General features: G+C 40.5%; 2 protein-coding genes across 2 annotated transcripts; both read right to left on the reverse strand.

The window, feature by feature from the left end:
• Positions 1-5171: 5171 nt before the first annotated feature.
• On the reverse strand, positions 5172-20332 carry LOC148830021 (dihydrofolate reductase). Its single transcript, XM_088923407.1, has 6 exons — positions 20151-20332; positions 15960-16009; positions 13832-13937; positions 10532-10658; positions 8226-8341; positions 5172-7505 (listed from the first exon to the last, which is right to left on the reverse strand). The coding sequence occupies exons 1-6, from the start codon at positions 20255-20257 to the stop codon at positions 7424-7426; spliced, it is 588 nt and encodes a 195-aa protein (XP_088779533.1). The 5' UTR covers positions 20258-20332; the 3' UTR covers positions 5172-7423.
• Positions 20333-23156: 2824 nt separating this feature from the next.
• On the reverse strand, positions 23157-46736 carry cry1b (cryptochrome circadian regulator 1b). The gene is made up of 15 exons (XM_088923020.1): positions 45720-46736; positions 33646-33754; positions 32663-32805; positions 32022-32206; positions 31542-31630; positions 31023-31163; positions 30293-30604; positions 29206-29357; positions 28893-29095; positions 28498-28596; positions 27877-27963; positions 26269-26352; positions 25691-25768; positions 24122-24228; positions 23157-23740 (listed from the first exon to the last, which is right to left on the reverse strand). The coding sequence occupies exons 1-14, from the start codon at positions 45875-45877 to the stop codon at positions 24125-24127; spliced, it is 1944 nt and encodes a 647-aa protein (XP_088779146.1). The 5' UTR covers positions 45878-46736; the 3' UTR covers positions 23157-23740; positions 24122-24124.
• Positions 46737-72089: the final 25353 nt, after the last annotated feature.

The following is a 72089-nucleotide window of genomic DNA, read 5'->3' on the forward strand; positions in this document are numbered from 1 at the left end:
GGAGTATAAATCGTTCTTTTTCATTTAAACATGACATACAGTATTATTAGGAAATGTTACATGTTGAGTTTATTGCATATAATTCACAATGAATATGAAAATAGATGGCATATGCAATTAAAAGCTGTAATTTTCTGCAGTGTAACAACTAGGTTAAGGAATTAAGGTGGTAAATATACTGTCTTCGAGGTCATATAGATCTTCAGAAATTAATATCTGCTTCGGAACCTAAGCTCAGCAATTTTGTCTAATTTTTTTCAGCTCTGGCTCTTTATTACATTAGTTCCCTTCTGTGTCTGAGAGCAAAAGCCTTCTCATAGGAAATACTCCATAATGCTAGGACAGTCCTTGTCCTTGACAAGCACAGTGTTGCTGCATCTGTGGCATTTTAACTGTCATATTCTTCTTTTGATTACAACACCTCAGTGTAAATAGACAAACAGACGTCTGATTTTTTCACATAACTCCTTCAAGCCTTCGATTTGGCATATAGAGCATGAGGGGATAGATAAGTTTGATTGCTGTTTATATTTGCATTTCAGTAACAGCAAAATGCAAACTGCAGCAGGCACAGAGAGTAGATTTTCCTGTGTATTATCTTTCAAGAACTTTTTCTCCATGTTGTTTCTGATATTTCTTAAGGTGTTGTTGAATCTCAGTAGCAGTTTTTTGTAGGACATAATTAATTGAAAAACAAACAAAACTCAGCAGGGGTTGAAATTATGACAAAGGTTTTTGTTTTAAATAACTGACAATATTAACCTACAGTATATTAAACAATATTAAGATAGTCTAGCTCTGTGAAGCATAAAGTAAACCACTTGGAATCATTTTCCTTATATCCAAATTCTGGATGGCACAGTGGCAGGACACAGCGTTCAGTGCAGGGGTCCTGCATTCAATTCTGGACCTTGGGTGCTGTCTTTGTGGAGTCTGTATGTTTGCCCCATGTTTGTATGAGTTTCCTCCCACAGTCCAAAGACATACTGGTAGATTAATTGGCTTCTGGGGAAATTGGCCCAGGTGTGAGTACTGTATGTACTGTACCTGTCTGTGTTTGTGTACAGTATGTCTGCTCTGCGATGGATGGGCATCTTTTCCAGTGTATCCTGCCTTGCACCTGTTGCTTACTGGGATAGGCTCCAGCTCCACTGTTTTGGGAAAAGCGTTTTGAAAGTGGATGGTTATCTAAATCCCACGAACAGGATGGGATTATTATTAAATCCACTGTCTGAATTCTCTAACTGCCTCACACACATTTCTTATATTGAATAGATATAGTGATTCTGGAATGAATAAGCTAGAAAATCTGTCAGAAGATTAAATCCCCTCACTACAATTTTGTGGTTGTGCTTTTGTCTGAAGTAAAAATCAGTATGCTAATTCGATGCTGCTCATGTCAATACTTGGATACTTTCTGTGTGAAGTCTGCATGTTCACCATGCTATTGTGTGGATTTTCTCCTAGTGCTCTGGTACCTCCCAAACATATGCAACACATGCTAATTAATTAACTGGCGTCACTGAATTGTCTCTGTGTGCTTGTGTGTACGTGTGGGCGACCTGTGATGGTCTGGCATGCTGTCCAGTCCCTTGTATCGTCACAGGTTTGTGTTAATGTGGTTCTAAAGCTGGGGTCACTTGAGTCAATGCAAATATTTGTGATAATGATTATTATATTATTATGGTATATTATCATTGTAACTCTAAATGCTCATGCATAATATTGGGTTTTGTTAATATTTTTGTGAACAATCAATTTGGAATTATATTCATAAGGAATAAAACCTAACATTGTTAGCAACTAAATTAGTAAAATTTAAAAGAGATTAGTACATTTTAAAGAGTTTGGATTGAAAATCAATTAATGCTAAACAGAGAATACAGATTAGAGAAGAATACTCAAATTGGAGTAATCTAATTAGCGGAGTACCACAGAGATCTGCACTAGGACCACAACTCTTTTTAAATATATCGGTAATCTATATTCTGGTATAGTTAGTAAATTAGTCACATTCACACATGAAATCAGAACTGAAGGATTAACTAACACTGCAGAATCAGCAAATTAAATTAAATAGATTTAAATAAAATCAAAGACTGTGGATACACTTAGAAAACAATGTTTATCGCAGACAAATTAGGGATTTTGCATACAAGTGGCAAAAACAAACTATAAATAAAAACAGGAAACTGTGCTGGAAGAGGCTATACAGTATATAAAACCTCATAAGTTTAGGAAAACTTTAAATTAAAGGGGATGTTTTGTAAAAATCATATAACACACAAGTAAGACCTCTTTTAGAATATTGTGTACAGTTTTGGTCACCACATTATAAAAAATATATCTGCATTGAAATCAGTCCTGAGAAGAGCAACCAGATATAGTCTGGAGCTGAAGGAAATGTCCTACACGGACAGGCTGAAGGAGCTGAACCCTTTTAGTCTTGAACAGAGCAGAGTACGAGGGGACCCGATACAAGTATTTAGACTCCTCAAAGGCGCTGACAGTGTGAACCCAGCAGTTTTCTTCAGAATCAACAGTGAAACACGAACCACGGGACCCAGGTGGTAACTATGTGGAAGCGCATTTGAGAACAAAAACAGGAGATTCTTACACAAAGGCTTGTGGGAGTCTGGGACCAGCAACCCAGCTACAGTATGTTGTTGAGGCCCCAGGTCCTTTCAAGAACCAATAGGATGAGATCCTGAGATCAATTAGCTTTCAATTACCAAACAGCTTAGACACTCCAAACAGTCTCTCATTTGTAAAATGTATTTGCTTTTTTTACATTTAGGAACTAATTTAGTAATTAACTCAATTTATAGGGTGATGAAAATGGGTTTAATTAGTACTACTTGGAATATCTGCTTGAATGTTGGGTGCTCAGCCTGTTTATCACCTTGGAGTGGAATACACTAGAAACAATAATATTCTTGGATGTTCTCATCTTTTTTTTCCTCTAGATCAGTGGAAAACATGGATTGTCTCCATCTAGTGGAGATAATTATTTTATTTTGAGAAATAACACTAAAGTAGCCTGAAACACTATGTGAAACTGTATCTATACACTCAAATGAGAGTCTGTACAGTGTATACATACAGTTGTATCTAAAGAAGTAACTGTAATAACTGAGTGATGAACTTATCTGTGGAGAAAAAAACATGTAGCTCCAAAACTTCTACAATTGGTGCTCTTAGGTGATTTGAAATGGCTCTGAAAACAGCTTTTACTGTTAAGTCTCTATAAACTTCCTGTTTCTTTTAAAGCCTAAATATTCTTCAATTTGTCAACACAATCGCACTTAATGTGCCTAGGTTCCATGTATTGACATAGCAATAGTGGAAGGTTAAGTTAAACTCAAAAGAAAGGGACAATAAAGAAATACATTTTTATTAATATATTTCTTTAAAAATTAAATACATTTTCAAAACCACATGGAATTCCGTGGTCTATGAAACTAAGTTTGAAATCTTCTGGTTTTCACTGAAGCTGACATCTAAATATCTAGTACTAGTTGACTACTTCATTTAACTACTTTTGGTTAACTTGATTCTACACTCCTGATATTTGAAAACATTCTCTAATTAAATAGAAGTGTTTCCAACTTAAGTCAGTCCCTTTTCAAAATTCTTACCCTTATTTCTGATACAACACTTCTTAATTAAGTGCTCAATTTAAGATGAAGAAAGACAGATGGAAATGACACTATCAGACAAGCTCACATTGAGCTTTGTTTCCTTCTGCAGAGCTCCAGTTCAGGCAACATGCCTCAATGTTTTAAAAGTTCTGAAAGTCAAACGTTGGTACAGGGGTGATGTCCATTACAAATTCCATTTACCCTTAAGAATCAGTAGCAACTTTAAAAATATGTCCTGGATAAGAAACAGAAATCAATAAGCCTGTGATTAAGACGACACAGTGTTCCTGCTATACCAGGGTAAGCAACCACAAATCTGAAATACTACGAATGTGTTAAAAAGACAGTCACAAAGCAGCTGAAAGAGAGAACTACTGATAGCAGTTTTTGGGGATTGCAGTGATCTTTTCTTTGCTGTTTTGACCTGGTTTGTGGTTAAAATGTACAGGTGTGATCACCTTCCTTGTGAAAGAGTTTAGCAAAACATGAGAGTGGGCGCTCACTGGTGGAGTAGTAATAAGAGATCTGGACACCTGACCAGAGGGCTGTACAGTAGATTCAAATCCCAGGTAAAGTAGATGCTTTAACCTTAAGCTCTCACAATCCCTTTTGTATCTGATGCTTACATTAGGTTAAAACCTCTGTTGGACTGAAAAGGCATATGTTATAAGCAGTCCATTGTAAATCTGAGCGAAGTTAATTTCTTAAACATTCCTTGGGCTTTGCAGAGGTCAAAATGGCAAAACCCTAACTTCACAAACTCTACTATCTCTGAGATAGTAGTACTAAAAGTACTACCTCTGCTGCATGACTTCAGGTTAACATCAAGTCACAGTTTCAGTGACTTGTACTCTTTCCAGCTGAGACCTACTAAGGCAAATTGATTAATCTATGCAGCCCAATTGATCTCTAATTACATTAAGACCTTTTTTTCAGCTCCCAAGAAGTTGGATGGTGTTAGCAATTAGTATCAACTCTGTCTGGCAGTCACACCTCATCTCACTCAGGTGTGTGGACTATAAGTAATTAGTTCTGGGATCCCCTGCAGAATATAGAATCTTCCCTTTTCAGTTTGAGTTTCTTATACAGTAATTCCCACCTCTCCCAACACTCATAGATCATCTAAAATATTAGACATTTAGATAGAATTAAGGGAGCAACCACTCAGTATGCAAAAAGAGTGGAGACTGGAGGCATTCAGTTTGCGACATTTCTCTGCAAATAAAAGACCGTGTCAAAGTATTTCTAACGTTTAATCAAGAAGTTCAATTAAGCCTATGAAGTAGTCTGAGTGGTTAATAGATCGAAATTGAAACTGCAAGATTCAGTGGTAAAGACTTACTCCAGGGTAAGGACTAAAAACTACTGGTTTAACTAATGGGAGCCCTAAACAAGACAGGTGTGCCAACTCAAAAACTAAACTCTTACTCATATTCTCAAATGTGGGAATCCTATTACTTCAAAGGTTTTTAGCAAAAGTAACAAAACCTTCCAGATCAAATGCAAATAAATCAATCTAAACATGGCTAATACAGAAAATAAATTTATTTCATTTATGATTTCTCAAAAGACAAGAATACAGTCCAGAAGAGTTTATTAAACTCTTGCAGTGACATGCCACATTGGACCAGGAGAAAAGGGATAAGGAGGAAAAATCAATCAGATCCATTAGTTACACATTTTATATAACATAGAGTTACTTATTTATCAAAAGTTTTTTATATTAAGTAACATATTCGTATTTCTGGACAAGCTACACATCAATACAGTGTGGTGAAATGTAAGTACACCTGCTTAAGAATTTATGACTGCACATATTTAAACATTTGTGACCTTTACCTAATCCTCACCAAGTCCTAATAGTACAAAAAAAATTAACCTAATTTGATAAATATCATACACAAATTGTTTTTCATTATTTAATTTAAAAAAATCAGCCAGCATTCAATACCTTTTTATGAGAAAGTAAGAGCACTGAGTTTTACCGTCTCAGTTAAGAAGGTATGTACAATCAGGTCTGCCAAAACTGTGCAAAATGATTAGATCATCATCATTATCCATCTGTATAAAAATCTGAAACCTTGTCAGTTTGGTCTTACACATTCAGGTTTGTGATAACGTAAGTTAACTTGTTCATAAGTCCATCATCACCATGAAAAGATTGAATAAGAATGGCTTTCATGGAAGCAAAGCTAGGAGGAAACCCTGCTCTTCAATTGCTTACATTTGCAAAACAGCACTTAAATGAAAAACAAGAGTTCTGGAACAATGTGTTCTGGGGAAGAAACTTATACCATCCATCAAGCACAGTGGTGGCATTCCATACCATGCCAGAGTATTCTAGAGGAAATGTGAGACCATGTGTCTAACCGCTAAGCTGAATTCAGAGTGCATCAAGCAACAGTCTAATGAGCCAAAACCTAAGCAAATCTTCGAATGAATGGCTAAAAAAGAAAAACAAAATCAGAAATTTGGAATGGCCCAGTCAATGTCCAAACCTAAACCCCACAGAAATGCTGTGGTGGGACTTAAAGAGAACTGTGCACACAACAGAGCCCTCAAACATCACAAGCTGTTCTGTAAGGAGGTGCGAGTCAGAAACCTCCCATTTGATGTGAGCGACTGATCAACTGTTTCTGGAAGCTTTTAACTTACATTATTACCACTAAACAGGTACCACAGGTTACTGAACCAAAAGTAAGGCTGCACTTACTTTTTCACACAAAGATATTAAAAGATGGCTGATTTATTTATATAGTGGCAAAAGTAGAATCTTTGTCAAATGATGCTAGTTTTATCTACTATTAGGAACAGATGAAGGTCAAATACTGTATGTCTAAATATTGTGATGCCCAACATGGCAGTGTGCAAATCAGAGGTGAATTGACAGGGCCAGCAATCACTGAAGCAGGATCAGCTGTGCATCCTGCTTCAGACCAGATAAATACAGTGCCGAGTAGAGAGGAAGAGGGTAATGACCAGGAATAGAGGCCAAGGATAAACTCTGCTGGATAACCCTGGTCTCTGCTTGGAAAGGCTGAACCTGTCACCTGTCTACGGGCTCTTTTCCAGTGTGAGAGCTGGAAAACCCTGTCGCCTGCTGCAGTCATTGAAGTTTTTCCCGGCTAGGTAGCCAGAAGAGCTTTAATCTGCCATAGCAAAAAACTGATATTTTCCTCAGTGCAGGTAACTAATTTTCCTCACTGTGGACGTTTTTCCCTGACTAGTGGCTGGAAGGGCTTTTCTGCAAGAGCTCACGGATATTTTTCCCAGCATCCTGCTGAAGAGCCAAATTTCTGGCTAAAGTAAATTATTGAATAAAATCCCTCTAGTCTTGTATTTAGGGTATGTCTGTGCTCAGGCCTGTCTAGAATTTGTGCCTCTTTTTGTAGGCTGCCCCATGTGGCATCACAATATGTTAAACCATAAAAAAATCTTAAGGGGGTGTACTTACTTTTACCACACTGTAGCTGCAGTTACAAAGTCCTTTACAAAATAATTTCAGTTTTACTTCTCACCTAATTGACAAAGCACAAGGAGGTTCAATGCCTTTCTTACTGTAACACAGTGAGTAAAACAAAGATGGCAAACAGGAACCTTATGAAAAAAACACATCACCATAATCACTGGACCAAGCACTCTCATTAGTTAATTAATCAACATTTTTTGATCAGCACATAGATATTCCTTTTGCTATATCTTGTATTTAAAATTATAGATACCTCCATAATGTGCACTTGAATTTGGTTCAGACTCAAATCATTCCTCTTTTATCAGTTCTTCTAATGCATATCCTTCTTGAAAACCTGAAATTTGAGCTTGATACCTTGATCCTCTTGAATTTCACTTGGCACACCAAGAAACCTAGGAATTGTGGAAAGAAAAAAACAAACAAAACATCTTATGTAGGATTACTGGGATTAAGAACTAGAATAGCTGTAGATTTAGAAATTTTAAGATGTTTTGTTTTTCTATAATACAATATACAATATTGAACTGCATTCACAGAGCTTTTCTGATTTCACAAATGTTAATCCAAAAAGATGCTGAATTAATCCTCTAAAATACAATTCAGAGATGAGAACGCAAAAGGAAATGTATATTCTTTTGTATTTTTCTTAATTCATAAATTATCAAAATGAATTTAGGCACAGAGATGACTACTGCAACTTTGGGATCATTGGTCTTCACAAGCATAGAAGGTCAGAAGCCATCGTCTCTCCAACTGGAACCTGGGTCTGAGATAGTTAAGGTGCTCAAAGTGTTTTCCAATAACAGAGTATCGATTTCCATTTTAAAACGACCCTGTATGTGACTTCGATTTCTATGAGAAAAATTGTGTTGCGCTTGGAATTGCAGTAGAATAATAGTAGAACACAACACAGCTGACATAACGTTGTAAAAATGAATCATACTAACACCACTTTGACATTATGACTTTGACTTTGACAAAATGTCCTGACCCATCTTGTTTGATGAAACTCAGGGAACTGCAAAACCTACTACTGGGGTCTACTGGGGTAACGGCAGCTTACCCTTACACAGTATTAATCAACACCGATCAGAAATAAAAAGAGCTCTTACTCATCCTGCAGTTTGAAAATCTCCCGATCAAACTCTGGGAAGAACGTGTCACAGTCAAAATCTGCCATGACCTGAGTGAGGTAGATGTGGTCACACCATGGATGTTTCAAGGATTCCTATATTTGATTAAAAAAAATAGTTTAAAAAGCTATTGATCTATAAGAACATAAGAAAGGTTAGAAATGAGAAGAAGCCATTTGGCTCTTTTAGCCCATTTAGACCAGTTAATAGCCAATTGATCCAAGAAGCTCATCCAGCCTTTTCATGAAGGAAACCAGGCCATCAGCTTCAATCACTGGGCTGGGTAGCTTGTTCCATACTCCATATTCAAAGAAACATGTCTAATTTACCCGTTAAGAATTATTTAGAATAGAGCAGTTGCTTTTGTTTCTGGTTCGAAAAAATGACTTGATTACAATAACACATTTTTATTTTATATAGCACCTATCATGATGCATCTCAAGGCAGTTTATGATAAAATCAGGCAAAAACAAAATCATGGGTACACAAACTAACACATTAACTTAAATAAAATAAAAAAACTAGTGAATAAAAACGTGTCTTAAGGTGGAGTTGGAAAGTGCTGACTAACTTGCAAGATCTGATAGGAGCTTGGAGATTCTACAACCCTGGAGCAAGAAAACAGGAAACACAGACCTTCAGGGTCGACCAGAGGTGAGAGCCTCATATTGGGAACTGAAAGAATGTCCAATGTTTCACTAGTCAGGAGTCAAACTATTTTAGCCCTTAAGGGAGAGCAGCAGTGTTTTCATCTTATTCTGAAACCCACAGGGAGCCAATTCAAGTAAGCTAAAGCAGATACAGTCTACTCTTGCATATCAGAGAGAATATACTTTGAATTGGTCACTCACGTCACTATTATATCTTAGAGTAAGGAAACCCTGTTATGGTTTCCATATAGTATTAGGGTTATGGGGTTTATAACAGCAAGCAGAATTTGTGATGAATTTTGGGATGTGGAAGCATTGAATAGCATTAACCTTTTTTTAATATCCAATCTCAATACTATAAGGGAGAAATCTCTAAAGAGACTTCTCATGTAATTCACAGCAAATTCTGCTTCTTAAAAAATAACCCTATAAGGTGTTCCTTATGTGAACCCTATAAAAGATTAGTAGAAATACACCTAGGCCATGCTGATGAGCCATAATAAGGGCACAACACTGGTCTGTCGCTGCTTATTGAAACTTACTATACAAAAAGCAGAATTACACATATCTCTTTAAATTGAGTAAGAAGGGCCCCTGAGCTCAAAACTCAAGCCAAGGTGAGAGTACACTTATACTTTTTCATTTCAATCAACTTTCCCTTAGTTTCCGTTTCTATCCTTTAATGTTAATGTTTAACTATTGATTTTGATGTTGTAGAACATCCCTTTAAGTCTGAGGTTTTTGATTGCTTTTCTCTGGACTGATTCCAGAGCAGTAATATATTTTTCTAACATGGTGGCCAAAATTGAACAGTACATTCTAAATTCTTGCACTGCACAATTTTAAAATAACATTCCTTGATTTAAATTCTATTGTTTCAAGTATGTTTTCTTATACAATGTTTGCTTGTTTATTGTTTTTGACAAGATCCCTCATTAAAGGTTAATTCTAAAATTAAAAGCTACAGGAATCAAGGGTAATGCACTGTATGAACCCAGAACTGGTTAACTAAATGGATAACTTATGTGACAAAACCTTTAATCAAATTGAGGTAGCGTAAGCAGTGGTGTACCAAAGAATCTATTTTAGGTCAATTGTTCTGATTTACATATTTAGATTCTCATAATATCTTGCTAATTCCATTTGTACTTGATGAGAGGAATGGCATTATAAATTACATCTATTTAACCTAGAACAGAGAAGACTGAAAACATTTAATCCAAGAATATAATATCCTAAGTAATATAGATAGGATCAGCCCAGAGGACTGTGTCACACTCGATAGTGAAACAAAGACACTGAGTTTACAACTGGAAAATAAAAGGGAATCTATTTAGGACAGAGATTAGGAAACACTTCTTTACACAAGAACTGTGAGTACCAAGAACCGCCAGGTGACTGATGCCTGTGTCTGGACTACTTCAAGAAGTGGGCTCAATGACATTTTAGATTCAATCAGCTATGAAACAATTTTGTCACCTTTCTTATGTTCTTATGCGAAGACCCTTGGACTGAATACTATTTTAAAATGGGTTGAGAAAACTCTATTTCAATTTTAAGCAGTAAAAAGTGTTATTCAAACGGGCTAGATAGTTATTAATAAAGACATTTTGAGTAATTTTTTGATATACTCACTTTATATAACTCAGCCCCACCTAAGATCCAGATGGTTTCAATCTTATCACTGAGAGGATGGGTAGATCCTAACTGTATCACACTTGGTAAGTCATGGCAGAGATAGTGAGCATGGTCTGGCACACAGCTGTAAAAAAATCGAGAGTCGAGAGTTAGACTTTTCTATCATTAAGCAAACTATATTGTATGCAGCAGACTTTAAATGTAAATGTGGGTGTCATCAGTACAGCAATGAATTGAACCAAAAATACAGCCTTGTGGGGCACCAGATGTGACCAAACAAATTATAACAATAATTTGACAAATGACAAATTATAACATTGTTTTCTTTCAGTTAGATATGATATCAAACAACAACAAAACAGTTCCAGCGACACCAACAGCCCTCTCTGATATACTGAGCATGATGGTGTGTGATGGCGATCAACAGTATTGAAAGCAGATGCTGTCAAGCAGAAGAAAGACAAGAATTGGCAAAAAAAAACTGTCATCAGCAGATCATTAGTAACCCTCACAAGAGCTGTTTCTGTACAATGTATTCAGCAACTGAAGTGAAGTTAAATACATCATATTTTACATCATACTTATTGGCTGACAGGTGAGCATGCATCTGAACAGCAACAATCCAACCTAGAACCTCTGTCAAGAATAGTAAATTAAAAAGGAACAAGTAAAGGTTTATTCCATGCTGAAAAGAGAACAAATGAAACACATCTCGGCTATGGAGCCTTCTTCAACACACCCTTAGAAGGCTCCTTAGAAATCTTGTGTTTCTTGCCTTTTGAGCATGGAATAAACCTTTACTTGCTTATTTGCAGCCTATGCATGCTGACGCAACTCCCTACTTGAACTAGTAAATTAAAATATTGGCTGATAACTACAGAGTGGCACAGTGGTGCTATGTTTAGCATGGCTACCTCACAGTGCTGGGGCCCTGGGTTCAATTCCTGGGGTGCTGTCTGAGTGAAGTTCCTGTTGTTCTGGTGTTCATATGGGTTTCCTTCCACAGTCCAAAGACATACTGGCAAGGTTATTGGGTTTAGGGGATATTGGCCCTGGTGTGAGTGTGTGTGTGTCTGTGGGTGCCTTCAGATCAAATAAAAAAAATCAAATCAAATCAAAGTTTATTTATCAAATGCACAACAATACGGCGTGCAGCAGTAGTTGCTGGCAATGAAATGTCTTTTTCTGCGAGCTCACAAAAATTACAAGAATCACAAAAATCACAAAAACACAAAAATCACAAAATTGAAGTTACATTTTTTAAATTGAATAAAACTCAATGTGAGTAGAGCTGTTATGTGTCCATGGTGTATGCAATATATACATGTAGTGCAGTTATGCTGAATATAGTGAGAATTGTGTGTCCATGTAGCCATTACAGGTGATTTGCTAAGGAGCTACAGGTTGGCTATTTAGCAGTCTTATTGCCTGGAGGTAAAAGTAGTCTGCTGGACTTGGACCGAATGCTTTGGTACCGTTTACCGGACTGGATGGTAAACGAAGATGGTAAAAGATGGACTGGAGTTCTCTTCAGGGTGTATCCTGCCTTGGACCCATTGCTTGCCATGATAGAATTCGACCCTTCCATGAGACTACATTGGGTAAAGCAGTTAAACAGTGGATGAATGGACTCCAGAATAGGGTTAGTCCAAGTTCTGCTTTTTTAACAGAGGCTTCACAACTGCATGTTTAAGGGCCAAGTTAATAATTCTGATTCTTTATTATCTATGGATTATATCTGTTACCAAGGGAAACAAAATGCTAAAATTTGAACAAATTTGAGCAAAACAGTGGAAATAGGATCCAATATCATGTGGTGGGGACAGGCTTAATTTATCATTTCAGACAGCTGCTGAGGAGGGGCTGCATGAAACTCCACAAGATGAGATGCACTAAGTTGGAGAGTACATAAATAATTCTCACAAAACTCAGCCTGACCCAGGAGTTTATCAGCTTTAGATGACAAGATCTAAGAAAACCAATTGCATTAGGCAACAGACTCTTGTAGGGTTCTTTTCTTACTTGGAGTTAGGAGATGCTAACTTGTGGAAAAGAAGTTTTGTCTTCCCTTCTTCAATCAGAATCACAATATTGCATTGTGTGATTATTAGTGCATTTTGAAGACAACTAAATGAAGAGATTGGCCAGTGTCACCTTATCTACAGTGCCTTGCAAAAGTATTCACTGCCTTCCAATGATGCATACACATTTTTAAAGTGAATACTTAAAATATTCACTTTTATAAATAAGAGGGTGAACACTTTTTGAAAGGCCTGCATGTCCCAGTTTTTTGTTTTTGTACCGATTCAGAGTTTTCATGGGGCAAAGCTGGTTGTTGTATTCAAGTGGGGTGATGTGTTAACAAATTTTCAGCAATTTTCTGCAATTTTTTGTAGAACTAACAAAATCTAAAATTCCACCCATAGTGTAGTTGTACAGCATAATGGAATCCTCATGTCTAGCTAACTAAAGGCCCCTGACAGAAGAACTTGTGAGTAGTAATTAAAACCTCAAAATCACAACAAATAACTAGATGACAGAAAAGGCCCGGTTCAAAAAGGTGCAGGTCACTGAGAGGCCCCTGAGTCTGATGGAAGCACCTATGGCACTAAATATAGTTCTAGGTCTTTTTGGATAAGTCTCCACCAATATTGCTCATCGGGATGGTGCAATTTTCACCCATTCTTCATTCCAGACCTGCTAAAATTCTATCAAGTTGGTTGAGAAGTGTCCATGAAAATGTTCAGCAATTTTTAAGGGGTCACAAATTTTTCCATCAGATTCAAGTCAGAATTTTGACTGAGCCACTCAAGGACATTCACTTTTGTCTTGATAACCCACTATACTGTATGTAACTTTGGACGTGTTCTTGGGTTATTGTCGTGGTGAAAGGTAAATTTTAATCTTCAGGATCACAATTCAGTTTACTTAAACTGTACTTTTGTGAAAGGATATGACCTTTGTTTTCCCCAGGAGCATAGCATTTAATGGTGGTATCATCAAATCCTTTTGATCTGGGATACAGGGAATCACGGAACACAATGTAATGGAAAACTGAGATGAAAAGAGTTTACGCTGCAGAAGCAGTAGAAGACTGAGAGACTGTAAGGGTTCTCTTGATTATACGGATAATTTATATTAGTATGTATAAAGGAAACATTATCAGTAAAGACTTATATTGTTGATGTTACCGTGGAAATCTAGATTTTGCTGGTTAACAGTGAAGAGTCTCAAGGAAGCTAGAGGGAAGATGACAGTCTGACTGCCAGGCTCCTCTCTCTCTGTCAGATGACTTACCCCATGGTCCTGCTCAAGACCACATGAATGCAGTTCGCCAGGGGATGCAGACTCTCTGGGAAGGACACCCAGCACTGTTTCCCCCAAATCAGCAGGTTTCTCTTGCCTGGGGAAGCAGAAACATGAGGGATGACTGTCACACCCACTAACTTGAGTTTAATGCTCAGTGCATTTCAGAACATCTTCAAGCTTATTTAACTTCAGTTCTGGTTTTCATTTCGCTGGAAACATAAAATATTTTTTTTTATTCTAGTTTTCATTTAAGGCTAAAAAAACACCTGGTCAATATATCACAAAACACAATCTCTGTTACAATCAAAGCTAAATATGTCAATGTAGCCATGTCAGACTGACCAAGATCAATGCTGAGTCAGTACAAGTAATAAATAGAAATTTTAAAAGAATGTGTGAGTGAGACAATGGCCTTGGGGATCCTACACATCTCATCCAGTAGAAACTACAGACAAGAGCTCACTGGTGTGAACACAAGGCCATGCTGTTACTTGAACACCCAGTGGAAGCACAAAAGAGCATATTTGATTCACATATTCAAAGTTCACCAGGGTATTGACAGGAAACTACCACAGGCTACAGCAAACGTTGATGTTTCAATGTGTCACAGGTCGATCACAGGTAGAAATATAAAGGAATTCCAGTTTAAACAGAAAACAGGAGGCATGTCTTTCCACAATGAGTAGACGGGGTCTGGAATAAACAATGCAGCCATGAATTTACTGGAATCCATCAATAAACAGCTGGACAAAGCAAGCAAACAAACATGGAACAGACCAAACAAACTCCTTTGGTTTATAATATTTGTTATGTTGTTTTTCTAAAGGCATAAGCTATAGAAGGGATCACTTGGATGAAGAAGCACTCAGCTCACCAAGCACAAAAGGCCTGTGTCGGGAAGCTTCGAGTTTGTGGTTAGTTTTAGTCTTCTAGCAACATAATAGTCGTAGTGTCAAAATATTGGATTCTTACAAATGTCAGCAGAAGCCGAGCAATGCAGGTACGTTTCTCCCTGGCAGGACGTGGAGATGTAGCAGTAGGTTTCAATGAAGATGTGATTGTTAAGTCCATATAATGTATGTTTCTATAAACAAAGGCACTTATTTACTCAAAGGGTTGTGGGAGTACGGAACAAACTCTCCAGCCATTTTGTTGAAGCTGATTCTCAAGCTTCTTTCAAAAGATAGCTGGATGAAATCCTTGGATCGATTAGTTACTAACTACCAAACCAAGTAATAGGCAAATTTACATTATTTTAAAAGAAACTCACTATGAACTGTTACAGATTACACAGTATAAGCTTCTGAATGCCATTATAACTTCCACCTGAAAAATACCTACTGTAGTCGTGTTCAGATGCATACAGGATATATAAACCTACTTGTTTTCAATATGTGATTACAGTAGGGTGTCGACATCTGACAGCCGAGCTCTTGGTATTGCCTGGAATTTAACATTTGGGAATTCGCTTATTTTCAATTTGATAGGGTTTTGGATGGAAAAAAAGCAGAGTGGTATGAAACAGAGCCAAAGGTTGTTAACAGCAACTTTCAAATTAGCTGCATACCAGACTGGAATCATGAGATTAACCTGTTTAGTGAGTGAGCCTCTCTCTGCCCCCTGCCCAAGTGCCCACATTATATGCCCAAGGGATTCATGTTGTTTATTTTAGCTGGTTACACCCACTTTGTGATTACTGTTGTTTGTTTTAGTGGATCAATGTTATTTTATCATATAAAGAAGGGTTACTGTAGTACATTATATGATTGTACAGGGGTGAATTTAGTTATATACAAAATAATAATACATATCCTTACAGTTAAATAGTGCTTTTTTGGACACTACTCAAAGTGCTTATGCAAATTTGTTGTTCACGATGGTTCTCTGCATCAAACCCTCTTGAATGTCGAGACACTACTGTATTTCAAAAAGGGTCTTACAACACTCCTGAAATATATTCTTAGTTCATAAAACTTAACCTGGCACTTTCAAAATACAATAGTGTTCTCTCCTTTATTATCTTTCACACTGAAACACTGTTTTAAACTTAAACTGAACTTACAGTATATACAATTCTGTAAGAAGAAAGCACCCCACTATGATTTCCAAGTGTTACCTGGACTGGAAACAGAGGTGATGGTGTCCAAAAAGAATTTAAATTCCTTCCTGTTGAAAAAAAAAATAATTTAGTAGTTTATAAGTAGTATAGAAAATACACTTTATTGTTGTATTAGTAGTTTTGAAAATACAATTTAGTAGTGCAATTAATTTAATGATGCAATTCTAGAACACCAAGTCTCAATCAACTGATGGGACTTTATACAAAGCTCTGCAGGAAATCCTGTACATGCGGTAATGCTTTTTGAAACTGCTCCACAGCTCACAGCAAGCTGGATACTCATGCTCTCCAACAACACACAATTTTAGCATTTTTTTACACACCTTGCCTGAAATTGATTTTTAATGGAAAATCCAATTTGTAAAATGCAGTCCATCATTAGTTTTTTTTCAAAAGCAAACTAACTTTTTTTTTCTTTGCATGCAGTCTGGGAAATTAAAATCATGATTTGTGTAGGAGTTTTCTATGCTCTTTGTATGGTTTGCTGCTGGTACGGCCTCTGCTGTGCACCACGTGACAATGAAATGTTCTGGAGGTAACTGATCTGCTGTAGTTCATTGTACAGCATTTTTAAGGAAAACCTTGGTTCACTTTCAAGGACAGAATGCATTTAATATCAACAGGAAGGTACCCTATCACAGATCACTCTCACTCTGGCCTGCCGTTTTTGTACACAACCAGGGGTGACATGGCTTAATTTACACCATTATTAGCCTCACTGCAAAAATGGCAAAGTGCTCGCCGAGCTCCCCGTTATTGCCTGGATTGGCCTTGGCCTAGTTTCTTGTGCTCTGGATTTTGTCTTTTTTATTTGAATCTGTCACTGGTGCCGTGAATTGTCTGCTATTAAGGTAGGGCCCTTGGCTTCTTTTTTTCGAATACTCCTCTCTAACCACATTTGGCATACTCATTTCTCTAGGCCATTTCTACAAGGGATCTCATCCATGGCTCCCTTCCTGGTCATCATTTGTGTATGAGGTATTTACAAGTACTCGATGACCCCCTCTATACCTTGAACTTGTCATGAGTATCCTGGAATCAAAGACTCATGGGCATTCATTAGGACGCTCAACCTCCACTTTATCAAAATAGCTTCATATTGCCTTGAACTAGATGGTCTCAATGAGCATTCCACCACTCAGTAGATCTGCTGCCACCTTTGCTTGACAGCTCCCGAATATTGATCTGGATGGCCCAGCTTGTCATACCATACTTCTGTCCCTGTGCTCAATGAGCTTTTCACCCGTTTCAGGTATCAACAAAGTCGTCACAACTGTCTGCTTTGGCTGGGTTGAATCACCACCTTCACCAAGATGCCAGTCAGTAGACATCTTAGACATTTCTGAGCAGGCCACAGGATGCTCTGGCACATCCCCCTGCTCAGTAAACCTTTAGGGTTGCACAGACCAGCTACTATGATAAAAACTATCAACCCTGACCTATGGATAGGACAGACTACATCAGAGGCTACCACCTCCAGTTTCACAGCAGTGACCAGTGGAGGCTGCCAGGATGTCCATTTTGAGGGGTGGCTTCCTTCTTATCAGCAGTACATTCCTTTCCTCACAGGAGCAAGAATATTTATTCAACACAACTCCTTGATCCAAGAAATGGTGGCTCTCTGTGGCCGATTTTGGATCTGTGCACCCTAAATCTCTTTTCTTTAGTTGCTAATGCACCTCCACACAGGTTCCATTTGTTCCATGTTGTTTGTGTTTCACTGCTCATTCTGAGGAACTCTACTGTGTTGACTTCTTCAGTGCTCTAGAGGATTCTGAATACATGTACAGTAGGCCCCCTTGTAGTCTAATTTGTTAGAGACTAAAATGATTAAGATCTTTCTACCTGTCAGTGGAGGACATAGCCTTAAGCCCAATAATGAATCTGGTCGCTTTTCTCCAGATGATCCCAGAGCAGTTTAATGCTGCTTCACACTCTCCCCTGTGCTCAGTATTAGGGTTTTTCCTGTCTAGAGCTACTACGATTCTCGTGATTACCTACTACTTGGTTTCTGGCTTCCTGACCCTGGTTTGTTCTCTGACTGCGTCTCCTGGTTTTGTTTTGGTACTTTGGTTCTCGCTCTGGTTTCGACTCTCAGCTTCCTCACGGCTCCTCTTCTGGTTTTCGTTCTTTTGCACCAGCTCGTCTACCTTCGGCTTTCGGACCTCGGATTGTTCCATAGACTGCGCCTCTGGAGATCGCCCTGGTTTTCTGCATAGGGTTCTTACTACTATTTCCTAACATCAATGCCACATAACATCCCAATTAGAAACAAAAAACTCCAATTATGAAACAAGGTGAGAGAGCAGCTTTCTGCTTCAAATGACAGCTGTTGAATGTCTTGCTTCATCAGCAACCTCAGAGTTTACAAGAGATGCTGATCATCAATCTCAGAGTTTAACTTGCAATTCAGTCCTGGAGCTTCACAGCTAAGTAGAAAGTGGATTTGTTATGGCTGGAGGCTTATTTTTGTCAGCAATTAGCTTCTGGGACAACTGGCAGTGGTGTGGGTGTGTGCCTGTCTGTGTTTGTATCTGCCTCATGCCTGTTGCTGGCTGGGTTAGGCTCCGGACACCCACAACCCTGAATTTGATGAAGTGGATAGAAAATGGATGGATGTATGAATGAGATGTTAAGACACTTGTTCATTTCAGTATAATGGAAAAGCACATCTCACATTTCAGCCCTGCAGTACATGTGATGGTGCATTGTTATTCCAGTTCCAGAATGAGACATCTGACTGTATTATTTTCCATAGAAAAGGATGTACTTTATAATAATCACAATGATGGTTTTTAGGTATTTATTTTCAAACAGAAATAAAAAATGTACAATACTCAAAGGTCAACATAAATCAGTTTTGCTAAACGGGGATTTAGCTGGGATCAACACAATGACTGCTAATTGCATTTTAAAGAGAAGTATATCCTTCCAGAATGAACATCGCAATCCTCTAACACTATTTATAATGTGCTCAAACACCACGCTTTAGAAGCATGACTTTTTAGACTACTAATTTTTATAATTATGTCATTGACACTCCAAATAGTTTAATTATTAAACGGTTTGCAAATTAATTTAAAGCAAATTATTTAGTTTGGATAAGAAAAGTTCTGTAAGCAGGAATGGTCTACACCAATCCTTACTACTATAACAAACGAGTCTGTTCTGTCTGGCTTTTGTGCACAAAACCTTAATTTTTGACCATGGCACATACATGACATGAACTGTAAATTGTGTTTGTCACATCAGACTGGTTCTTCTGCTCAGTGCAGAAACATGGGCACAGCAAGACAAATTCCCAGATAAATTCTTTTACAGTTCTTCTGTCGTATCTGAACAATTGAATGTTAATAAAAGCATTTCTCAGTCCTATTCTAAAAGAATAAAAAAAAATCTGGTGTAGAAAGCATTTGCCTAAAATATTATTTAAGTCTTCTTTGTGATGTTCAAAAAAGTTTCACCACCACTTAAATGAAAACTACAGGCCATCTTAAACTTCTATTTTATCATATATTCGTGACTTCTAAATTACTAAGGACTGGATACACAGCCACAATGTTTCTAGATCCAAATAAGCAGATTTGGGACTTTTTACATTTAGATTTGTACTGAAGCGACCCAGAACTTATTGTTTATAATATTTACATGCGATAGGACATAATATTTTGATTATTTATATATAACTATTGTTTCTTAGTTATCCATTATTTAATGTCACTCTTTACATTTTATGTATGACAATTCTAAAAATAGAATGTCTCACTGTGCTCCTAATATACACTATATATGTACTGTATTATATACTAATATATACTATAACGGTCCACTGCTGGGGGATTACTCTGCCTTACACAACAGGTAACGAGGAAGTTCCCTAAAACCTGTGGTTTCCACAAACAAAATACCTACAGCTACAACTCATTCGTGAATTCAAGCAGTTTCACGAGTGCATGCATGTGTTTTGCGTACAGTATCAAAGACAAATGCAATTCATTAAAGACAGCAGCAAATACTAGCATCATGCTGTTTCAATTCCTCTAACCTTTTTCCAGCGCACCACCACAAACTGTTTAGAGAAATAAAAAAACACCAGCTCAAAATGTAAAACTCAACCATTTATTGTGTATTACACAGGACATAACGCGGCGATATTAAGTTGGAATTAAACTGTGTTCTGTTACTTACGGCAGACTCCAGGGTAAAAACCCGTCTTTCCCAATCCCCATACCGTTACAAGCGGCAGCGATCAGCCTGATCGATTTGTGATTAACTTTGCCTTCACAGTCGCTCATCTTGCCAGTTCAAATCCCCACCGACCGTGTTCCGCTGAGCAACTTTTGTAAAACCCTCTGTGCAACAGATTGATCAGAGAAGGGGACTGCACAGCGGAGCACATACGCAAGATGCCAACATTTGGGAGGAAATAAATACGGATGACGCGTGTGTCATATCACGTGACCCTCTCCGCGAAGGTTACGTCATGTAATTATTCGCACATTTTGCTCAGCAGCACATAACCGCGGTTTGCGGGATCGTGCGTCGGTAGCTGCCTGCACCCAGTTTTTATATACTTGCCATGGACTCTCATGGAAATTGTGTAAAACTGTGACAAATGAAGCTCAGTTTAGCAGTGGTAATGCTTTGGAGGGGGTTTTAAATGCGATACTTGCAGTGATATAGAATTAACATGTATTATGTCTGAGCACATGCAGTACAGTAGTTTAGAATAACGAAGTTGCAATACATATTTACCTAATACTTTTAGAAATCGATAGTGATGCGATGTTTTTTTTCTTATTGCCGAACGATATTTAGTTTATTTTTTTTAAAAAAGGGACAGAACTATTTATAGAGGTAGTATAGCGACAATTTGAAGCTCCTGGATACACGCAGCGAATAGCAATTTCGTATTTTAAATTCTTCCGACGACTTCGTCTGTGAATAGGAAAACGCTGAAGCCAAGTTTACTATCGGTTTTAAAATGTAATTTTAAATCGCGTCACCAAAATAACCCACAGAGCCTCTTAAATCATGTACCTTTTATCTTTTACTTGTTTCTCTCGTCTTTGCGGAGTGTGTCTATTACATAATGTCCGAGAATAGGCACTATTACCAGAAAATGTTATCTAGTTTTCTAAAAGGCCTAATGAATGAATTGTCTTTTGTAGTTGTCTCACACAAACTGATCATCAAAATATCACTATGCTTGTATTTCATAAAATATTAAGCCTGGTGAAAAGAACAAACTCACACTTGTCAGGGTACCCTGCTCTTCAGCCACAGCCATCAGTGAGTGTGGCACAGCTGAGCAGAACAACATGGTGATTGTTGTGTAAAACTGATTAAACTATAAGGAGCTCCTGGGCAGGAGTAGACACTACAGAGCTTCATCTGATTGATGGTGACCTGACAGCAATGATGCGACATTAATAAGTCCTGGGACCTCATCTGCTGCAGACTCATCCCGACTTGACGACATCCCAGCACGACAGTGCATGTCCTTACACCACTCATCTTAAATCAGCTTTCTTGCAAGCAGTTGTGACAGTTATGCTGTGTATGCCCAGGTTGTCACGCTTCAATTCCAGTGGGATTAGCTGGGATGACGTGTGGTACCTAACCCTGGAAGACCAGTGAACTGGCACATGCTTGCCCAGGCTGTACGAGACAAATGGCACACCATCGCACAAGACACGCCTTACAACCTGGTGCAAAACATGCACATGTACAGTGTGTTCCCACCAGTGGCCACAGTCGGGCATCTCACGTAAGATCCCCTGCCGATGAAGAAATGTCAATCAGCATAATGAATAGAGCCATATTCAATAAGGTGTCAGTGCACCTGTGACAAAAAATGTAATTTTCCTCATCGTAGATTTGTTGCATTTGTAAGCAATATTTCTTTTAATGCTCAATATATACAGATGCAGCCATTCAAAACGAGCGGGGTATGCTGCGGTACAACTTTTTTTTTACACAGAAGACTGACACAGCTTCGCGTTGTGAATCTGTTTTTCTAAGAAAACATGTGTCTTTGGGGAAAGGTGGAGTGTCTTTCATTGGAAGACTTGCCCTGTTCTACTTTGAAAATACCTGTGAAACCGGTTTGTTTACAAACAATCTAGACACAGAGACTCAGACAGTGGAGTGAAATTCGGCACAGGCAGCACTCCCCAGGGGGAGAGAGAGAGATGCGAAAACCGCGTAGCGCCAGGCGAATGCACAATATTAATGTTGGACTTTCAGGCTCACATGGATTTGCGACCTACACCCTGCGGTACCGCTGGGTACATACAGTACGAACATGTTGTGATATTTAGAAATATAAAAAATGTCAATATAATGCCAATAATATTTGCTATTTTATTTTTCAAAGAAAAGTTTGTTAAAAGAAAACTCATAGCGACAGCCGGGTTTGAACATCCGACCTCAGGGTTATAAATCAGTCACTTAAGCGATCACTCCACTGAGGCACTCATGTGACATCCACTGAAACAGCCACACACATATCAATGGAAAGTCTTGTACTACTGTTGTGCAACAGTACATGAATATAGTTATACCGTTATTAATTTATTTAGATACGCGAATCCATGTTATATTCCCTATTAATCCAATTCTAAAAGTATGCTTTTGCTTAATCCGATAACGAGCGTATTCGCAGAAAAAATTAAAACAATCACTTTTCACAAAGTATATAAACGTACAGTAATATGGTCAGAAGGAGCATGTAAAAACGTTTTGAAATAACCACATGTAAGACTTTGATGCTTAAAATGTTTAGGGAGAAATGGAATACTAAGTGTTTTAAAGAAAAAATACACACAATACCAGCAATATACAGTTTACATAATATGTTTATGTTCCTAAATTAATATCGTTTATGACCTTCAGATGCGTTATGCTCCTATTCTTTTTATGCTCAGCTACTAAAATTTCCCTTTTGTGGTAAAATTCCATATAAATATTCACTACTAAGCGGATGAAAATGTGCACAGTAAAGAGATTAAATGATTAAATTTTTCACTACCAACCAATGCACCACGAGCGCACCTGTCGGTCATTTTGGCCAGTCAATCACGTACCGCGGTGGTTTGTGGGTAGATGCGTGCGGTTAGGGTTTGTATCGCGAAATATTAATGGCTGCATCTGTATAGATTAAGAGACAAATTACAAAGAACAACAGTAAAGTAAATTACCCAGATTTTTTAATGAAACAAGCACATTGTGAAGTGACAATACATAAAGAAGCAATTATATTTTGGTATTGTACATAATATCAATAATACTGTACAGGAACAACTTTAAAGAGAAAGCTTCATAGATTACACCAGTGAATGCACGCATAATTAAAAACATCCTGACAGCAAAGGTAACAGTAGGATGAACAGCATCTAAAAATGTCTAAAAACATCCTTCTCTTTTATCTGAAGATTTCATATAGATCAAAGTTAAATTGTAACGTATCATATTTGCAATATCAAAAATATATCAATGGGTCTATTAACTAAACAAAAACATACAATATCAAATATTTACAGTTTTAGTAAGCTGAATTAATCAAATAATTTATATACACAAAGTTCCAGATTGTCCCTGTAATAATATACATTTCAAAAATTTTCTGAACATGGAAATGTGCTTACAGAAAGGGTCGTGCACTTCATAAAAGATCATTTTGTTTTTTCAGCAAAGATAAACAGCTTTGAGAAAAGTGTAGAGTTCTTCTGTCCATCGGTACATGAATGTTCTGATTCCTATTGCCTCCCAAATCGCTGTGAAGGAAATGACAATCAGCTCCCGAAGAAAAGACCGGATGGGTGAAAACCAAGAGACTGAAACACAGTTATTTATCCCAGAGTTTCAAATCCAATTTCTCAGAAAACATTCTGGTTTGGGTTGGTAATAGAGTTTACTAAAGGGCATCAGCCCAAGTAATGTGTCCCCTGAGAAAGACGTCTGTCACTTCTCAGCATTTTGGTTTTTCTGTGCTTAGCGTAAAGGGAGTTGTGGAAACTGTACCGGGAACATTGTGTTAAAAGAATCAATTGGTTACTGTGAGGTATCATTTGTATTTCTCTGTATATAGAACGATCCGATTCCTACAGCCTACATGGTGCATACCGTGAAGAGACAATGCGATGCGAGACACTTACAAGCTAGTTACTGCTTTGTCTCTGGACTTTGGGAACGATGCCTTGAGTGGATTCCTCAGGACTGGGTCGCTTCACTGTGGTTAGCACACTTGGAAGGTGCCCTCTCCCTAAGATGATCAGAAATATTATTTTGTCAAAAATCTACTCAGTTTGTCTTCTCCCCATTAACAGAGTTAATCACTGAAGCAGTTCTAACCAATGTCCGATTCAGCCCTTTATCTATCGCTCAATGAATAATGTCATTATTATTTCGCGATCATTAATAAGATCAATATTTATTACAATACTACAACACCCCAAATGGAAGTTGGATGTTTCTTTTGATTCCAAAAAAATATGCAGCTATAGTTACATAAAATATCCAAATCATTACCATAAAATAAAGGAAACAGCAATACTTAATTATTCAGCTTCTGTTGTAAAAGTAAGGAGCAGAAATCAAAATGTTCTGTTTCTGCAGTAGTTTGTTACTATGGTTTGCATTTCACAGAGGTTTATGGAGGTCTGTTGTCTGCCATTGCTGTTTCCATGACGACAAGAGTACATGGTTCTTAAAATTAGAGTTGGTGTTAAGTGATAGGATATAACAATACATGAATCCATTCCCCTCAACCCCATGGATTTGAGAGAACTGTACTGTTGAGTTATAACTAAGAGCTTAAATTCTATTCTATGTTGTTGTACACATTCACATACTCTGACAACTGATGGCATAAACAATTCAACATTTCATAACACTTGTAACATATAACACACCTAATGACCATATGCTCTGTTAAAATCATCAACAAATCTGTCAAAAGACCAGCAGCTATATCACCCTGCAACTCCCAACTGGCAACCTGGTCAGCTGTGAGCCTGGTCAGTACCTGGATGAGACCACCTGGGAAAAACTAAGGTTTCTTCTGGAAGAGGTGTTAATGGGGCCAGTGAGGGGCGCTAACCCTACGGTCTGTGTGGGTCCTAACTCCCTAGTATAGCGACGAGGACACTACACTATTAAAAGGCACCGTCCTTCGAAAGAGAAGTAAAACTGAGGTCCTGACATTCTGTGGTCATTAAAAATCCCAGGGCGTTTCTCTAAAAGAATAGGGGTGTTTCCCAAATTTCCCATTGGCCTTTACCAATCACGGCCTCCTAATAATCCAAATCTCTGAACTGGCTTCATCACTCTGCTCCCCTCCCCACTGAGAGCTGGTGTGTGGTGAGCGTTCTGGCGCACTATGGCTGCCTTCACGTCATCCAGATGCACACTGGTGCTGGTGGAGGGGATCCCCATTACCTGTAAAGCGAGTGGAGTGTCCAGAAATACGCTGCGTAAGTGTAAGGAATTATTAAAAGACCAATATTTTTTCTACAACTTTTAATGGGTCATTTAGCCTCAAGTTAATTTTGCCAAGTTTCTGCATCTTTTCTTCTTTATTTCAGCTTCCATTGGGTATTGGCATTTTTGTGCAATGGTACAGTGCTTAAGAGTCACTTATATATATGTGTGGTTTCATTGTTTATTCAGCTATTTCTAGTTCTTTACAGGTCTACTGACTTAAAATAGATATGAAAAAAACGTACCTTGTTGTAGTATCACACTTGACACTTGCTGTGAATCTCCTTGTGTATAATGCACAATGGTACTTCCACGTGTGTAGCCTTGAAAATAATTTAACTTCAGGTCACATGCAGTACATCACAAAAAACTGAGGTTACTATGCATTACAGAGACAAATCTATTATGTATCAATCTACTAAGCAACAATGTTTTTTTTTCAACGTTAAATTTAACTGGAGTAATAACTAAAGAACTTCAAAGACCTTTTAGATTCCATGAATGAAATCCATCTTCTTTGGTTTCTCCCATTTTTCTTGATTATTTTAGTATCCTTATTTTAAGCCCTCCTTTATAAAACATTCATTGTGTACAAGTGCTACAATGCTGAATGAAATGTATAGAATGTTTAATAGATGTGCCACGCTACTCGTGATTATCAGGGTCTTATGATATTCATTTGGTTATTGCGCTGATCAAACACCAAACAAAAATAAGTTCCAAAACTCAGTCCTGCAGAAATGCTGGGTGACAGAAAGTGGGTTTTGTTCATGTGATTTTAAAAAGAGGAGCACCCTGAAGAGAGAGATCCCCTCTTGCTCACCTTGCGGCAACAGGTTGCTGCCAGCCTGAGAGTCCCCTGAGGAGTACGAAGGAAGGGAACTTCTGCCAGAGGGCATCTGATATCCTGAATGGAAAAAGATTTCCCGGGATTCACATAAAAACCATGAGAAATGTTACAAACAAGAGGAAAAGGCCATTTGGCCCCGTCTAGCCCATTTGGTAGTTAGTAGCTTATTGATCCAAGGATCTCATCCAGCTGTTTCTTGAAATAAAACAGGACGTTGTCTTTAATCACACATCTGGTCCATACTTCCCCAGACCCCAAAGTTACAGAACAAGATTTAAACCCTAAAACCCACAGAAATGTAATTCTGACTTATAGCTTTTTTGGAATTTATATCCACTTGCCTGTCTGTACTCACTTGATATCTAAGACGTTATCTGCATTTTAATTTAACACTAAGAAATCAGGTACACTGAAATTAATTTTACATTCTCATTTGCAAGCAGAAACTGTCTGCAAAGTAGTCACGTAACGAATGTCACGATTATAGTCCCCCCTCCTTAAGGGTGCTCCAGCCCTTTCACTAAGACTTTATTCTCTGCACCTGTTCCCTATTCCCAGCCCACCTTAAAAGCCAGGCGCTGACGCTCATCCGGGCTCTGCATCTGATTTCCATATCGTGCGAGTCCGGGACCAGGAGGCGCCTGGTCCTGTTAAGGTTTTAACCTCTGTTCCCGTTCCCGTTCCTGTTCCCCGTCCGCCGGTTCCGACCCGGCCTTCGTGGTTTTTAACTTGTTCTGATGGATCTCCTGGTTTTGGACTTACCCTTGCGTTTTGGATTATCCCTAAGGACTACTCTCTCGGATTGTTCGCCTCGGCCACACCTTCCCCGTGCACCAGCGCACCTTGGACACGCCCCCCTGTCTTCAGCCCCGTATTCCTGCATGACGTTTCCCTAGTGTTCCCCCCACTCCGTCGGACTGTGTCGTCCGCATAGGGTCCGGAAAGAACTGTTCGTTACAACGAAATGCTATGCTCTTATCTAACTGCTGCATATACTTCTACCTGCTTTGTCAAGAATTAAGCAGTTCTCTCATTCCCACACAGCTTTGACAGCCTTCTTAAAACTGAAAATGTAAAGTATGGCCCATTTACAAGAGTTTTTTTAGAAGATACCCCAAAAAGTAGAGAAGATAACATTTCACCTGTGGTGCCTTTTGGTATGTGGAAAAATCAGAGTTGGACTTAATTCCAAACAGTGTTTAATTTAATCTTTTCAAGTTCCATTATTTTATTATGTACTTGTTCCTTTGTAGTTCATGATACTGTCAATGTAGCACTGACACTGAACTGTCAGTTCAATGCTGACAGATTCCTTCCTGAACATTTTTCTGAGAAGTGATCTAATATAATAGGTAAGAAATATAATATCTTGGCCTACAGCACTGTTTAGGGCACTTGATCACTACACCTTTCAAGTCCACAAAGGCAGATGGGCGCCTTCAGTGTGTTACAAAGCTCTGACCAGTAGAAGTGTTTACTTCAAACTTATGAAAAAAGGTTCCTCTATACCTACATATTGTTATTGTGCATTGTGTATTGGCGTTCTGTAATATTAAAACTGTTTTATTTGTGGAACTTTACCTTGCTGTTGCAACCCTCTGTGAGATTCTCCATGTGAGTAAGACAGCGCAGTGACAGCCTGTCCCTCCACTCCTCCTGCTGAAGTACCTGCAAAAACAGGACAATTCTGTTAAATGACTAATCACTTAGTTCAGCTGTTCCAACCTATGCTTCAGTACCCCTCATTTAACAGTACCTTTGGAAGGTGATGGGCAACAGTACTCTTAGGAACTGAATTGTGAACAACTGCATTAAGGTTTTGAAAATGCAGAATTTTGTTATTCTGGTGTTTACACGGTGATGTGTACAGAACCTGTGCAAGAAGCCTATTACTCAGATTGAACCTAAACTGAAGACATTCCCACCACTATTTTTGAAAGAAATAACATAACTAACCATAACTTCCAAATTGTCATTTAGCATACTACATTCTTAATGTGGAAAAAGCAAACACTTTAAAATAAACTCTTTTAAAAAGTCACACAGTCATGAGGTTTTAAAACCTGCTCTGAAACCAAGTGGCTTATCGGGCTCCTTTTAGAAGTATTGTTGCCGAGGGTCTGAAATGCATGAAGGCAAATGACCGTCGGTGCTAACTGTCCCGTGAACTAACTGGACTGTGGCGAAGGGAAGAAAGATCACCTGCAGCATTGCTGCTGTGCATTCCCTCCCCAGAGGAGAACCCTGTCATCCCAGCAACTCCACTGCTGTTGGGATTGGAAGGCACAGAAGCAAGAAGGCCTGCAAGACAAAACACAACAGGCAGGAGATCATAAACGAGTTGGAAAACCTGGTAATGCAAGAACACGTAACGCACCTTATTCACGAATCAAACACCTGCTGCCACATCCCATGATTCATTAGATAAGACTTGTTAAAAGCGAGTGGAATACAGTGGTGACAACAAAAAAGTATTTATTAACAACCAAACATGAGCTGATGGTACAACTGATCTGGTGATTTTAGATCCACATTTATATACACCTTAGGGCAAAAAACAATCCAAAAAGTAACAAATAAGGACTTGATTGGCTTACCAAGTCCTCTGTAACACGAAAGCTGCTGGTATATCTGCTTCATGCGCTCGATATTGAGGCGGCTGGCCTCGGCGTGGTGCACCATGGGTTTGGGGTAATGAACTCCTATGACACATTTTGCTGCTTTTTGGACACTGTCAGGCGCATTCCAAGGATCGTAGATGTACTTGGCAGGAAATCCCCTCAGAACCGGCAAATAACGTCTAGGAAAATGTCATTATAAATGAAAATGGTATTGTGTGTAGCTATTGCGATTTAATAACAGAAAAACAAACTGTTTAAACTGGATTAGGCATTCTACCCATTACATTACCTGATGTAATCGCCATTGGGGTCGGTCCTTCTCCCAAAGCCCACTGGACAGTAGCAGTGAAAGAACTGCTGGAAAAAGGAGCTACAGGACAGCCACATCCAGCTGCCTGCATTCACACTCCAGTCTGCATCCAGGAGCAGCTCCTCAAACACCTGAGGACAAAGACAGCCTGAGATACAACCTACACTGGAGAAAGATAACCAGCAAGGGAGCAATTTCACAATCTCCATCTTGTTATTAAAGGAGATTTGTCTTGGTCTACCTGCCACGCTGAACTGGATATTAATATACAGTATGGTATAATTAATTCACCATATATTGACATACTTCACAAACTGCGGACACAAACGGTGAACGTTTCTTATGATCAATTATATTGGTCTTTTTAAAGATTTGTGCTGTTCAAACTAAAAAATAAAAATTTGCAATCTAAATGAGGGATACAAACCCACCACACATTGATGTCTTGGTTTAGATTTACAGAAATATTCTGAATTATTTTTTTTTATTTAGACATTTCTTGAAGAAGCCCAGAGTCTTGGGCTTAAGCAATCTGCTTGGAAAGCCTCCAACAGCCTCTAACAATCCTTTCCTTAAGAACCCTGTGCCTCCTAGTTTTGATCCTACATTTCAAATTGCGATCCCATATTCTTGTTTGCTCCAGAGAGTAATACAGTTTTCTGGGCTCATTCTGTACCACCGAAGTCTTTATATGTTCAGATCACGTCTCCTCTCAACAGCCATCCCCCCCCCCCCCCCCCCCAGACTGAAGAGATTTAGCTTAACTTTTCAGTATTTGACAATCACCTGAGACTAAGAATCGCTGTTGTTCAAATTAATTGAATCTTTTTTTTGAATGTCCTCAATCTGTCACACCATTTTGTGGTCTGGTCACCAGATTCTGAATGAGGTCCTATGAGGTCACTGTACGGTTTGAGCATAGCAGCATGGCTCAGAATTCCACAACTTTTCTACATACTGAAGATTTCCATGTGTTGTTTTTCTATTGCACCCAAAATAGTCATGATGAGGGCATGGAATATCCTCCGCCAGTGCCAGCAGCACACTGTGCCTGCCTATCCCTTACCTTCATGCCCTCCTCCCAGCTGACCCACAGGTCCCCGCGGGTCAGGAAGCAGGCCACCGCGTGCCGGGCCAGGTGGTGGATCCAACCCTCGTGTCGCAGCTGGGTCATGATGGCGTCGATCCAGGGGAACCCCGTCCTGCCCTCAGCCCACTTGGCCAGAGCCTCTGGGTTCTTGTCCCAGGGGATCTGCACGCAGATGGGGTTCCCCTCCATCTTGTCGAACCGGGGGTTGTTAGTAGCTGCCGTGTAGAAGAACTCCCTCCACAGAAGCTGCCCGTAGAGGGACAACGGGGGCGAACTGTTCTTTTTCACCTGTTGGCACACGCAGAACAGGGATTACAAACTGTTCCACGGCACTGTACGCACCTGACAACCACACCCCTGGAAAGTCCTCAAAATAATACTCGGCACAAATCTGCTACACTATTTAAAGTTTCATAGAAAGTAGGTTTAATAATTCAATGCAGAAAACATTTCATGAAACCATTAGAATTGTGTACCTGATCACACCTACTAATTTCCCATAATACAGATGGTTTGCTTACATGGTAAGGACATGGAAATAAGTTTTAAATACATTCATAAGCCCTACTGTATCGTGGTAATTTGCTGCGTATGTGAAAGTTTAAGTCAAATCTGTACAATGTAATTATTTTATTCACCACCACAATAAGGTTTCCATGAAATTAAGATAAAGTCGGCTTCAGACAATGCTCTAATCCCTGCTCACCTTTTTGTACAGGTCTGTCAGTTTGAAGTAGAAGAGGCGGCAGGAGAGGCAGCCAAACCGCAGGTACGGACTCAATCCCGTTGGACTCGCGAGGAGGGAGTTGGCATTCATTCTGGGCCTCTCGAAGTTGGCTACCCACGCCTGAAACGACCGAAAAACATTTCTCAGTGAGTTCTGTACAGACATTGGTAAAAACTGTGCAATAATACAAGTTTAGGAAAGAAGGGTTATTTAACATGCAAAAAGTTACAAATTCTGATCTAATTTAATTCTGATCTAAATATCAGCCTTCTGCACTAGTCTCCCTCAATCACTGAATAACGCATAGTTCGGGAGCGGGAAAGGAAGCTTCATTTTGGTGTCGATGAGAACATAAGAAAGGCTGAGGCCACGCAGTCCATTTAGCTCTTTCATTTTTGTTTTAGGTGTAGTGTTTATATTGTCATTGTCTCGTATTGTTGCTCATTCTCTACACATAGGAGCACATGTTGAGGTTTCCAGATCAAAGCCTGTCATCACCTTTCTTTCTAAATGTCTTTCCAATCGAGTGAGAGCCTCCGTTTCTCCTCCTGGCCAGACAGCAGAGGACAAGCCTTCCGTGTCAAAACCTGTAAGTACAGAGGCCAGAAAATAATGAAATGCAGAACTCAAAGCACACTCACATTTAGGGCTATGACCTGCTGACCCACATCTAGGCACAAAATAACTCAGAAAAAAAGTCATTTTGATAAGAAAGTACAGATAAAACTAGATGCAGTACATCACTAGGAAATGTGTTTAACCATTTTTCTAGATTGTTTTCTGAAATTGAGAAGATATGGTGCAATATTCCTTAGCAAGTTCATTACAGAAGAACTTAGAACCTGCTTAGATAATCTTATCAAACCTTTAAAAGATAGAAAATTTAAAACGAATTTTAAACCACACAATTAAGAATAAAAAGTAAAAGGTATATGGGTTTATGAAATGTTCAGTCCCTACTGGCAATGGAGGACTCACCCAGTTCCTCTAAAGATGGGACCCCAAATTTCTCATCATGATCGTCTGACACTGGAGTTGTGCATTTCCCCATCACCTCTGCAGTGATAGGCTCTGCAGGGGTTTCCAGAGGATCCATTCGACTGATCAGAGTCTGGAACCTCTTGTATGTCAGAGGTGGCTGCCCTCCATTTAACTCAATAATCCTGAAGAGAATTAAACACAACACTTATTACATTGTACACAGACAACAATATGCATAATGCATTTTTAATATGCTCAGAAAACCTGATGGGTTGTTAATTAGATAAATGATAAATGCAAAGATTAGCAGTCAAGCACATACTATTAGATCAGTCTCACAGTCCTTTCACCGAGATAGAGAAAATACCACATGCTTTGCAACAGTATTTCCTAGTACAGCATGACTTAAAACATAAGTATCTGCCACCATCTACTGGTTGCATCTGGTATTGTCGGCATTCAGAATCTTTCATACAACATGAACCAGCTTTTTACACATTTTTACATATTCTGAAATAGAACAAGGCATTACAGAAGAAAATAATTTGTGCATACAGTGCTTACAGAACCTCAACAATATCAGATTCTCTTATATATTGAGAATATAGGTGGTTCTCTTATCCAGAAAAACGGCTTACTTGTCTAAATCATACAAGGTGTGCGAGACCCGCACGATGACCTCCACGTCAGCCTCACTCGCCAGCTTTTTAATTGCTGCATCTCTCTCTTTTCCAAAAGGCTCAGAGTCATACTCAAACGACAGGCGGTTGATGTTCCATTCCTGGAGAGCATAAAAAATTAAAGCCGATTAAAAACAATCAAAATAAAAATAGGTACTGCAGATTTTTAACGGTAATGCATTGAGCAGAAACAAACTCGAATATCAGAAAGAAGCTATATTACGCAGCATCTGAAAATATCAGAAAATCACAGGTAAGAATACTACTTCATGAAGAACTAAAATATGAATATACTCTTTGTGAAATGACATTAAACTTGTATTTTATTCATTAATTGTAACAGTGATTTACTCAGACAGGACTATTAAAACTGTCCATTTGTGATCATGGGCACTAAATAAGATGACAGCCAAGCATTTTGTCTGTCATAGGCCAAAGGAGCCTAAATATAAGCCTTTTGTTACAAAGTAGGCAGGCTGCTTTGCTAACACACGAAAGATAATTGTCTAGTTTCTATATAACAAAAATTCAGCATCGCCTCAAAAGCAACTACACTTACCAGAAACACCCCAAGTACTATACATGCCAAATATCTTACAAAGAAAATAAAAGAGCACCTTTTTAATTTTAGAAACCTAGTAATAGAACCTCAACTCCAAGAACAGAAAATGTGTTCCTGAGAACATCTTATCAGACTAATAAACAGTGAGGCACAGACTGCAAACAAGTGGGATATTTAAGACACAAGGGAGCCCTTCAGGTTCTGTAAATACCACAAGCAACAGCGCTGCAGCCATGCTTATTTAACCCTGGGCTTTGTTCTGCATCTTCCAGCTCAGCTTCGTGTGGAGTCTGCTGTCCTTCCTGGCATGTGGGGGACCTGTATTCCCAGGTGGAAGTGGGTGGGTTTCGGTCTTGGCACCCTTGTGTTAGGAATGCACCTTGAAAAGCCTGGGAAAGACATCCGCTGGCTGCCCTCGGATGACAAACAGGCGGGAATTCAGCTTCCGAAGGCTGGCATCAAGATCTTCCAGACACTGAAGTAAAAACCTAAAAACATGGAATTAAGAAATTACAGGTCCGCTAAATCAAAGAATTTGATTATTTCAGCGGTTCTATCAGGGTTTGGAGTGTTGCCAGTTTTGAGCACACTTAACAATTCTCTGCCAGCAAAACTCGCTAAACGTGTAAATGAGTAATAGATAACGGCTTATATGATTTTGCCTTGCAACACAAAAGTACATTACCAGCAATGAATAGGTATGTAACGATTGTTTTGTCTTTAGACGGTGGATACTTTTGGACTATCTTTTTGTCTTTATAGAAATGTTAGCTGTGCACACGGAAAGTTGAAATATGGCACCAAATACCTTACTTTCCACCGTGACCAAATAATCCATTCACAGTGCAAGTGAAGAAATTTAGCCTACTAAATATGCAGCCCTTCTGACATACCCCATAGCTATACATAAATATAATCACCTCCTCAAAAGTGATCATGCTCATTACCAATTAACATTAGGGAGCCCACTCTATAAAACCTGTGTAATGAACTGGAATGAAGCAGCCTTATGTTGAATTTCTATGGCTCGGTCTTTGTAAAATCTTCATCAACATGCACAAAAAAGCCAAAATTCCCATTACCACTATGCACTTAAATAATGTTTAAATGTTTTCTTATTGAATTCAGAACATTTGACATCACCTTTAATTTCTGAGCGATTTTTTCATCTTACAAATTACTTTAAACTTAAAAAAAATGAGAAAACAATGAATTCACTGCACAGTGTCTCTCTTCTCACAGTTTCCCCACTGTCGCCAAAACAAATGTAATACTGGAGACTGAAAATACACCAAGTCCTGTCCACAAAACATGGTGAAAAGAGTAAGTGCAGTTGATGAACAGGAAAAATACCAAACGACAATGGCACAGAAATTCCACTTAAATCGTTAGGGAGCATGCTGTAGGAAAACTCTGGAACAGAGTGGACTGAATTTAATCAGAGACTGTTTAAAGTGGGAAAGGAGCAACATGTAACATGCAAGCAGACACAATGGTGTGATTAAACGGCACCAACAATTTTAAAACAGATTTAGTTCAGTATGCCTTCACCTTTTTTCCTAACCAAGTATCATTACTACCTTTTATGTAAGAACTTCTCATATTAGGGACTGAACCTTGTTGCAATAAGCAGAACAATAATGATGGTCACAGCAGTGTCATTAACAAAGGGCTGTCCATTTTAAAGGGTTTTCTCTTTAACCATGTGACAGCCCATTGAACTCAGCACAACCCGTTTCCATTTCTTGGTTAAAAACACTGAAACTGCTCATTACAAACCCCAGCCCGAGCTGCTTAACACTCTACATCACAGCAGCTGAGAGCCTGACCTCATCAGTCCTTCGAGGGGAGGTTACAGGTGACGCCGATCACTAATCCCAGAGCTCGTTTAACTCGCATTTCAGTCTGCAGCCTCACAGCTGAGCCCAGAGTGGATTCTTTATGGCTGCAGGATTTTACTCACCATCATGTGATGGTGAAGAAGATGAGATGTGCAAATATTCTTTTCAACAGAAAGGAGAAGCATGTAGCATACTGTACAATGACTAAAAAGACAGCGCTTAAAAACATAACAGTTAATAAGAAACAATTATACTAATCTCAAAGGGCAATGGATAGTTTTCCCTCAATTGGGGATCTAATGAAGACTCAACAACTGCTAACTACCATTTGAAGTGAGATGGGCAGTAGGGAAAAAAAACATTAAATGAATAGTTCCAGTAGGGAGCTGCGTCAGCATGTGTAGGCTACAATGGAACAAGTAAAGGTTTATTCCATGCTGAAAAGACACACAACGTTTTGGCTATGGAGCCTTCTTTAAATGAATAGCCCTACATATACAATAGAAATGACCTACAAACCTAGTTCCTGCTTTTAACTGCCTCCTGGTTAGTGCACTAAAATTCATGACATAATCAGTAAGGCATCTGAAGCTGTCTGATCCAGAGCTTAGGAATACTATGATATCATGACATAAGACAAGCTGATAGGCAGCTTAGTGGCATGAAATGTACAACACGTCCTCCAAGTGTAATACTTATGTTTCTGTTTAGCTAGGGCAACATTCAAACCATCTTAAATACCAGCTGGAACAAAAAGAACCTCTAGTGTCAAAGTTGAGTTTTGAACACGCATCAAATGCTTCAAAGGTTCCACATCTTCATATTTTCAGAGAAAAGATTTGCGAATCCCAAAAATAAATCCGGAAATTTCATGTCTTACCATAATAGCCTTCTTGAATCAAAACCAGTCTTAATGCACATATCCAATAGGGTCTATAGTAATTAATTTCACATCTCTACAATCAAAATTACATATGAATAAAAAAAAACAGAGTAATTAAGGTATAGGGGATGTGAAAAAATGACTACACTCCTAATTCCATTAGTTCAATTAAGGGAATAATTAGAATTGGGTGTTTAAATAATTAAGTAGATCCTGAGGACTGAGTTTGGAAGGCTCCACAATATATAAAGATAAAAAACACTGTCACCATTCAGGAGTGTGGAAAAAAGTAATGCCATAATGTAAGCAAATTCCTGAGGACCTCAGAAATAGTTACTGACGCTTATCAGTACAGAGGTTATAAAAACTTTTCTTAGAATTTAGGGCTCCACCAGTTCACTGTTAGATATGAATGAAGATGAAGACCACAGTCACTGTATGCAGCAACAGTCATCCAATCACAAGGTAACAACAAACCAGAAAATAATCAAGGAAGTTACAAAAAAATCCCAGAGTTACATCTCTGGAGGCCACTCTCACATTGGCCAATTTGACTGTTCATGACTCAAATAATGACCGAAGAAGGATAGCAAGGAGGAAACTAATTAATATGGTATGAGGGCTTTTTCATAGTGTAAATTGTTCATTCCTGTATATGAGAGAAATAGCATGAAACCACAATTCCCTCAAACTAAATATTTTTAGCACCGTGATGCATAACAGTTTCCCCCATTGTTAGTTTCACCATATAAATTGATGCATTTGTTCTGAACCAAAACATTATAAACCAAACAGGATGCTAACTATCGCTCAGCAAAAATTGCAAATGCATAATTAAGAAAGGGTAGAAATATAGGTCACATCAGTTACATAAAATGAAAATACCCAAGAGTGACTTACATAACATCAGTAAAATGAAAATTAAAGAATGGAATTCCCAGTATAATGCACTGATCCAATTCTGTTATTGATAATGCAGCGATTCATACCAACTCAACATATAAATGAGCCCAATGTACAGTAGGGAGAGTTAAAGTGCAGAACTGTATAACACACTAGTAAGGCCTCATTTACATCACTTGGGTCACCACATTCTAGAAAAGACATGCTCAGGAATTGGGCCGAAGAAGAGCAACCAGATACTTTTCAGGGCTCTGGGGAACATTCAACACTGTGGCTGAAGGAATGGAACCTTTTCAGTCTTGAACGGAGTACAAGGGGATCTGATTTACAATTCTCTTCGGCCTTTATAAGGTCAACCAAATGGAGCTGTTTAGAACAAAGAGTAAAACAGGAATCAGAAAATGCACAAGCAAACTAAATGGAGTGTATTTAAAACCAAGAGCAAAAGTTTGGATATGTGGCTTCAATAACATAGCTGGGTAGCATTTTTCTAGGCTTCTTTCAGGTAATAGCGGGATGAGATTCTTGAATCCATTAAGCACCTACTGTTCTCTAACAGTTCAAATCCTCACAGAACACAAATTTTGATTAATTGTAATTAATTTTTTTGGATACTGTGCCAAAAATGATTGAATATAGATAGAGCTCCCATTCCATAACACCAGTAAAATTAAAAGTTATCAATTTTAACTCCATGCTAATGGGAAATGAGTCTTTCTTCATGTCTGTGGACATTTCTGAAGGAGTAGGTACTCTATGCTGCAAGGTTAGAAGGGCTCTAATTCATTTTCCAGATGTGAATTTCTTCTTTGAATTACATACCTACCAGAACATCCAAAGAACCACAAATACCCGACAGCCACAAATAAACACCACATAACATGACTGAATTAACATAACATAATATGAATTACATAAGAAATGTGTTTGGCAAGAACATTTTTCATGGAAGCCAGAAGAAAAATTCAGAGCAAGCCAATAATTGTTTGTGCAAGGCTCCTAAAGCAAAGCAGCTGTGACAAGCAAATGGTATAGTGAACTTTTTTCTTGGATGTCAGTATGTTAATGTAATTTACAATCAGACATGTAGGAGACCAATAGAATCATTGTTACAAATCCTGCCTACGAGCTACAAATCTGCTTGGCCTTCACCACTATAGTGGCTATGGAACTGACTGGGTCACCACAACACAGACAGCTCCAAACCAACACCGATCAAAGTCTGACCTAGAAAGTCCAGTGAGGTGCAGGCTGTCTGCACAGGCCTCACAAGTTAATCCATGTGGCTGGGTGCTACAGTAATAGCACACACGTGTTTTTTGCACTGTCTGGGTCACAGTTGGAGACAGCAATCAGCAGCAGAAAGTAATCTCAAACTACAAAGAATAATAAATTATGGCAAAACTGAAGCTATATTTATCCATTCTGCCATTTCTGACTTTTATTATACTGCAATCTCTGGGCCAATGTGTTAAGTGTGCCTTGAAGATACTTTAAAACCAGGTTGCTCCTAAAATGCAAGAAATGTTTTTGATATGCAATTTAAAATACAAATCAGAAAGAATCAGATCAGATTCACATGTAAACCAGTAATTTCACAGTCGGGAAGACACCAAAGTGTTGATTTCCTCCTATAAACATGATCTTTTAAGTACAATGTAAACACTGAATGTGACACCATTCAGGTATTATAAATTTCAAATAAGTTGCAAATTGTACAAATGTGTCAAGATTAGTTTAATAAAAGAAAAGATCTTGTCTGAAAGTTTGAACTACACCAAGCACTAGCAGAACTCCTGGAAAACATCAGCAGCCTTGTTTAGTTTTCCACACCTCAGCATTTTCAGGTCTTTTCTAAAATGACTATGACACAAGCAATCATTCTGCTACACGTTTGCCTGTCAAAGTCACTAAAATAGCATTGTGAACATACAAATCAGTGTTTGGATCCACAGTCCAATAATGATGCGATGGTTCTCAATGAAAGCTTGAGTGACATCTTCCCCCAAAACACAATTTCCTCTTCCTCCCACTTCAGTAAACATGAGATGAATTGTTTTACGATACCACAGTTGCACTGGGTGGTTTGCAGAAGTAGGTCAGCTGCTCTAACAGCAACAAATTGTATAACCACTCAACGACACAGTGCCCTACTTCCTAGTGGCTATGTGAGTTATGCCATCTATTTTCTGACTAGGTAACAGCCATATAGTGGAAACCTACAGAGACATTCACGTAGTGTGAAGTCTCCCAGAATAGGCCATGTTTAGAATTTCAGATCTTGCACCGCACTATCCTGGTTCTACAAAAAGGGAAAAAAAAGTTTCACAAAAAAGGCAGCATGAAGTCCCTGCAGGCATTAACCAGCCTATCAACAGTACGTTAAAAGGAAAAAGTCAGTTAACACTGTTATCTTCTTGGAAATTAATGAAGCGACAATTTTAGAACTGCAATAGCTTTGAATACTTGACTGCTGATTCTGCACTGTTTAAATTCACTGTTATGTACATTAAACGGTTTTACAATGACTGTTATACCAATACATTAATTTATGTAATCGTTGACATAACACATTTTTCTATATATTTCCCTGTTTCTTATCTTTGCACAGAATCTCTTTGAACAATCAAGTTTTTATTACATTGCTGTAATACAGTGATCACTGCATGTTGATACATTTTTGTATCAAGATGCCATGTTTCTTTGCTGACTGTTTGATATTTATGTAAAAGTACTTCAATTCTTACCCCTTTCATTTTCAAGTTCTGTTTCAAAATCCTAACAGTACATCTTTAATGATAAACCAACCCTTTCAAGCACATTAACCTATCCTGATGTATGCTACATCCTTCCCAAGTGTACAAAAGAGAATAACCTCTTTCACCTAAATAAACCACTGTAAACATGACTCCAATTTAAAGTGTTAATCTACAGCAATCCCCAGTAAAACCTGAAATAAAATGTCTACTGAAACAACCTGCAATAAGACACTTCTATGTTCTTATTTGAATAAGGTCCTCACAAACTAACATCCGTTTAGCTCCTGAGACACCAAGAGAGTGAATCAGTTTCTGTCTTCCACTGAAACAACACTCAACCTCCGTAAAAACATTTGTTTCTAAATCTAGCACAGTAGAAATGATTCAAGTAAACACTTCAACTGCACTGTTCATCGATGGGTGAGATGTAAACAGAATACTTGAATGTTAAATGTCAAAGAACTATGTGTACTACCATTTCCAGGAAGCTACGGCTTCACTTTACAAAATTAGATCCAGATGGTATTCAAGCCAAAAGTGTAAGAAGAAATGGTTCAACTCATATACACCATTTATTTTTGGATGTTTGTGTTAAACACGCATGGCCAATCCTGACCAGGTCCTTGGAGCCTCCCAATCATATAGGTCACTCTCGCTATACAAATCCATTTAAACTCTGTTCGATAAAATTTAGTAGGCGACAAACTGGTATACACCAACACAAACCTGATTCCATCCCTGCTATAGATAGAAAAAATAACTTTCTTTGGAAGCCATTACAGATACCCAGCTAGTCCTAATCAATTGTAAAAGCTGCTTTCACCTAACATAGGAATTTCACTCTACTGCAAAAATTGACTAAAGTTCCTGTTCTTACCAGACTTCCCTGTCCAGAATCAGACCTCTGTCAGGGCCCAACAGCTGTGAGGCAGCTCTGCTAACCACCACACCAACTTGCAATTAATGCTCAAAGTCACAGAATTAAAAAAAAAACCCAGGAATTGTAATTACAACAAATACCTATAGTAAGATCCATCCAGAGCATTAATGAGAAACTGACACCTCAGTGGTTTAATTCAGCAAAACAGTGTTATCATTTGGTTCTATTTTATTGCGTATTAAAAAAATTTGAACAAATTTATTGTCATTTTGCTTTGTCCCTTCAGTAAAATTCTGTACATTTCAGCAGAACCATACAGAGTAATGACAAGAGTCCTGTAATGCAGAAGGCAAGAATTATAATAGTGACAAAACAGAAATTTTACTGGTGGACTGCAAATCTTAGCCAGATAAACTTAGAGGTCTCACAGCAACAGTGATGGCTTCACCATTCTCACGTCAGCCATTGTCAGGAGTCTGGGAGTCACACCTAATCCTCCCCCGTCCTTGGAGCCACATGTGAAAAATTAAATTAAGATTTGATTAAGACATCTTTCTTCCACCTTAGAAATATTGCCCGCATTAGGCCATTTTTATCAATGCCCGATGCCGAGGGCCTGATCCATGCCTTTATAAGATCAAGGCTTGATTTCTCCAACTTTTTACTGTATGTGGTCCCTAACTCTCTTCTCAACAAGTGGCAATAAGTTCAAAGCTGTTGTTTTGAACAATATGTTGCAGCCAGCAGCCATATCACCCTAGCACAACTGGCAGCCCACTGGAGCTCAGCAGGTGTGAGCCTGGTCAGTACCTGGATGGGAGACTCTTGGGAAAGCAAAGGCTGCTGCTGGAAGAGGTGTTAGTGGGACCAGTAGGGGGCGCTCACTCTGCGGTCTATTGCAATGCCCCAGTATAGTCACGGGGACACAATACTATAAGAAGGCTCCATCCTTCGGATGAGACGTAAAACCGAGGTCCTGACTCTCTGTGGTCATTAAAAATCCCAGGGCATCTCTCGAAAAGAGTAGGGGTGTTACCCTGGCATCCTAGCCAAATTTCCCCTTGGCCTTTACCCATCATGGCCTCCTAATATTCCCCATCTCTGAACTGGCTTCATCACTGTGCTCTCCTCCCCACTGATAGCTGATGTGTGGCGCACTATGGCTGCCTTCGCATCATCCAGGTGGGGCTGCACACTGGTGGTGGTGGAGGGGAGTCCCCATTACCTGTAAAGCACTTTGACTGGAGTGTCCCAAAAAGCGCTATATAAGTGTAAGCAATAATGATTATTATAAAGCTCTGCATCTAGAGTACTGACTCACACCAGACCCGGGCAGCATATCACTCCTTCAGGTAAGACTCTACATTGGTTGCCTATAAAGTTTTTGTTTGAATATGTAACTTGTTCACATTTAAAGCTCTAAACACTATGGCTCCATCATACATCTCTGAACCTCTGCATGTTTACACTCCCCCCGTAGGCTCAGCTCCTCTTCTTACAGTCCCCAGGATGAAATCACGGGCTTTCGGTGACTATATCGCTGCTCCTGTGTTGTGGAATGACCTTCCTCAGACTTTACAAGACACAACTTCTTTAACTCTCTTCAAATCTAAACGTAAAACATACCTTTTTATCAAAATCTATATCTGATTGCCTACAGTCAATTTGTAAAAACTGTCCCCCCCCCATTTACTTTTACTGTAGTTTTCTTGTCTTTTTCTTTATTCATGATGTACAGCATCCTTAGGTTTGGAAAAGCATAGAAATACTAACTTAGAAACGAATGTAAGTGTCCAGTTTAGCCTGAGGCAGTTATCAGTATTGGTGAATCATTATTTTAACACGCGTGCACTAGCGTGGAAGACACTCCATATAGCTTCAGCTTCAGTAAAATATTGTAGTTTTCTTGCAAGTAGAAAGGTATTTCAGAGGTATTCCAAAAACAGATGTAATTCTAAACAGCTAAAGAAAATGTGTTATTTTTGTCTTGATCAGAGTTGCCCGCGTGTGTACTGTGATGTGCTGAGGCAGAAATTCCAAAAATTATGCCATCTGTTATTTAAAATGAATACCATTAATTTAGAAGAAGATATTGCTACAAAGTATAGTGTTACACTAAAGGTTTAATTAAATAAGTATATTTATATAATTATATAATTGACTGGCATTCAGAAAAGAGTACAGATAAGGGGTGATAGTGGTACTGGGAGTGATGTGAGTAACAGAGTACCACAAAGACCTGTATTAGGACCACTGCTCTTCCTAATTTAGATTACTTGCGTATTAAGATTCTGCCATAATCAGAAAGTAGTAAAGTCTACAGATGATATAGAGAAGACTACAAGAGGACCTAATACTAGCATTCAAAATGTCAGTCCAGCAGATTTCTGTACGCTGAACAGCAAAACAAAAGCCAGAGGGCACAAGTTTAAACTACATGACAATGCTTTTAAAACTGAGACGAGGAAGCACTAGTTTACTCAATGGGCTGTGGGAGTGCGGCAAACAGTACCCAGTCACGCTGTTGATGGGAATTCCCTGGTCAGATGATATTCTTGAATCAATTAACTACTCACTACCAAGCAAGCTAGATGGGCCAAATGGCCTCCTTATAACAACACAACAGGACGATTTGAAAACACTGGCTCAAAAGAAATTCAAGACTGTAAAAAACAGACAGCAGATGATGTTTAATGCAGAGAAGCATAAAGTCGAAGGCTAGAAAAACAAGCAATAAAAATGAGAAGGGAAATATAAGAAGCTGCTTATGAGAAATTTGGTGGCTATGCTCACATCAGTTTCAGCTTTGATGCATCTTTGTGAAGTCAAGTTGAAACTTTTCCCAGAAGTCAATTAGCAAAGCTGTATGTCTTGGGGGGGGAGCACACAGAGGAAACCCATGTGAACACTGGGGGAACATGCAAACTCCACACAGACCGCACCCCAGGAATTGAACCAGAGACTCCAGCGCCATGAGGCAGCAATGCTAACCACTGTGTCACTCCCCCCATTAACATCAAACAAAAACCAAAAGCAAATGGAAACTAAGAGAAGCGAAATTAAAACCGAGAACAGGAGGCACTTCTTTAGCCAAAGGGTTATGGGAGTCTGGAGCAACATGCTCAGCCACTTCTTTCAAGACATGGCTGGATAAGAACATTAGATCACATTAGATCAATAAGCTAGGAAATACAAAAAAACTAGATGGAAGGGCTGAATGACCTTATTCAAGAGAAGTAAACAAAAAGTTTCCCGATCCTCTTTTTATTATGAACTTTCTGAGCTTCTGCAGAAGTAAAACACCATGATTTTTATCATAAATGCAACAAATGATCAAATTTTGCTTCCTTCATTTTTACTTTGTTTCACACTTCAACATTGCTTAACCCTTGTGCTACACCATCCAGGCACACACATTAACAGCACATGCAATATCTTCATGCAATGAAGCAACACTATTTTAAACAGGCTTCAGCATAGTGCCCTCATCATGTTTCACCAAATCTTCTTTGTACAGTACACTTGCATGTCAGCTTATTTCACAGTCAAACAGGACCAGCAATTATGCAGGTCTATATAACTTAATTTCAGTCATGTAATTTTATAGGATTTCTGCTTCAATTAATTTGTTGCATAATAGCATTTTTATTAATTATTTTCTCTTGGCAGATATACAGGCTTCAGGCCTCCAGATGACGTAGACATTTATTACAAAGTCCACACTTTGTGTTTTTTCCATATTAGGATACATTTTGTTATCCAATGTGAAGAAACTGCTGCATTCATTAAGACCAAAGTAATAACATTCACAGCTTGCTAGTCATTTTTTAAAGGAACACACCTGAAGTGTGTTACACTTGAAGAAGGCTCCACAGCCGAAACGTTGTGTTTTCTTTCTTCTCTTTTCAGCATGGAATAAACCTATTACTTGTTCCTTTGAAGCCTACACATGCTGATGCAGCTACCCACCTGAATTTTTCAAAGGAAACTGCATTTATCCATCCAAATTCAGACAAACTTAGATATAAGATTAATATTATATTTTTTCTATTCTTTAAAAGACTCTTTAAATGAAACTGTCTTAAAAACATCCGAGATCAAGCTATCGTATGTCCAAGGTAATATAGTATTCGAACATGAAACAATATTCCTTGACAGCTCATCATTTAGCAACCCAGACATCACTTAATATGTCACAATACTTTATAAATACACTCAGCCCGAAGCAGTAAAATCTAAGATCTAATCACTTGGCTCTTTATAACATTTATAAATACAAAAGTCAAATCCAGTTCTCAATGGTACACCACCTATTGTTAAAACAGTTAGTCTGTAAAAAACAAAAAAAAATGGTTGTGTCGTCAATATATTTGTTGTTTGCAGATGAGACAACTTTGAGTATCCCAGGGCGAATTCTGTTGTCATTAACATCAACATTTTGCACTGCATACTTCTTCATTCTTAATTACTGATTATTATTCCCAATAACAAGAATTTCTTACAAGTGTACTTCTAACTGTCACACAGAAGACGAAAAACTAAAAATAACTTCCATATTGCACGTGACATAACCTTCTGGTGTTTCCTGGTGCATAAATAGGAGACACTTAATTCAAAACTATTGTAAACTTGTGTATTATTCCACATACAAGAATGTAACAGGAAGAGCCTCACAAGTGTAAAAAAAATGTTATACTTTAGGGTTAGTGGGTAGCGACTAGACAATGCTAATACGATGCCTGACTGATTCACAGCATTGCACAGCTCTAACAGCTAAGACAGCAGATTTTGATCAATAACTGCGCAGCAAAAATCTAGCGTCTTCTTTTGGGTACGTAGTTAAATTTGCATATAAAGCAATACATTAAGCAGCTTGATTCATTGTTTCTCGTTGTTAATTCGACAATAATGTTCTACAGCTCCCAAGGTAGAAATGCTGTAAACAACTTTCTTCGCCCCAGCGCGAAGTTCTGTAGCTACAGGAGACGTGTCGCAACACACAAAGCGCACAATCCGAGAGGTTAACGTGGTCCCGGAGCACTAGGAATGCAAACACACAAGGAACAGCGCACATCCGCAACACAACACAACCGCACATGGAGCACCTCTCTCGCGCGTTTTTAGTAAACAAAAACAAAAAGTTTCAAACGCGGTTGATCGTCATGATGTTTTTTCAAACCCTCTCACCTCCAGCGGTTGATCCCGACGTTGGACGACCCCGCGAACCAGGGGTCCAGTATGTAGACGCAGCGCAAGCTGGCGGCGCCCTTGAGGGACTCCCGGAGCGCAGGGCTGTCGTGCAGCCTCAAGCCCTTTCTGAACCAGTGGACAGTGTTCACGACCATTACTCCCTGCGGCGGTGGAAACACGCTCTTCTGAAACCACTACTCCTACACTACCAGGGCCTTGGGTGGCACGTCAACCAGACACCACAGAGCCGGCGGGTTTCACTTCGTGCTCGATGTCTTCCCTATTCTTAGTCTACCTGAGTCGAAACAGAAGCGGTCAGTTCGGAACGGCGTGTCCCAGGCAGGAATTAACCCTGTTCTAACAAAACTTTTCCCATGGAATTGTAAAATCCAGAGAACGCCAGCAAAACCATTGGGGCGCGAATCCCAGCGTTTCGTCTCCGTCACGACACCCGCCGAGCCCAGAGACGATCCGTCAAGGTTTGAAACACCTGAGGGGGGGAAACAAACACAAACTCTGGCCGGCCCTTTTCTAGATCGCCGGTTCTGTAACTTCTTTCCCACACGGGTCCAAACGCCAGAAAATTGCTCGTTTGCTTGCTGAAAGTGACACACGAACTAGGGGCTGAAACTGCCCTTTCCTGAAGGCGATGACGATGATGAAGGTGTCAGTTCACCGTCTCCCACAACAGATCCTTTGCCTGCAACGACACTGGCCCTCTCTGTGATTATCCGGGTTTCTCACAGCCATCCCTTAGAACCCCAGCGTGCGGAGCCGTAGTGTGTATTAATATTTTCGGGCTGAAGACCACACTGCTGGCTCTTTCTGTTTCTCGGCGCAAGACTGCGACAGTCACCCTCCTCTCCGGCCACGTCAGTCAAGCGCCCTCCCTCCGCCCCGCCCTGCTGCTACGCAACCGCCACTCGCGGACTCTGATTGGCTGCAGCGGGAGTGACGTCCCTGCCCTCAGTCACGTTCTGGTAGTGTGATGCCATGGTCACAACGCAGCCTTAGCGGGAATCGTCCGCTTTTTTCCTATTCCCTGGCCTGAATTCTCTCCGCCCCGGCCCATTAAGGCCCGCTAGCCACCGTTCAAGCGCTCCACGCTCATGGGCGAGGGTTTTAACCCAACACTAGGCATGTTGTTATGGCGAATCGTTCCGGCCTTCCAAGTTCCGCCCTGTTCGCCAGGACGCTCTCCCATTGGTCACGGTCCCAGGACCCGGATGAACACGTGAAGCAGGGCGAGACGAAACCACCGTGTCTCCACGTGTTCATCCCCACTGTACAGTGGAGGAGGGGAAGGATCCTTCGAGTTAGGTAACAGCAATACACACCCCTCCTCCTCCTTGGCACTGGCGTTATATAGGCGCTGGATTTAACTGCGTCACTGCGCTGTTGAGGATGGTTTTTTTCCTCGTGAACTAGTGCTGTTCCATCCATTTTTTAACCGCTTAAAGGGTCGTGAGGAGCATCAGAACTGCCATTCTGTAACAAAAGTATTTGAAAGTAGAACTGCATATCAGCTGTTACAGTGTTAAGCACTGCTAGTGCAGAGCTTCTGTACAGGAATGCTTTCTTTCTTGACACTCCTTGTGCTGTGTATGAGAATCCTCTGCCTGAACAGCTTCACATTAACATAAGCCTAAAGACCAGGCAGTAACGGTAAACCCATGATAATCGCTTTTAGATAGATAATACTTTATTAATCCCGTAGGGAAATTAATGATAAACACAGTACCTTCAGGGGGATGAGTGCTCCTACCATCACTGGAGATTTTTAAGTTTGTTGTTCCTTTTCAGCTTTTGAAAGTAAGAATACCAGTAAGAATACAGCACACACAGAAGAATCCATTAATTATTTGATTATTGAATGTAAACACGCTCTTTCTTTACGGAGGGGAAACTAAGTTAGAACAGTCCTATACAAGATTATACAAGATGGTATACTATCCCCAGTTACATAGACAGATGCACTGTGGAATAAAAGTGTTATCCAATCAACCCCTGTTGTGAAAAAATGTTATTGAAACTGCAAGGTTTATTAACACTGCATAACCTGGAGTTTAACAAATTAATTACCAATCTGACCATTATCACATCAACTGTCTGCTTTTTATAATGCAATAAAGTGAATCACAAGATTGTTATGTATCTCTAGTGTACTGGTTATTTAATGTTCAAAAACACCTAAACAAGCTGAAAATACAGGAAATTCAACTGTTATTGTAAATAGCAATTACAGATCAATGGATTTTACAATCAACATTGTGAGAAATGACTTCAAAATATGCATTCTGTTAAAAATGAAAGTGATAATGCACATCATTTCTAACAATATTTAAATAATGCAACACAGATGTCCACAAATTAGGACAAAGAATGTTGAAGGTGAACATAGTGTAACGCTTACGGCCGACAGGTACTGTGTAAGAGCCGGCTTACCAGAGCAGGTGACGTCACCGCCCTTCCCAGTAATAGCAGGACCACACCCCCTGGGCTGTGGAGAGATCTCTCTTTGGCTCATCGGGCTGGGTCCCTGCTGAGTGATTCGTACTGTAGACCTGAAGAAAGATATCTCGCTCCTCTGTATACTTGTATACGGTTGGACTGACAAATAAACTTGAACTTGTCTCATGCTAACAACAGAAACAACAGAGTTTCAGAAACTCTGGGGTACCTGGATGGCACAGTGCACCTCGAGGTCGTTGTACAAAAAACTGAGTCGGTCGGATAAAAAGTTGTCACCAAGCATTACTGAATCTACTGCAATTTCAAGAGCTTTGATCAACTGTCTTAAATGAGTCCTACACGTGCCTTTTGATTTGGGGAACATGTCAAAATACCATGACCAGAGAGGCTCAGATGTAGATTGCAAAATTCTCAGTAGACACCCCAGATAGATTTAGTGTTAGCTTTTACACTCTATTTACACAATTTATTTGTTGATCACTCTATTTTGGGGCCCAAATCAGGTTTAGGACGAGTGTTTTTTTGTCCTTCTATGAAATTTTTTTTTTAAAAACTCCAGGGGGCCTGGATGTCACAGTGCACCGCACGGCAGTTGATTTCGAAAACTGAGTCAGTTGACTCACACGGGTAACCAAGCATGATTGAAACTCATTCAAATGCAAGTACTTCTATCCGTGGTCTTGATTGTTTCCTACTCATTCCTTTTGGTTTGGGGAAAACGTTAAAAAGCTCAGTGGACATCCCAGGTAAACTAAGGATCAGAATTTACACACTACTTAGATAATTTTGATTTTCAGGGTTGGATTTTTGGCCCAAGATAAGTTGAAGAAAAGTGGTTTCGTGATCCTAGCTGAAATTTTTTTTTTCCGAAACTCCGACGGGCCTGGATGTCGTGGTGCACCGCGCGGCAATTGTATTCCAAAACTGAGTCAGTCAATCTACATCTGAGCCTCTCTGGTCATGGTATTTTGACATGTTCCCCAAACCAAAACGAATAATGGGAAACAATCAAGACCACGGATAGAAGCACTTGCATTTGAATGAGTTTCAATCATGCTTGGGTACTCGTGTGAGCCGACTGACTCAAATCCATACCTGAAATTAAAAATTCTCTGAGTGGTGTGTAAATGCTGATCCTTACCCTACCTGAGGTGTCCACTGAGCATTTCCGCGAACTCTAGTTGAAGTTCTCTAGGCATAAGATTTTGACGTGTTACCCAAACCAAAAGGAATGAGTGGGAAACAATCAAGACCATGGATAGAAGCACTTGCATTTGAATGAGTTTCAAGCATGCTTGGGTACACGTGTGATCTGAGTAACTCAGTTTTGGAATACAACTGTTGCGTGGTGCACCGCGACATCCAGGCACCCCGGAGTTTCTGAAAAAAAAATTTCAGCGATTTTCACGAAACCACATTTCTTCAACTTCAATTGGGATAAAAATCCATCCCTGAAAATAAAAATTCTCTGAGTGGTGTGTAAATGCTGATCCTTACCCTACCTGGGGTGTCCACTGAGCATTTCCGCGAACTCTAGTTGAAGTTCTCTGGGCATGGGATTTTGACATATTACCCAAACCAAAAGGAATGAGTGGGAAATAATCAAGACAACAGATAGAAGCACTTGCATTTGAATGAGTTTCAAGCATGCTTGGGTACTCGTGTGATCTGAGTGACTCAGTGTGAAATACAACTGTCGCGTGGTGCACCGCGACTTCCAGGCACCCCGGAGTTTCTGAAAAAAAATTTTCTGCGATTTTCACGAAACCACTTTTCTTCAACTTGAATTGGGCTAAAAATCTATCCCTGAAAATAAAAATTCTCTGAGTAGTGTGGAAATGCTGATCCTTACCCTACCTGGGTTGTCCACGGAGCATTTCCGCGAACTCTACCTGAAGTTCTCTGGGCATGGGATTTTGACATGTCCCCCAAAGCAAAAGGAATGAGTGGGAAAAAATCAAGACAACAGATAGAAGCACTTGCATTTGAATGAGTTTCAAGCATGCTTGGGTACTCGTGTGATCTGAGTGACTCAGTTTTGGAATACAACTGTCGCGTGGTGCACCGCGACCTCCAGGCACCCCGGAGTTTCTGAAAAAAAACATTCTGCGATTTTCACGAAACCACCTTTCTTCAACTTGAATTGGGCTAAAAATCCATCCCAGAAAATAAAAATTCTCTGAGTAGTGTGGAAATGCTGATCCTTACCCTGCCTGGGTTGTCCACTGAGCATTTCCGCGAACTCTACCTGAAGTTCTCTGGGCATGGGATTTTGACATGTTCCCCAAACCAAAAGGAATGAGTGGGAAACAATCAAGAAAACAGATAGAAGCACTTGCATTTGAATGAGTTTCAAGCATGCTTGGGTACTCGTGTGATCTGAGTGACTCAGTTTTGGAATACAACTGTTGCGTGGTGAACCGCGACCTCCAGGCACCCCGGAGTTTCTGAAAAAAAAATTTCTGCGATTTTCACGAAACCACTTTTCTTCAACTTGAATTGGGCTAAAAATCCATCCCTGAAAATAAAAATTCTCTGAGTAGTGTGGAAATGCTGATCCTTACCCTACCTGGGGTGTCCACTGAGCATTTCCGCGAACTCTAGTTGAAGTTCTCTGGGCATGGGATTTTGACATGTCCCCCAAACCAAAATGAATGAGTGGGAAAAAATCAAGACAACAGATAGAAGCACTTGCATTTGAATGAGTTTCAAGCATGCTTGGGTACTCGTGTGATCTGAGTGACTCAGTTTTGTAATACAACTGTCGCGTGGTGCACCGCGACCTCCAGGCACCCCGGAGTTTCTGAAAAAAAACATTCTGCGATTTTCACGAAACCACCTTTCTTCAACTTGAATTGGGCTAAAAATCCATCCCTGAAAATAAAAATTCTCTGAGTAGTGTGGAAATGCTGATCCTTACCCTGCCTGGGTTGTCCACTGAGCATTTCCGCGAACTCTACCTGAAGTTCTCTGGGCATGGGATTTTGACATGTCCCCCAAACCAAAATGAATGAGTGGGAAAAAATCAAGACAACAGATAGAAGCACTTGCATTTGAATGAGTTTCAAGCATGCTTGGGTACTCGTGTGATCTGAGTGACTCAGTTTTGGTATACAACTGTCGCGTGGTGCATCGCGACCTCAAGGCACCCCGGAGTTTCTGAAAAAAAATTTTCTGCAATTTTCACGAAACCACTTTTCTTCAACTTGAATTGGGCTAAAAATCCATCACTGAAAATTAAAATTCTCTGAGTAGTGTGGAAATACTGATCCTTACCCTGCCTGGGTTGTCCACTGAGCATTTCCGCGAGCTCTACCTGAAGTTCTCTGGGCATGGGATTTTGACATGTTCCCCAAACCAAAAGGAATGAGTGGGAAACAATTAAGACAACAGATAGAAGCACTTCCATTTGAATGAGTTTCAAGCATGCTTGGGTACTCGTGTGATCTGAGTGACTCAGTTTTGGAATACAACTGTCGCGTGGTGCACCGCGACCTCCAGGCACCCCGGAGTTTCTGAAAAAAAAATTTCTGCGATTTTCACGAAACCACTTTTCATCAACTTGAATTGGGCTAAAAATCCATCCCTGAAAATAAATATTCTCTGAGTAGTGTGGAAATGCTGATCCTTACCCTACCTGGGGTGTCCACTGAGCATTTCCGGGAACTCTACTTGAAGTTCTCTGGACATGGGATTTTGACGTTACCCAAACCAAAAGGAATGAGTGGGAAACAATCAAGACAACAGATAGAAGCACTTGCATTTGAATGAGTTTCAAGCCTGCTTGGGTACTCGTATGATCTGAGTGACTCAGTTTTGGAATACAACTGTCGCGTGGTGCACCGCAACCTCCAGGCACCCCGGAGTTTCTGAAAAAAAAATGTCTGCGATTTTCACGAAACCACCTTTCTTCAACTTGAATTGGGCTAAAAATCCATCCCTGAAAATAAAAATTCTCTGAGTAGTGTGGAAATGCTGATCCTTACCCTGCCTGGGTTGTCCACTGAGCATTTCCGGGAACTCTACCTTAAGTTCTCTGGGCATGGTATTTTGACATGTTCCCCAAACTAAAAGGAATGAGTCGGAAACAATCAAGACAACAGATAGAAGCACTTGCATTTGAATGAGTTTCAAGCATGCTTGGGTACTCGTATGATCTGAGTGACTCAGTTTTGGAATACAACTGTCGCGTGGTGCACCGCAACCTCCAGGCACCCCGGAGTTTCTGAAAAAAAAATTTCTGCGATTTTCACGAAACCACTTTTCTTCAACTTGAATTGGGCTAAAAATCCATCCCTGAAAATAAAAATTCTCTGAGTAGTGTGGAAATGCTGATCATTACCCTACCTGGGGTGTCCACGGAGTATTTCCGCGAACTCTACCTGAAGTTCTCTGGGCATGGGATTTTGACATTTTCCCCAAACCAAAAGGAATGAGTGGGAAACAATCAAGACAAGAGATAGAAGCACTTGCATTTGAATGAGTTTCAAGCATGCTTGGGTACTTGTGTGATCTGAGGGACTCAGTTTTCGAATACAACTGTCGCGTGGTGCACCGCGACCTCCAGGAACCCCGGAGTTTCTGAAAAAAAACATTCTGCGCTTTTCACGAAACCACTTTTCTTCAACTTGAATTGGGCTAAAAATCCATCCCTGAAAATAAAAATTCTCTGAGTAGTGTGGAAATGCTGATCCTTACCCTACCTGGGGTGTCCACTGAGCATTTCCGCGAACTCTAGTTGAAGTTCTCTGGGCATGGGATTTTGACATGTCCCCCAAACCAAAATGAATTAGTGGGAAAAAATCAAGACAACAGATAGAAGCACTTGCATTTGAATGAGTTTCAAGCATGCTTGGGTACTCGTGTGATCTGAGTGACTCAGTTTTGGTATACAACTGTCGCGTGGTGCATCGCGACCTCAAGGCACCCCGGAGTTTCTGAAAAAAAATTTTCTGCAATTTTCACGAAACCACTTTTCATCAACTTGAATTGGGCTAAAAATCCATCACTGAAAATAAAAATTCTCTGAGTAGTGTGGAAATGCTGATCCTTACCCTACCTGGGGTGTCCACTGAGCATTTCAGCGAACTCTACTTGAAGTTCTCTGGGCATGGGATTTTGACATGTTACCCAAACCAAAAGGAATGAGTGGGAAACAATCAAGACAACAGATAGAAGCACTTGCATTTGAATGAGTTTCAAGCATGATTGGGTACTCGTGTGATCTGAGTGACTCAGTTTTGGAATACAACTGTCGCGTGGTGCACCGCGACCTCAAGGCACCCCGGAGTTTGTGAAAAAAAAATTTCTGCAATTTTCACGAAACCACTTTTCATCAACTTGAATTGGGCTAAAAATCCATCCCTGAAAATAAATATTCTCTGAGAAGTGTGGAAATGCTAATCCTTACCCTACCTGGGGTGTCCACTGAGCATTTCCGGGAACTCTACTTGAAGTTCTCTGGGTATGGGATTTTGACATGTTCCCCAAACCAAAAGGAATTAGTGGGAAACAATCAAGACAGCAGATAGAAGCACTTGCATTTGAATGAGTTTCAAGCATGCTTGGGTACTCGTGTGATCTGAGTGACTCAGTTTTTGAATACAACTGTCGCGTGGTGCACCGCGACCTCCAGGCACCCCGGAGTTTCTGAAAAAAAATTTTCTGCGATTTTCACGAAACCACTTTTCTTCAACTTGAAATGGGCTAAAAATCCATCACTGAAAATATTAATTCTCTGAGTAGTGTGGAAATAGTGATCCTTACCCTGCCTGGGTTGTCCACTGAGCATTTCCGCGAGCTCTACCTGAAGTTCTCTGGGCATGGGATTTTGACATGTTCCCCAAACCAAAAGGAATGAGTGGGAAACAATCAAGACAACAGATAGAAGCACTTGCATTTGAATGAGTTTCAAGCATGCTTGGTTACTCGTGTGATCTGAGTGACTCAGTTTTCGAATACAACTGTCGCGTGGTGCACCGCGACCTCCAGGCACCCCGGAGTTTCTGAAAAAAAATTTTCTGCGATTTTCACGAAACCACTTTTCTTCAACTTGAAATGGGCTAAAAATCCATCACTGAAAATATTAATTCTCTGAGTAGTGTGGAAATAGTGATCCTTACCCTGCCTGGGTTGTCCACTGAGCATTTCCGCGAGCTCTACCTGAAGTTCTCAGGACATGGGATTTTGACATGTTCCCCAAACCAAAAGGAATGAGTGGGAAACAATAAAGACAACAGATAGAAGCTCTTGCATTTGAATGAGTTTCAAGCATGCTTGGGTACTCGTGTGATCTGAGTGACTCAGTTTTGGAATACAACTGTCGCGTGGTGCACCGCGACCTCCAGGCACCCCGGAGTTTCTGAAAAAAAATTTTCTGCGATTTTCACGAAACCACTTTTCTTCAACTTGAATTGGGCTAAAAATCTATCCCTGAAAATAAATATTCTCTGAGTAGTGTGGAAATGCTGATCCTTACCCTACCTGGGGTGTCTACTGAGCATTTCCGCGAACTCTACTTGAAGTTCTCTGGGCATGGGATTTTGACATGTTACCCAAACCAAAAGGAATGAGTGGGAAACAATCAAGACAACAGATAGAAGCACTTGCATTTGAATGAGTTTCAAGCATGCTTGGGTACTCGTGTGATCTGAGTGACTCAGTTTCCGAATACAACTGTCGCGTGGTGCACCGCGACCTCCAGGCACCCCGGAGTTTCTGAAAAAAAATTTTCTGCGATTTTCACGAAACCACATTTCTTCAACTTGAATTGGGCTAAAAATCCATCCCTGAAAATAAATATTCTCTGAGTAGTGTGGAAATGCTGATCCTTAACCTACCTGGAGTGTCCACTGAGCATTTCCGGGAACTCTACTTGAAGTTCTCTGGGCATGGGATTTTGACATGTTCCCCAAACCAAAAGGAATGAGTGGGAAACAATCAAGACAACAGATAGAAGCACTTGCATTTGAATGAGTTTCAAGCATGCTTGGGTACTCGTGTGATCTGAGTGACTCAGTTTCCGAATACAACTGTCGCGTGGTGCACCGCGACCTCCAGGCACCCCGGAGTTTCTGAAAAAAATTTTCTGCGATTTTCACGAAACCACTTTTCTTCAACTTGAATTGGGCTAAAAATCCATCCCTGAAAATAAAAATTCTCTGAGTAGTGTGGAAATGCTGATCCTTACCCTACCTGGGGTGTCCACGGAGCATTTCCGCAAACTCTACTTGAAGTTCTCAGGGCATGGGATTTTGACGTTACCCAAACCAAAAGGAATGAGAGGGAAACAATCAAGACAAGAGATAGAAGCACTTGCATTTGAATGAGTTTCAAGCATGCTTGGGTACTCGTGTGATCTGAGGGACTCAGTTTTGGAATACAACTTACGCGTGGTGCACCGCGACCTCCAGGAACCCCGGAGTTTCTGAAAAAAAACATTCTGCGATTTTTACGAAACCACTTTTCTTCAACTTGAATTGGGCTAAAAATCCATCCCTGAAAATAAAAATTCTCTGAGTAGTGTGGAAATGCTGATCCTTACCCTACCTGGGGTGTCCACTGAGCATTTCCGCGAACTCTAGTTGAAGTTCTCTGGGCATGGGATTTTGACATGTCCCCCAAACCAAAATGAATGAGTGGGAAAAAATCAAGACAACAGATAGAAGCACTTGCATTTGAATGAGTTTCAAGCATGCTTGGGTACTCGTGTGATCTGAGTGACTCAGTTTTGGTATACAACTGTCGCGTGGTGCATCGCGACCTCAAGGCACCCCGGAGTTTCTGAAAAAAAATTTTCTGCAATTTTCACGAAACCACTTTTCATCAACTTGAATTGGGCTAAAAATCCATCACTGAAAATAAAAATTCTCTGAGTAGTGTGGAAATGCTGATCCTTACCCTACCTGGGGTGTCCACTGAGCATTTCAGCGAACTCTACTTGAAGTTCTCTGGGCATGGGATTTTGACATGTTACCCAAACCAAAAGGAATGAGTGGGAAACAATCAAGACAACAGATAGAAGCACTTGCATTTGAATGAGTTTCAAGCATGCTTGGGTACTCGTGTGATCTGAGTGACTCAGTTTTGGAATACAACTGTCGCGTGGTGCACCGCGACCTCCAGGCACCCCGGAGTTTCTGAAAAAAATTTTTCTGCGATTTTCACGAAACCACTTTTCTTCAACTTGAATTGGGCTAAAAATCCATCACTGAAAATAAAAATTCTCTGAGTAGTGTGGAAATACTGATCCTTACCCTGCCTGGGTTGTCCACTGAGCATTTCCGCGAGCTCTACCTGAAGTTCTCTGGGCATGGGATTTTGACATGTTCCCCAAACCAAAAGGAATGAGTGGGAAACAATCAAGAAAAGAGATAGAGGCACTTGCATTTGAATGAGTTTCAAGCATGCTTGGGTACTCGTGTGATCTGAGTGACTCAGTTTTGGAATACAACTGTCGCATGGTGCACCGCGACCTCAAGGCACACCGGAGTTTCTGAAAAAAAATTTTCTGCAATTTTCACGAAACCACTTTTCATCAACTTGAATTGGGCTAAAAATCCATCACTGAAAATAAAAATTCTCTGAGTAGTGTGGAAATGCTGATCCTTACCCTGCCTGGGTTGTCCACTGAGCATTTCCGCGAGCTCTACCTGAAGTTCTCTGGGCATGGGATTTTGACATGTTACCCAAACCAAAAGGAATGAGTGGGAAACAATCAAGAAAAGAGATAGAGGCACTTGCATTTGAATGAGTTTCAAGCATGCTTGGTTACTCGTGTGATCTGAGTGACTCAGTTTTCGAATACAACTGTCGCGTGGTGCACCGCGACCTCCAGGCACCCCGGAGTTTCTGAAAAAAAAATTTCTGCGATTTTCACGAAACCACTTTTCTTCAACTTGAATTGGTCTCAAAATCCATCACTGAAAATAAAAATTCTCAGAGTAGTCTTGAAATACTGATCCTTACCCTGCCTGGGTTGTCCACTGAGCATTTCCGCGAGCTCTACCTGAAGTTCTCTGGGCATGGGATTTTGACATGTTCCCCAAACCAAAAGGAATGAGTGGGAAACAATCAAGACAACAGATAGAAGCACTTGCATTTGAATGAGTTTCAAGCATGCTTGGTTACTCGTGTGATCTGAGTGACTCAGTTTTCGAATACAACTGTCGCGTGGTGCACCGCGACCTCCAGGCACCCCGGAGTTTCTGAAAAAAAATTTTCTGCGATTTTCACGAAACCACTTTTCTTCAACTTGAAATGGGCTAAAAATCCATCACTGAAAATATTAATTCTCTGAGTAGTGTGGAAATAGTGATCCTTACCCTGCCTGGGTTGTCCACTGAGCATTTCCGCGAGCTCTACCTGAAGTTCTCTGGGCATGGGATTTTGACATGTTCCCAAGACCAAAAGGAATGAGTGGGAAACAATATAGACAACAGATAGAAGCACTTGCATTTGAATGAGTTTCAAGCATGCTTGGGTACTCGTGTGATCTGAGTGACTCAGTTTTGGAATACAACTGTCGCGTGGTGCACCGCGACCTCCAGGCACCCCGGAGTTTCTGAATAAAAATTTTCTGCGATTTTCACGAAACCACTTTTCTTCAACTTGAATTGGGCTAAAAATCTATCCCTGAAAAAAAATATTCTCTGAGTAGTGTGGAAATGCTGATCCTTACCCTACCTGGGGTGTCTACTGAGCATTTCCGCGAACTCTACTTGAAGTTCTCTGGGTATGGGATTTTGACATGTTACCCAAACCAAAAGGAATGAGTGGGAAACAATCAAGACAACAGATAGAAGCACTTGCATTTGAATGAGTTTCAAGCATGCTTGGGTACTCGTGTGATCTGAGTGACTCAGTTTCCGAATACAACTGTCGCGTGGTGCACCGCGACCTCCTGGCACCCCGGAGTTTCTGAAAAAAAAATTTCTGCGATTTTCACGAAACCACGTTTCTTCAACTTGAATTGGGCTAAAAATCCATCCCTGAAAATAAATATTCTCTGAGTAGTGTGGAAATGCTGATCCTTAACCTACCTGGAGTGTCCACTGAGCATTTCCGGGAACTCTACTTGAAGTTCTCTGGGCATGGGATTTTGACATGTTCCCCAAACCAAAAGGAATGAGTGGGAAACAATCAAGACAACAGATAGAAGCACTTGCATTTGAATAAGTTTCAAGCATGCTTGGGTACTCGTGTGATCTGAGTGACTCAGTTTTGAGAATACAACTGTCGCTTGGTGCACCGCGACCTCCAGGCACCCCGGAGTTTCTGAAAAAAAATTTTCTGGGATTTTCACGAAACCACTTTTCTTCAACTTGAATTGGGCTAAAAATCCTTCCCTGAAAATAAAAATTCTCTTAGTAGTTTGTAAATGCTGATCCTTACCCTGCCTGGGTTGTCCACTGAGCATTTCCGCAAGCTCTACCTGAAGTTCTCTGGGCATGGGATTTTGACATGTTCCCCAAACCAAAAGGAATGAGTGGGAAACAATCAAGACAACAGATAGAAGCACTTGCATTTGAATGAGTTTCAAGCATGCTTGGGTACTCGTGTGATCTGAGTGACTCAGTTTTGGTATACAACTGTCGCGTGGTGCATCGCGACCTCAAGGCACCCCGGAGTTTCTGAAAAAAAATTTTCTGCAATTTTCACAAAACCACTTTTCATCAACTTGAATTGGGCTAAAAATCCATCCCTGAAAATAAATATTCTCTGAGTAGTGTGGAAATGCTGATCCATACCCTACCTGAGGTGTCCACTGAGCATTTCAGCGAACTCTACTTGAAGTTCTCTGGGCATGGGATTTTGACATGTTACCCAAACCAAAAGGAATGAGTGGGAAACAATCAAGACAACAGATAGAAGCACTTGCATTTGAATGAGTTTCAAGAATGCTTGGGTACTCGTGTGATCTGAGTGACTCAGTTTTGTAATACAACTGTCGCGTGGTGCACCGCGACCTCCAGGCACCCCGGAGTCTCTGAAAAAAATTTTTCTGCGATTTTCACGAAACCACTTTTCTTCAACTTGAATTGGGCTAAAAATCCATCCCTGAAAATAAATATTCTCTGAGTAGTGTGGAAATACTGATCCTTACCCTGCCTGGGTTGTCCACTGAGCATTTCCGCGAGCTCTACCTGAAGTTCTCTGGGCATGGGATTTTGACATGTTCCCCAAACCAAAAGGAATGAGTGGGAAACAATCAAGACAACAGATAGAAGCACTTGCATTTGAATGAGTTTCAAGCATGCTTGGTTACTCGTGTGATCTGAGTGACTCAGTTTTCGAATACAACTGTCGCGTGGTGCACCGCGACCTCTAGGCACCCCGTAGTTTCTGAAAAAAAATTTTCTGCGATTTTCACGAAACCACTTTTCTTCAACTTGAAATGGGCTAAAAATCCATCACTGAAAATAAAAATTCTCTGAGTAGTGTGGAAATAGTGATCCTTACCCTGCCTTGGTTGTCCACTGAGCATTTCCGCGAGCTCTACCTGAAGTTCTCTGGGCATGGGATTTTGACATGTTCCCCAAACCAAAAGGAATGAGTGGGAAACAATCAAGACAACAGATAGAAGCACTTGCATTTGAATGAGTTTCAAGCATGCTTGGGTACTCGTGTGATCTGAGTGACTCAGTTTTGGAATACAACTGTCGCGTGGTGCACCGCGACCTCCAGGCACCCCGGAGTTTCTGAAAAAAAATTTTCTGCGATTTTCACGAAACCACGTTTCTTCAACTTGAATTGGGCTAAAAATCCATCCCTGAAAATAAATATTCTCTGAGTAGTGTGGAAATGCTGATCCTTAACCTACCTGGAGTGTCCACTGAGCATTTCCGGGAACTCTACCTGAAGTTCTCTGGGCATGGGATTTTGACATGTTCCCCAAACCAAAAGGAATGAGTGGGAAACAATCAAGACAACAGATAGAAGCACTTGCATTTGAATAAGTTTCAAGCATGCTTGGGTACTCGTGTGATCTGAGTGACTCAGTTTTGGAATACAACTGTCGCTTGGTGCACCGCGACCTCCAGGCACCCCGGAGTTTCTGAAAAAAAATTTTCTGGGATTTTCACGAAACCACTTTTCTTCAACTTGAATTGGGCTAAAAATCCATCACTGAAAATAAAAATTCTCTTAGTAGTGTGTAAATGCTGATCCTTACCCTGCCTGGGTTGTCCACTGAGCATTTCCGCAAGCTCTACCTGAAGTTCTCTGGGCATGGGATTTTGACATGTTCCCCAAACCAAAAGGAATGAGTGGGAAACAATCAAGACAACAGATAGAAACACTTGCATTTGAATGAGTTTCAAGCATGCTTGGGTACTCGTGTGATCTGAGTGACTCAGTTTCCGAATACAACTGTCGCGTGGTGCACCGCGACCTCCAGGCACCCCGGAGTTTCTGAAAAAAAATTTTCTGCGATTTTCACGAAACCACTTTTCTTCAACTTGAATTGGGCTAAAAATCCATCCCTGAAAATAAATATTGTCTGAGTAGTGTGGAAATGCTGATCCTTACCCTGCCTGGGTTGTCCACTGAGCATTTCCGCGAGCTCTACCTGAAGTTCTCTGGGCATGGGATTTTGACATGTTACCTAAACCAAAAGGAATGAGTGGGAAACAATCAAGACAACAGATAGAAGCACTTGCATTTGAATGAGTTTCAAGCATGCTTGGGTACTCGTGTGATCTGAGTGACTCAGTTTTCGAATACAACTGTCGCGTGGTGCATCGCGACCTCAAGGCACCCCGGAGTTTCTGAAAAAAAATTTTCTGCAATTTTCACGAAACCACTTTTCATCAACTTGAATTGGGCTAAAAATCCATCACTGAAAATAAAAATTCTCTGAGTGGTGTGGAAATGCTGATCCTTAACCTACCTGGAGTGTCCACTGAGCATTTCCGGGAACTCTACCTGAAGTTCTCTGGGCATGGGATTTTGACATGTTCCCCAAACCAAAAGGAATGAGTGGGAAACAATCAAGACAACAGATAGAAGCACTTGCATTTGAATAAGTTTCAAGCATGCTTGGGTACTCGTGTGATCTGAGTGACTCAGTTTTGGAATACAACTGTCGCTTGGTGCACCGCGACCTCCAGGCACCCCGGAGTTTCTGAAAAAAAATTTTCTGGGATTTTCACGAAACCACTTTTCTTCAACTTGAATTGGTCTCAAAATCCATCACTGAAAATAAATATTCTCTGAGTAGTGTGGAAATGCTGATCCTTAACCTACCTGGAGTGTGCACTGAGCATTTCCGCGAGCTCTACCTGAAGTTCTCTGGGCATGGGATTTTGACATGTTCCCCAAACCAAAAGGAATGAGTGGGAAACAATCAAGACAACAGATAGAAGCACTTGCATTTGAATGAGTTTCAAGCATGCTTGGTTACTCGTGTGATCTGAGTGACTCAGTTTTGATATACAACTGTCGCGTGGTGCATCGCGACCTCAAGGCACCCCGGAGTTTGTGAAAAAAAATTTTCTGCAATTTTCACGAAACCACTTTTCATCAACTTGAATTGGGCTAAAAATCCATCCCTGAAAATCCATATTCCTGAGTAGTGTGGAAATGCTGATCCTTACCCTACCTGGGGTGTCCACTGAGCATTTCCGGGAACTCTACTTGAAGTTCTCTGGGTATGGGATTTTGACATGTTACCCAAACCAAAAGGAATGAGTGGGAAACAATCAAGACAACAGACAGAAGCACTTGCATTTGAATGAGTTTCAAGCATGCTTGGGTACTCGTGTGATCTGAGTGACTCAGTATTCAAATACAACTGTCACGTGGTGCACTGCGACCTCCAGGCACCCCGGAGTTTCTGAAAAAAAATTTTCTGCGATTTTCAGGAAACCACTTTTCTTCAACTTGAATTGGTGTCAAAATCCATCACTGAAAATAAAAATTCTCTGAGTAGTGTGGAAATACTGATCCTTACCCTGCCTGGGTTGTCCACTGAGCATTTCCGCGAGCTCTACCTGAAATTCTCTGGGCATGGGATTTTGACATGTTCCCCAAACCAAAAGGAATGAGTGGGAAACAATCAAGACAACAGATAGAAGCACTTGCATTTGAATGAGTTTCAAGCATGCTTGGGTACTCGTGTGATCTGAGTGACTCAGTTTTGGAATACAACTGTCGCTTGGTGCACCGCGACCTCCAGGCACCCCGGAGTTTCTGAAAAAAAAATTTCTGCGATTTTCACGAAACCACTTTTCTTCAACTTGAAATGGGCTAAAAATCCATCACTGAAAATAAAAATTCTATGAGTAGTGTGGAAATACTGATCCTTAACCTGCCTGGGTTGTCCACTGAGCATTTCCGCGAGCTCTACCTGAAGTTCACTGGGCATGGGATTTTGACATGTTCCCCAAACCAAAAGGAATGAGTGGGAAACAATCAAGACAACAGATAGAAGCACTTGCATTTGTATGAGTTTCAAGCATGTTTGGGTACTCGAGTGATCTGAGTGACTCAGTTTCCGAATACAACTGTCGCGTGGTGCACCGCGACCTCCAGGCACCCCGGAGTTTCTGAAAAAAAAATTTCTGCGATTTTCACGAAACCACTTTTCTTCAACTTGAATTGGGCTAAAAATCCATCCCTGAAAATAAATGTTCTCTGAGTAGTGTGGAAATGCTGATCCTTACCCTGCCTGGGTTGTCAACTGAGCATTTCCGCGAGCTCTACCTGAAGTTCTCTGGGCATGGGATTTTGACATGTTCCCCAAACCAAAAGGAATGAGTGGGAAACAATCAAGAAAAGAGATAGAGGCACTTGCATTTGAATGAGTTTCAAGTATGCTTGGGTACTCGTGTGATCTGAGTGACTCAGTTTTGGTATACAACTGTCGGGTGGTGCATCGCGACCTCAAGGCACCCCGGAGTTTCTGAAAAAAAATTTTCTGCAATTTTCACGAAACCACTTTTCATCAACTTGAATTGGGCTAAAAATCCATCCCTGAAAATAAATATTCTCTGAGTAGTGTGGAAATGCTGATCCTTACTCTACCTGGGGTGTCCACTGAGCATTTCCGGGAACTCCATTTGAAGTTCTCTGGGTATGGGATTTTGACATGTTACCCAAACCAAAAGGAATGAGAGGGAAACAATCAAGACAGCAGATAAAAGCACTTGCATTTGAATGAGTTTCAAGCATGCTTGGGTACTCGTGTGATCTGAGTGACTCAGTTTTCGAATACAACTGTCACGTGGTGCACTGCGACCTCCAGGCACCCCGGAGTTTCTGAAAAAAAATTTTCTGCGATTTTCACGAAACCACTTTTCTTCAACTTGAATTGGTGTCAAAATCCATCACTGAAAATAAAAATTCTCTGAGTAGTGTGGAAATACTGATCCTTACCCTGCCTGGGTTGTCCACTGAGCATTTCCGCGAGCTCTACCTGAAGTTCTCTGGGCATGGGATTTTGACATGTTCCCCAAACCAAAAGGAATGAGTGGGAAACAATCAAGACAACAGATAGAAGCACTTGCATTTGAATGAGTTTCAAGCATGCTTGGGTACTCGTGTGATCTGAGTGACTCAGTTTTGGAATACAACTGTCGCGTGGTGCACCGCGACCTCCAGGCACCCCGGAGTTTCTGAAAAAAAAATTTCTGCGATTTTCACGAAACCACTTTTCTTCAACTTGAATTGGGCTAAAAATCCATCACTGAAAATAAAAATTCTCTGAGTAGTGTGGAAATACTGATCCTTACCCTGCCTGGGTTGTCCACTGAGCATTTCTGCGAGCTCTACCTGAAGTTCTCTGGGCATGGGATTTTGACATGTTAACCAAACCAAAAGGAATGAGTGGGAAACAATCAAGAGAACAGATAGAAGCACTTGCATTTGAATGAGTTTCAAGCATGCTTGGGTACTCGTGTGATCTGAGTGACTCAGTTTTGTAATACAACTGTCGCGTGGTGCACCGCGACCTCCAGGCACCCCGGAGTTTCTGAAAAAAAATTTTCTGCGATTTTCACGAAACCACTTTTCTTCAACTTGAATTGGGCTAAAAATCCATCACTGAAAATAAATATTCTCTGAGTACTGTGGAAATACTGATCCTTACCCTGCCTGGGGTGTCTACTGAGCATTTCCGCGAACTCTACTTGAAGTTCTCAGGGCATGGGATTTTGACATGTTCCCCAAACCAAAAGGAATGAATGGGAAACAATCAAGACAACAGATAGAAGCACTTGCATTTGAATGAGTTTCAAGCATGCTTGGGTACTCGTGTGATCTGAGTGACTCAGTTTCCGAATACAACTGTCGCGTGGTGCACCGCGACCTCCAGGCACCCCGGAGTTTCTGAAAAAAAAATTTCTGCAATTTTCACGAAACCACTTTTCATCAACTTGAATTGGGCTAAAAATCCATCCCTGAAAATAAATATTCTCTGAGTAGTGTGGAAATGCTGATCCTTACCCTACCTGGGGTGTCCACTGAGCATTTCCGGGAACTCCACTTGAAGTTCTCTGGGTATGGGATTTTGACATGTTACCCAAACCAAAAGGAATGAGTGGGAAACAATCAAGACAGCAGATAGAAGCACTTGCATTTGAATGAGTTTTAAGCATGCTTGGGTACTCGTGTGATCTGAGTGACTCAGTTTTCGAGTACAACTGTCGCGTGGTGCACTGCGACCTCCAGGCACACCGGAGTTTCTGAAAAAAAATTTTCTGCGATTTTCAGGAAACCACTTTTCTTCAACTTGAATTGGTCTAAAAATCCATCACTGAAAATAAAAATTCTCTGAGTAGTGTGGAAATACTGATCCTTACCCTGCCTGGGTTGTCCACTGAGCATTTCCGCGAGCTCTACCTGAAGTTCTCTGGGCATGGGATTTTGACATGTTCCCCAAACCAAAAGGAATGAGTGGGAAACAATCAAGACAACAGATAGAAGCACTTGCATTTGAATGAGTTTCAAGCATGCTTGGGTACTCGTGTGATCTGAGTGACTCAGTTTTGGAATACAACTGTCGCGTGGTGCACCGCGACCTCCAGGCACCCCGGAGTTTCTGAAAAAAAATTTTCTGGGATTTTCACGAAACCACTTTTCTTCAACTTGAATTGGGCTAAAAATCCATCCCTGAAAATAAAAATTAACTGAGTAGTGTGGAAATACTGATCCTTACCCTGCCTGGGTTGTCCACTGAGCATTTCCGCGAGCTCTACCTGAAGTTCTCTGGGCATGGGATTTTGACATGTTCCCCAAACCAAAAGGAATGAGTGGGAAACAATCAAGAAAAGAGATAGAGGCACTTACATTTGAATGAGTTTCAAGTATGCTTGGGTACTCGTGTGATCTGAGTGACTCAGTTTTGGTATACAACTGTCGCGTGGTGCATCGCGACCTCAAGGCACCCCGGAGTTTCTGAAAAAAAATTTTCTGCAATTTTCACGAAACCACTTTTCATCAACTTGAATTGGGCTAAAAATCCATCCCTGAAAATTAAAATTCTCTGAGTACTGTGGAAATACTGATCCTTACTCTACCTGGGGTGTCCACTGAGCATTTCCGCGAGCTCTACCTGAAGTTCTCTGGGCATGGGATTTTGACATGTTACCTAAACCAAAAGGAATGAGAGGGAAACAATCAAGACAGCAGATAAAAGCACTTGCATTTGAATGAGTTTCAAGCATGCTTGGGTACTCGTGTGATCTGAGTGACTCAGTTTTCGAATACAACTGTCACGTGGTGCACTGCGACCTCCAGGCACCCCGGAGTTTCTGAAAAAAAATTTTCTGCGATTTTCACGAAACCACTTTTCTTCAACTTGAATTGGTGTCAAAATCCATCACTGAAAATAAAAATTCTCTGAGTAGTGTGGAAATACTGATCCTTACCCTGCCTGGGTTGTCCACTGAGCATTTCCGCGAGCTCTACCTGAAGTTCTCTGGGCATGGGATTTTGACATGTTCCCCAAACCAAAAGGAATGAGTGGGAAACAATCAAGACAACAGATAGAAGCACTTGCATTTGAATGAGTTTCAAGCATGCTTGGGTACTCGTGTGATCTGAGTGACTCAGTTTTGTAATACAACTGTCGCGTGGTGCACCGCGACCTCCAGGCACCCCGGAGTTTCTGAAAAAAAATTTTCTGCGATTTTCACGAAACCACTTTTCTTCAACTTGAATTGGGCTAAAAATCCATCCCTGAAAATAAAAATTCTCTGAATAGTGTGGAAATACTGATCCTTACCCTGCCTGGGTTGTCCACTGAGCATTTCCGCGAGCTCTACCTGAAGTTCTCTGGGCATGGGATTTTGACATGTTCCCCAAACCAAAAGGAATGAGTGGGAAACAATCAAGACAACAGATAGAAGCACTTGCATTTGAATGAGTTTCAAGCATGCTTGGGTACTCGTGTGATCTGAGTGACTCAGTTTTGTAATACAACTGTCGCGTGGTGCACCGCGACCTCCAGGCACCCCGGAGTTTCTGAAAAAAATTTTTCTGCGATTTTCACGAAACCACTTTTCTTCAACTTGAATTGGGCTAAAAATCCATCACTGAAAATAAATATTCTCTGAGTACTGTGGAAATACTGATCCTTACCCTGCCTGGGGTGTCTACTGAGCATTTCCGCGAGCTCTACCTGAAGTTCTCTGGGCATGGGATTTTGACATGTTACCTAAACCAAAAGGAATGAGTGGGAAACAATCAAGAAAAGAGATAGAGGCACTTGCATTTGAATGAGTTTCAAGCATGCTTGGGTACTCGTGTGATCTGAGTGACTCAGTTTTCGAATACAACTGTCGCGTGGTGCACCGCGACCTCAAGGCACCCCGGAGTTTCTGAAAAAAAATTTTCTGCAATTTTCACGAAACCACTTTTCTTCAACTTGAATTGGGCTAAAAATCCATCCCTGAAAATAAAAATTCTCTGACTACTGTGGAAATACTGATCCTTACCCTGCCTGGGTTGTCAACTGAGCATTTCCGCGAGCTCTGCCTGAAGTTCTCTGGGCATGGGATTTTGACATGTTACCTAAACCAAAAAGGAATGAGTGGGAAACAATCAAGAAAAGAGATAGAGGCACTTGCATTTGAATGAGTTTCAACCATGCTTGGGTACTCGTGTGATCTGAGTGACTCAGTTTTGGTATACAACTGTCGCGTGGTGCATCGCGACCTCAAGGCACCCCGGAGTTTCTGAAAAAAAATTTTCTGCAATTTTCACGAAACCACTTTTCATCAACTTGAATTGGGCTAAAAATCCATCCCTGAAAATAAATATTCTCTGAGTAGTGTGGAAATGCTGATCCCTACCCTACCTGGGGTGTCCACTGAGCATTTCCGGGAACTCCACTTGAAGTTCTCTGGGTATGGGATTTTGACATGTTACCCAAACCAAAAGGAATGAGTGGGAAACAATCAAGACAGCAGATAGAAGCACTTGCATTTGAATGAGTTTTAAGCATGCTTGGGTACTCGTGTGATCTGAGTGACTCAGTTTTGGTATACAACTGTCGCGTGGTGCATCGCGACCTCAAGGCACCCCGGAGTTTCTGAAAAAAAATTTTCTGCAATTTTCACGAAACCACTTTTCATCAACTTGAATTGGGCTAAAAATCCATCACTGAAAATAAAAATTCTCTGAGTAGTGTGGAAATACTGATCCTTACCCTGCCTGGGTTGTCCACTGAGCATTTCCGCGAGCTCTACCTGAAGTTCTCTGGGCATGGGATTTTGACATGTTCCCCAAACCAAAAGGAATGAGTGGGAAACAATCAAGACAACAGATAGAAGCACTTGCATTTGAATGAGTTTCAAGCATGCTTGGGTACTCGTGTGATCTGAGTGACTCAGTTTCCGAATACAACTGTCGCGTGGTGCACCGCGACCTCCAGGCACCCCGGAGTTTCTGAAAAAAAATTTTCTGCGATTTTCACGAAACCACTTTTCTTCAACTTGAATTGGGCTAAAAATCCATCACTGAAAATAAATATTCTCTGAGTACTGTGGAAATACTGATCCTTACCCTGCCTGGGGTGTCTACTGAGCATTTCCGCGAACTCTACTTGAAGTTCTCTGGGCATGGGATTTTGACATGTTCCCCAAACCAAAAGGAATGAATGGGAAACAATCAAGACAACAGATAGAAGCACTTGCATTTGAATGAGTTTCAAGCATGCTTGGGTACTCGTGTGATCTGAGTGACTCAGTTTCCGAATACAACTGTCGCGTGGTGCACCGCGACCTCCAGGCACCCCGGAGTTTCTGAAAAAAAATTTTCTGCGATTTTCACGAAACCACTTTTCTTCAACTTGAATTGGGCTAAAAATCCATCACTGAAAATAAATATTCTCTGAGTACTGTGGAAATACTGATCCTTACCCTGCCTGGGGTGTCTACTGAGCATTTCCGCGAACTCTACTTGAAGTTCTCTGGGCATGGGATTTTGACATGTTCCCCAAACCAAAAGGAATGAATGGGAAACAATCAAGACAAAAGATAGAAGCACTTGCATTTGAATGAGTTTCAAGCATGCTTGGGTACTCGTATGATCTGAGTGACTCAGTTTTGGAATACAACTGTCGCATACAGTTTTGGAATACAACTGTGATCTGAGTGACTCAGTTTTGTAATGAGTGACTCAGTTTTGTAATACAACTGTAATACAACTGTCGCGTGGTGCACCGCGACCTCCAGGCACCCCGGAGTTTCTGAAAAAAAATTTTCTGCGATTTTCACGAAACCACTTTTCTTCAACTTGAATTGGGCTAAAAATCCATCCCTGAAAATAAAAATTCTCTTAGTAGTGTGTAAATGCTGATCCATACACTGCCTGGGGTGTCTACTGAGCATTTCCGCGAACTCTACTTGAAGTTCTCTGGGCATGGGATTTTGACATGTTCCCCAAACCAAAAGGAATGAATGGGAAACAATCAAGACAACAGATAGAAGCACTTGCATTTGAATGAGTTTCAAGCATGCTTGGGTACTCGTGTGATCTGAGTGACTCAGTTTCCGAATACAACTGTCGCGTGGTGCACCGCGACCTCCAGGCACCCCGGAGTTTCTGAAAAAAAATTTTCTGCGATTTTCACGAAACCACTTTTCTTCAACTTGAATTGGGCTAAAAATCCATCCCTGAAAATAAAAATTCTCTTAGTAGTGTGTAAATGCTGATCCTTACACTGCCTGGGTTGACCACTGAGCATTTCCGCGAGCTCTACCTGAAGTTCTCTGGGCATGGGATTTTGACATGTTCCCCAAACCAAAAGGAATGAGTGGGAAACAATCAAGACAACAGATAGAAGCACTTGCATTTGAATGAGTTTCAAGCATGCCTTGGTACTCGTATGATCTGAGTGACTCAGTTTTGGAATACAACTGTCGCGTGGTGCACCGCGACCTCCAGGCACCCCGGAGTTTCTGAAAAAAAATTTTCTGCGATTTTCACGAAACCACTTTTCTTCAACTTGAATTGGGCTAAAAATCCATCCCTGAAAATAAAAATTCTCTGAATAGTGTGGAAATACTGATCCTTACCCTGCCTGGGTTGTCCACTGAGCATTTCCGCGAGCTCTACCTGAAGTTCTCTGGGCATGGGATTTTGACATGTTCCCCAAACCAAAAGGAATGAGTGGGAAACAATCAAGACAACAGATAGAAGCACTTGCATTTGAATGAGTTTCAAGCATGCTTGGGTACTCGTGTGATCTGAGTGACTCAGTTTTGTAATACAACTGTCGCGTGGTGCACCGCGACCTCCAGGCACCCCGGAGTTTCTGAAAAAAAATTTTCTGCGATTTTCACGAAACCACTTTTCTTCAACTTGAATTGGGCTAAAAATCCATCACTGAAAATAAATATTCTCTGAGTACTGTGGAAATACTTATCCTTACCCTGCCTGGGGTGTCTACTGAGCATTTCCGCGAAATCTACTTGAAGTTCTCTGGGCATGGGATTTTGACATGTTCCCCAAACCAAAAGGAATGAATGGGAAACAATCAAGACAAAAGATAGAAGCACTTGCATTTGAATGAGTTTCAAGCATGCTTGGGTACTCGTGTGATCTGAGTGACTCAGTTTCCGAATACAACTGTCGCGTGGTGCACCGCGACCTCCAGGCACCCCGGAGTTTCTGAAAAAAAATTTTCTGCGATTTTCACGAAACCACTTTTCTTCAACTTGAATTGGGCTAAAAATCCATCCCTGAAAATAAAAATTCTCTTAGTAGTGTGTAAATGCTGATCCATACACTGCCTGGGTTGTCCACTGAGCATTTCCGCGAGCTCTACCTGAAGTTCTCTGGGCATGGGATTTTGACATGTTCCCCAGACCAAAAGGAATGAGTGGGAAACAATCAAGACAACAGATAGAAGCACTTGCATTTGAATGAGTTTCAAGCATGCTTGGGTACTCTTATGATCTGAGTGACTCAGTTTTGGAATACAACTGTCGCGTGGTGCACCGCGACCTCCAGGCACCCCGGAGTTCCTGAAAAAAAATTTTCTGCGATTTTCACGAAACCACTTTTCTTCAACTTGAATTGGGCTAAAAATCCATCCCTGAAAATAAAAATTCTCTGAGTACTGTGGAAATACTGATCCTTACCCTGCCTGGGTTGTCAACTGAGCATTTCCGCGAGCTCTGCCTGAAGTTCTCTGGGCATGGGATTTTGACATGTTACCTAAACCAAAAAGGAATGAGTGGGAAACAATCAAGAAAAGAGATAGAGGCACTTGCATTTGAATGAGTTTCAACCATGCTTGGGTACTCGTGTGATCTGAGTGACTCAGTTTTGGTATACAACTGTCTCGTGGTGCATTGCGACCTCAAGGCACCCCGGAGTTTCTGAAAAAAAATTTTCTGCAATTTTCACGAAACCACTTTTCTTCAACTTGAATTGGGCTAAAAATCCATCACTGAAAATAAAAATTCTCTGAGTAGTGTGGAAATACTGATCCTTACCCTGCCTGGGTTGTCCACTGAGCATTTCCGCAATCTCTACCTGAAGTTCTCTTGGCATGGGATTTTGACATGTTCCCCAAACCAAAAGGAATGAGTGGGAAACAATCAAGACAACAGATAGAAGCACTTGCATTTGAATGAGTTTCAAGCATGCTTGGGTACTCGTGTGATCTGAGTGACTCAGTTTTGTAATACAACTGTCGCGTGGTGCACCGCGACCTCAAGGCACCCCGGAGTTTCTGAAAAAAATTTTCTGCGATTTTCACGAAACCACTTTTCTTCAACTTGAATTGGGCTAAAAATCCATCACTGAAAATAAATATTCTCTGAGTACTGTGGAAATACTGATCCTTACCCTGCCTGGGGTGTCTACTGAGCATTTCCGCGAACTCTACTTGAAGTTCTCTGGGCATGGGATTTTGACATGTTCCCCAAACCAAAAGGAATGAATGGGAAACAATCAAGACAACAGATAGAAGCACTTGCATTTGAATGAGTTTCAAGCATGCTTGGGTACTCGTGTGATCTGAGTGACTCAGTTTCCGAATACAACTGTCGCGTGGTGCACCGCGACCTCCAGGCACCCCGGAGTTTCTGAAAAAAAATTTTCTGCGATTTTCACGAAACCACTTTTCTTCAACTTGAATTGGGCTAAAAATCCATCCCTGAAAATAAAAATTCTCTTAGTAGTATGTAAATGCTGATCCTTACACTGCCTGGGTTGACCACTGAGCATTTCCGCGAGCTCTACCTGAAGTTCTCTGGGCATGGGATTTTGACATGTTCCCCAAACCAAAAGGAATGAGTGGGAAACAATCAAGACAACAGATAGAAGCACTTGCATTTGAATGAGTTTCAAGCATGCTTGGGTACTCGTATGATCTGAGTGACTCAGTTTTGGAATACAACTGTCGCGTGGTGCACCGCGACCTCCAGGCACCCCGGAGTTTCT

This window comes from Atractosteus spatula, chromosome 8, assembly GCF_055471065.1.
Source record: "Atractosteus spatula isolate fAtrSpa1 chromosome 8, fAtrSpa1.hap1, whole genome shotgun sequence".
NCBI classification, from domain to species: Eukaryota; Metazoa; Chordata; class Actinopteri; order Semionotiformes; family Lepisosteidae; genus Atractosteus; species Atractosteus spatula.

Coding starts and splice junctions, on each gene's coding strand:
- cry1b (XM_088923020.1), bottom strand. CDS start 45,877: ATGGTCGTGAACACTGTCCACTGGTTCAGAAAGGGCTTGAGGCTGCAC. Junction 29,358..30,292: donor GCTGGGAGGAGGGCATGAAG/GTAAGGGATAGG, acceptor CTTTGTCCTCAG/GTGTTTGAGGAGCTGCTCCT. Junction 26,353..27,876: donor CAGAGGGTTGCAACAGCAAG/GTAAAGTTCCAC, acceptor TTTTCCATTCAG/GATATCAGATGCCCTCTGGC.
- LOC148830021 (XM_088923407.1), bottom strand. CDS start 20,257: ATGAGCGACTGTGAAGGCAAAGTTAATCACAAATCGATCAGGCTGATC. Junction 16,010..20,150: donor TTTTTACCCTGGAGTCTGCC/GTAAGTAACAGA, acceptor TTTTTTCAACAG/GAAGGAATTTAAATTCTTTT. Junction 10,659..13,831: donor GTCTTGAGCAGGACCATGGG/GTAAGTCATCTG, acceptor ATTTTTTTACAG/CTGTGTGCCAGACCATGCTC.